The sequence below is a fragment of the Mastomys coucha genome, unplaced genomic scaffold, assembly GCF_008632895.1.
Source record: "Mastomys coucha isolate ucsf_1 unplaced genomic scaffold, UCSF_Mcou_1 pScaffold12, whole genome shotgun sequence".
NCBI classification, from domain to species: Eukaryota; Metazoa; Chordata; class Mammalia; order Rodentia; family Muridae; genus Mastomys; species Mastomys coucha.
In genome coordinates, this window is record NW_022196894.1 from 81,429,138 (window position 1) to 81,492,881 (window position 63,744).

Here is a 63,744-nt window from a genome sequence, read left to right on the forward strand (position 1 = left end):
CTGGCTGTCCTGGAACTCATTCTGTAGACCAGGCTGGCCTCAAACTCAGATATCCGCCAGTCTCTGCCTTCTACACATTTTCAAGTATATACTTGCACATGAGTATTGATAGATTATTAATTATGACCCAGCCTAGATGTTCATTAACAGAACTAATCATGAGTATGTAGTGTACACACAATAGAATTTCACCTAAGAAAAATAAAAGTATAAACTTTAAAGAAAAGTGAATGAATGTTGAAATAATTAAATCAAGGTGACTGATAATTCAGAAAGATAAATATAGGTTGGTCTCACAAATTACCTAAATATTGAATAAACACCACTACAAATATTCCATGTGCCTTTAAGTGAATCTCATTGCTTTCTTTGTTTTCTCTGTCTTTGCCAGCTATCTCTTCCCTTGATTTTCTTTTCCCTAAACAAATTTTCTATAATATATATATATATATATATATATATATGCATTATATGAAAACAACCAGTAAATTTTAGATATACATTTCTTTTCTAAAATATCTTTCAGAGATGATGCACCTAACCCTCAAGAGTCTGCAAGCCCCAGGGAGCTTAGAGATCAGGTGGGGTGGGGGGTGGGGACATCTATGGGGAGACAGGTGGGTGAGGAGGAGGTATGGGATATGGAACAGTCTGAAGGTGAATCGAGGTGGGGAATAAAATATGGAGTGTAAAAAATTAATTAATTAATAAAAAATAAAAATAATGTTAAAAATCTACCCAAATTATTGTAGATTATTTTAAAAACAAAACAAACAGAAAGGATATTACTACCCAGGGCTTAGTGGGCAAGTGAATTTACAAGATATGTAAAAGGCTGGATAGGGCCAAGCATGTCTACAGCCCTGTTGTTGTGGGAAGCTGAAGAAGGAGTGGCAGGGAGACTTGCTGGTCATTGACCTAGCTCTGGGTTCATTGAGCTACTCTGTGTGGAAGGAATAAGGCAGAGGGTGGTTGGACAGAATACCCAACATTCTCTTCTTTAACTCTAAGCATACAACTGTCATACATATGTGCACCTACACCAGATGTATGCATGCATTCTCATATATTATGCAATTTACTATATACTAATATAATCATCATGTACACAGATATTCCTAACCTCTCCCATTCTGATAATGATATAAGGATTATAGATATATAGTATGTTTATACATGAATACTCATTGTCACTGAAAAATGGGGTGCCTGAGAAAATAACTGTGAGTATGCCTCTTAGAACCTATACCTTCCGTTACTAATAAACAGCATCAAAAATGGGCTGCTGCAATAATTAATAGACAAGTAATTATACATTATTTCAATGCAAAATATTTCATATGTGTATGCAAAATGTTTCTTTTGGAATTATATCCCAACAGAAATTATTTATAATTAAAAATATCTCTGAGTGAGAAATAAACATTTTTAAAGTGCAAATATTTCTTTCCTTTGTACAATATAGCAGTAACAATTTATCTAGAACAATTAGAACAACCCAGTCTTCTTCAAACATATCCATACATTATGCTGAGGAGTACAGCACCTTCTAGTGGAGTCTATAAATAAATAAATGCATTTCTCTTGCTTGTGGCTAAGTTAATGTAACATTTTGATAAGCCTTTGTCCCTAGATACCAGACCAATAGGATGTTTTCTGCTGTTAAAAGTTATCATACATCCCACCTCCTTTCATTTTGTATCAGGCAGACTTGGCATTAAGGTGACAACTTAAGCTAAAAATCTGTCAAAACAAAGAATAGCTAACAGGCATCTGTAAAGCTGATGTAAAAATGGAGCATGTGCCAGCTGGAATGAAATGTGCACAATACAGATGCTTGCTCAGAAAATAAGTACCTTTGTGCTTACTGGACAGAACACGTATTCTTCTGCAACCATTTATTTTTTTCAGGGGACAATGTAAAATTCTTTGAATCTATAGGTAAAGAAAAGTCCCTGTGTTCAAGGACATAAGGAAAAGACTAGCTAAATTTATGCTTCTCTGTCCTAGATTTATTCCAAATGTTTTCATAGTTTAGTCTTTTTTCACCCTCAGGAGTATGTTCCAAGACTGTCAGTATATGCCTAAAACTACAGCCAGTTCCAAACCCCAGGCATACTATGAGCTTTTTCACATGTGAGTGCCTACATGAGAAAGTTGAACTTGCAGTTAGGACAATAAGAAAGTAACAACAATAATAACCAAAAAGAACAATTTCACAATATACCAACATACAAGTCACATAAATGTGATCTTTCCAAATACTTTTCACTTGAGTGTAAGCAATGCCATGCCATGATACCTCAACAATCACCCTAATAATCAGCATGGCTACTGTGTGACTAGTGAATAGATAGCACACACAGCCTAGATTGTAACCAAAGAGAATATATTGACCAACATGGATATTTTACCATACAACATAGGGTGATAAATACTCTAAACATAAATTGTCTGTTTCTGGAATTGTTTTGATATTTTTAGATTGTATGATTATTGTCCATAGGTAACTCAAATCATAGAAAAGAAGATGACAGATACACTGTATTAACTTTGGTGTCCTGAGAACAATATCATGTGACAGAACAACAGTTGTACAACATTCATAGATAAGGAAACTGAGCTGTTAAAAAGCAAGGAATTTGTGCCTTCGTCTAGGTAGATGGTGAGCAACAGCAGCACACAACTCCAAGTCAATAGACCCATATTCTCCACTCATCCATTTGAAAGTGTACCATTCCAATATGATGATATAATCAACAGTAATAAAAATGAGGATTTGTAGGTGGGGTTCACACAGGGAGAATGAATCATGAAAAGACCTTCATGTACTGGGATGTTTTAGCAAAACCCTGACTGTTCATCCACCTGATAAAACAGAAAGCCACATCAAGCAGCACTGCAGTAGTGACTACCATGAAACCTGTCCTAAATTAAATGAAATTGAGATTTCATACAATGTAGAAAATGACATAAATACGATATTTTAAATGTTCCCTGTTATTTTTCCAAAATGGAGATAAAATAGTTATTATTTGCTCCACTAAAGCATGCTGTTTATATTCATGTATCCCTCTAAAAAAATAAAGAAAAACCAGTTGACTAATGAGCTGAATTACAATTATTCAGCTATATTCATTGACTCAGTGCAGTCTTCTTAAGAATAGGAGTCAGTGTCATATGTATATATGCATATATATATGTGTGTGTGTGTGTATGTGTATCAGGAATGCATCATGAACACTGAATTGAGTCATTTTGACATAAGCTGAGTTGCTGTTGTGAATATGCAATGCACAATTTAATTTTGATTTTATGCTATATGCAGTATAGCATAAGGATTTTTTTTGCTTGAAATGACCAAAGAACTCCTTAATTAGATATTTTAAATGCTTGAATTCGTATCCTATAACCATAAAATGAAAGAAATGGATTTTTATTAAAATGCTACACTTATATTCTGGGAATAATTCTACCTGTATGTCTGTGCCGTGTTTTAGCTTCCCTACCCCCATCACCCCAAAGAAATGTTTTTCCTAACAGTGTCTTTAACTGAGCTCGTCTTGACACTAGAATGGACTTTCATCAGTGAATTTAGACTCTCTTTGAGAAAGCATGTATCTAAATGTTAACATATATTTTATAAAAAATCCTATCTTATAGTCTTATATTTAATATTATATATACTTATATATATTTATTATATATTTAACTACTGATACAATTTATTTAAGGAAGTTATAAATATTCTCTAGGAGTTCTATTATAAAGAAAAATATATTTAGAAGAAAATAACCTAAGAAAAATGGAAACCTTTTAAATTAAAAATAAATGGATAGCCAAAGGAAATTTTAAAATAAAAATGGGAGCAACCAGTGATCTCACATGTAAGCCAGGTGGTAGCATCTTTCTGCCATTCTGACAGATGGAATGCCTCCAGTGGAGTTATTTTTTGTCCTGCTAAAAAACTAGCTTAAGTGCTTCAAATGCTTTGCTTTTTCCTGATTTGTGCTCTGTGTACAATTAAGTATTAAAAAACTATTTTTCTGTTGGGTAAAATTCAACACCATGTACATTGATTTTCTTTGAAATCACTGCAATTGTCTGAGCCATTTTAAGTTTTTATAGCACTATGATGTCCATTTTAAATGACCAAAAGAGAGCAAGTATCCTAGGCAAGTATAATTATAAGGGTTTATACTAGTAATACCATAAACTTTTCCTTCAGGAAACTCTGTAAAATTGCTATATATAAATATATACTACAGGCAACATAAATGCTATAACAATGATATTAATTTCCCTAGGAAATTCAGCTTACTTGCCTAGGATTTTATGGTTGACCATATTGCTAAAAATTCCGTAGTAGGAGTCTTTGCATGCATCTCTCAACTTTACTCTATAAGTGGTTCATTACCACCTATTTTGTTAGCTTATGCCTGTGTACCCTGCAGTGATAGCATGAGGAAAGACAGATAAATGAAAGCAATAGAGGTTCACGGTTCATATACTTTAATTACTTGAATTGTAAGTTACAGCTGCCTGTACGAATCTATAGAAATAAACAATCTCAATCTCGGTACTGTAAAGGAGCACCAGATAAATGTCAAGAGAAATTCAAAAAGTTGTATTCTCACTAATTTCAATGTGGGCATGTCTCCGTTGACTTCCCACTTTCTGAAGCTAGGCAATTACCACTTACGTCTCCCTGGCTACAGCCTGGACAGATATCATTGCTGCAAATATTCTGGAAGGAGTACCAACTGGTTAGGATACCCTGTGTGATACCTATGTGTTCCCAGCTCATGTGGCAGGAAAGGATAACACAAAGTTGACAGGGGATCTTTTAAGTAGCCATCATCATTTTGGAATAGATTGCACATTTCTTACATTCACAAGAATAATTTGATTCCAGGATATCTCCAAAGACACTCTCATCTATATTTCATAATAATGATCTCTTAAGTTGTCCTCTAAGATGCTAACATCTAAGTAGAGTGTTTTACTTAGGATATTTAGAATTTCTGCCTCTTAAAACTCCTAGGAAATGGCAAAGTGACATTATTTTCATAAGTAATGATAATCTGGGTTTTTTTTACTGAAGAAGTAGACATATAATTCACATCAAAGGTCTTCAGTGTCTCCATTCCTATCTGCTTAACCACTTAAAAACAACTATGATCCCTTCTGTGCAGTGCTACTCTAACTAAAATCATTGAAACCTCACATTGGGATTCACTAGTGAATGCTTAGTCATAATGCAAATATTCAAAAATACAATGTATAGTTTTACTTTTTCATGAAATGAACATAGGACCCTTCCTTCATTGAAGTCTGTCCTTCCTAAATTCATATTTTGAGGAGAAAAGAATGTAATGTTGTCTTAAATGTTGTATTTTCCCTACTCCATTTTATCACAGAATTTACCTTGCTTTATCCACCCAGTCTGATGGTTGCACAGTTCCCTTCCAATTAGATTCACAAGAAAGAAAGAGAGAAAGAAAGAAAGAAAGAGAGAGAGAGAGAGAAGAAAAAAGAGAAAGAGAGAAAAAGAGAGAAAGAGAGAAAGAGAGAAAGATAGAGAAAGATAAAAGAGAGAAAGAAAGAAAGAAAAAAGAGAGAGAAAGAGGGAAAAAAGAGAGAAAGAAAGAGAAAGATAGAGAACAAAAGGAATGAAGAAAAAAGAAAAAAGAAAGAAAGAAAGAAAGAAAGAAAGAAAGAAAGAAAGAAAGAAAGAAAGAAAGGAAGAAAGGAAGGAAGAGAGAGAGAAGAGCCAGACCAGCATCTAGATTAATGATGAGACAGAGACTCAAAAGTAATATAATCTTGGGGGACATTTTTGTCTTCAATTTTAAATGACCATTATCTGACCAGAGAGAAGAGCTTTTCTGGCAAAACCTTTCTCCCTGCTGTGACTTTATTGATTCTTTCAAGCTTCACATCTTTGTTGGATATATTTGTAGGTATTAATGAGAAAGAACATGCAGCCCCAAAGAATTACATATTTTAAAAAGTCTCGAGCTAATTAATTAAGCTACTAGAGGAGTGCTACATTTCCCAAATAGCTTTCCATCAACTGACATTTTTAAAGTAATATTAAGATATGCATGCAAACACACAGTTTAAATTTTTTTGAAATAGAGCAGCAGATGAAATAAGCTTTTATTAATTAAAATTTTAATTAAACAGTCAGTTACATCTAAAACAGATGAGATGGACCTTAAGAGAGACTGGCAAGAAAATATATACTCCTCAGTGGGGGTAATACATTTTACTTGAATAAATTATAATATGTTCTATGCAAACAGTATACTAGTTAGGGTTTGGGGTTTTTTTGGTTTTGTTTTTGTTTTTTTGTCAATTTGACACAAGCTAGAGACATCAAAGACAAAGGAACCTCAATTAAGTAAATGCTTCCATCACACTGGCCTGTAGTCTGTGGGACATTTTTTGAGTAATGATTGATTAATGGTACGGCTCAGCCTACTGAATTAATGCTACCCCTGGACAGGTAGTCGTGAGTTATGTGAAAAAAGGGGTGAAATGACCAATAAACAGAGTCCCTTCATGATTTCTACTTCAGTTCATGCCTCCAGGCTCTTGCCTTCAGTTCCTGCGCTGATTTCCTTTCATTTTAAACTATAAGCTATAAGCAGAAAAAATAAAACAATTAAAAAAAACTTTCCTTCCAAAGTTGTATTTGGACAGTGTTTTATCATTGCAATAGAAATTAAAAATTATATTCAGTTTTTCATATTATTAAACAAACAAAATTAAATTAATATATTGTTCTCTCTTTTCACATGGAATTTAGTTGAAAATTATGCAGGCTCTGTGTACATAAATATGATATAGGAAACATAAACATGATTGGTATCTACAAAGAACCTTTTAAAAAAGAGGTAATATGTAAAATTATCAGTAAAAATTTTCAAACCCAATATCATCTGTCATTTTTCCTCTTCTTTTAATAAAATACACAGACACAAGCAAGGTGAGACATGAAGGGCTCATTTTGAACCTTAGTCTAGAAAGTTCATTATGTCCCCAGGCAGTATGCAGTGAGTCATAGTAACAAGGACATGTGGAAGATGGTCACAGGTGTGGTTAGAGGCTTGTATCCTTAGATATGTCCTTGATCACTCTAGATCATATTAAAGCTTGGAAATGTCACCTGATCCCAGTGAGAATGACTAAGATGAGAAACAAATAACAAAAGCTAGCATGGACATGAAAGAAAAAAAAAAACACTTAACTCACTGTTTGTGGAAGTGTGAGTTGATACAGCCACTACAAAACCTCATGTCATGATTCCTCAAAAACCTAGAATTAGATCTACTACATAATCTGTCTACACAACTCCTGGGTATGTATCCAATGAACTTTCTGTCTTACAAAAGAGATACTTGCCCTTTGCCAACTGTTCTTCTGTTCACAATAGCCAGGAACATGGAGACAACTTAGATGCCCATTAATTGACAAATGGGTAATGGAAATGGGCTGCATAAATCCAGTGGGATATATTCAGCTTTTAAAAGATATGAAATTTTCAAGTAAATTATTACAGCAGGAATTATCATTCTAAATATCCATATAGAAAAGGTAAATGTGGCATATGCTTTCACATATGTGAAATCATATGTGAATGCTAGCTTTGAATCTTTAGTTGTTTGTTTAAATTGGAGTAAACGTAAGTCAGGAAAACAGTGAAAAGGCATGGCTGAGTACAGCGCTTTCAATGTCAGGAGGAAGAGAATGTACTTGGCATGAAGGGGGAAGAATAGAGGGGCAAGAGAGGTTGAGTATGGTAAGGGAATGGGAAATCAAGACACAGAATACAGAACAGGAAGAGCTAACAAACACTGAGGCATCTGAAAATGCCACATGGAAAGCTACAGCTGTAGAAGTATCCTAAAATACATATCGATACACATAGAAAAGAAGTTTAAGTAGATTTTCACCATAACAGGAGGCACTGGAGATTACCTATCCTAGATAAAATAGGCTATCAAATAAAAACTCAATGTTAAATATGGTTTACCTCTTTTAAGAGTTGTTTTTCAGTCATGTCCAATAGACAGACCCAGCCAGCATTACAGGCGATTGCCATTCCTCTTGGTCACCCTCGAGAACATAGTAGTAAGATATTGTTGTTTAGGACACCATATAGCTGAGTCTTGGAGCATGAATAATTCAAGCTGATATCAAAGTGAAGCATGTTTTCTAGTTGAATTTCATAATTCTGGAAGATGATATGCACACTACTGGGGAATTAAATAGTCAACAGTCCTACCCAGCTGTGAACTCCATAAACTATAAAAATGACCTGCCAGAAGAAATGTGCACTCTTGCAATAGTGGCCCAAATATTAAGTGAGTAACCAATCATTTTCTAATTGGTTTAAGACTCATTACACAAGATGGAATTCATGTCTGCCACTTTCAACAGGATCAACAGCTTGTGCCTGGGAAGCATTAGCCCGAGGGAAGAAACTACTACTGTGATTCTGCTAAATTGGCCCAGTATTAAACCCCTTAAGTACTTATTTTTAGATCCATAGATTAGTATATCTCTTAACCCTCATCAGAGAAGCTCCATTTTGTAGCCGAGAGTAGTTAACCTAAGAGACCCACCACTGGCTGTGACGTACTCAGCATTAAATGGAACAGCTATATCACGTGCTCTACTCTCCTTTCATGGATCAGCGTGGAGGAGGACGCGGAAAATTTCCAAGAAGCAGAGATAGTGGATGACCACAGAGAAGCAATGTTTTCTAGATATGACCGAGCAGTGAATCTAAGAGATAAAGCCAAACAAAACAGCAGCATAGTAAAGCTGGGGACAATGGCGTGACACTTAGATGAGGACTTGTTGACAACTGATGGCTATCCTTGAATGACATAAGACTACAAGAAACAGAAAATTTTAAAAGAAACCTTCATCTTAAGTCAAAAACAGTATCGAAAATTCGGTGATTTTTAGGTTTCTACAATGTTTTAATGAGGTCACAAAGACTCAATCTGAGTCATTTGTACTATAGGGAAACTTGTGTAATGATTTTAAGTCAGGAAATTTCCAAAGCATTCCTATTGGCTTGTAAATATGTTTTGAATGTGGTTGTTTTATTCAAACAAAAATACTTCTTCAGCATGCTTAGCTGACATTACCATGAAGGCTTCAGCATTATGAGATATTTGAGCTTTTAGATTTATATGAGTTAATTAATGGCATAAAAATGGCTTCCAGTAGCTACAGCTGTTAGATATGATTTAGTGATGACTAGTAAACTTAGAATACACATGACTTTAAATTTACTCCAAACAAGCCCTGATTAAAGTTTATTAAATAAATACGAGATAATATTCTGCTTATAATGACAAACTAAAGTTCAATTCACCCAAAAACTGTAGTGTTTTGTTTTTTTTAAGTTATACTTAAGATTTTATGAAAAACATTAAACTTTTATCTATTTTGAAGTAAACATATATTTATATATGTGGAGGATATATATAAAAGATATATATGAAACTATATTAACATATATAAACATATTTGCAATATATATTTTAAATATGTAAATATGTATTGGAAACATATGCAAATATATATGAAATATATTTTTATGCAAGCTAAATATATTTTTATATTGAAATACGTATGTATACCTAAATACATACATGTAAATATATATTTATATATGGTATAAAACTTAAGATCAATGAGATAAAGCCTTTGTTTCATTTGAACATGTGAAAAGTAGCACTTAATAAAGTTTTAAATAAATAGCTGTGAAATTTTTTCTGATCTTATAAAACTTTGATATTTAGTTACATACATCTTTCAACTACAATATGAGAGACTTAGTCAAGGGCAAATAATCAAAATTATTTCTGCGAGAAACTCATTCAGAATAAGCAATAAGTAACTTCTACTAGCAGAATATAGACATGAAACAAAGAATGGATTAATCACAGGCAGTGCAATTGGCAAAGGTATTTGACAAAAGGTACCTCAAAATGCAGAGTAATTGCAACAATTAATACTGGTGAGTGGTAGAAAGAAGAAGAAATTACCTAAAATTTGTGAGAGCAGCTGTAACTGAGAGATTCTAAGAAGTCAGTTTCCAATATCATTAAGACCATGGAGAGATACATTATAGGTTCTTTTTCAGAATGCATTTTTAGTAGATATTCACTGTACAAAATAGTAAGTTTTATTATTGTATTCTACTATGTGTTTATCAGTATTCATTTACTCACCCTGCCTTATTCTTTCCTTTCTATATAACTGCCATTCCTGATTGTCTCCTTCCTTTTCTCAAAAAATACCCCTGTATTTGCAAGTCCTTTCCACACATACACTTGGAGTCTATATTCCACTCAAAATGCAGTATGTGTCTTTCTGGGTCACCATTTTACTTAACACAATGATCTTAATTGCCTTCTATTTCTTGTGGTGTTGATTTCTATAATCCACATTAGGCTCTAATGAGCTATGTAATCTCTGTTCACATGATTTTTGCAGGAATTAATTTTCAAAGGGAACCTAGACTGAGATGAACTATACTTTGGCTAGCTTTTAAAGCAATTTACATTAATATTAATATGTAGTATCTAAAATCATATAACCTAATCATCTAGATGGTCTCAGGTATGTAGAGCAATCTTATTAAATGAAAATATTGATGTAAAATCATTACATTCTCATAATAAATGTCTACACTCATTTTTAATTTGATAAAATATATGTAATTGAATTTAATTTTATACTGAAAATGATGAAAATACCACAATACAATAATTATACTTAAAATTTAATAGTGATAACTAAAATCATGAGTTTTTACAATGTATACTAAGTATTTTGTGGTCTATATATACTAATATAAAATGCTGACACATGAAAAATTTACCTCGGTGTCATGATACACATAGTTGAAATTCATGACAGAAAATGAGATGTTTATTCAATAAACTATGGAATAGGAAGCATGATTTCAAATCAAGCATTAAAAACCATGCCTCCACACCTAGCATTTACATTTGCTCTCAAGATCAAACTCAGGTTCTCACACTTGTGGGGCAATTACTTTACTGAGTAAAGAAACTAACCCCAAATTGTCCTTTAAGACAATGGAGAATAAGGACTCTACAAATTTGTGGTTGCTCAGTATGAGAACCTGAGCCCATCCTCCACAGCTCATCTAAATAGCCCAACATCTTCAGATTGTCTCCCCTTCCGCTTTCTTTTCTTTTTTCATTTTGCTTTACAGAGGTACTCCCATCATTCTGATCTAAGATTGTTGATATCCCCGGTGAAGCTTCATGTTCTGCAAATGTTCTAGATGATGTGCAATCAAGAGAGGGACAGCAGAGTCAGGACTTCTCTCACTCTCCATGGTGCCTCATATAGCCAGTTTCAAATATTTGGGGGTGTGAATTGCTGTGATTCATGTCAACAATGTCACATGTCGTGTACATGTCAGGAATTCTTCAGCAAATCTTTAAAACTGAAAGGGGAGAGGGTAGTACTTACTTGTCTTAATAATTTAAACTTTAAAAATCAACTTTAAAGCAAGTTACACTGAATTTTCCACAACTAACCTACATCATATCTACACTGTTCCTTCATCTGCCAGTCCTTATTCAGTCAAATAGGCATACAAAGGAAAAGCCCTCCACAGCATACCAAAGGTGCAATGTCAGTACCTACCACATGGGAGCACCTACCCCTCAAATCATCCCTGAGAGACATGGCCTGCTCCTTTCCTGGTTGTCTGCTTCATAGATTTAATATATCAAATTCAGCATCCACAAACACGAGAAGTTAAAAAATCAGAGTATTTTGTCTGTAATTTGACTAAACTCAATTTTGTGTGGTAAATACTTATAGAAAAGTAGGCTTATTTTGTATTCTAGCACCATTCCTCAAAGTTTTTTGAGTATCAGAAAAATGTGAATTAAGAGGGGAAACAGGAATAAAATTTCAGATTCTGTTAAGTAGAGGAAGACATAAGTTAAGAAAATCCCCAGTGATCTTTGTTATGAATTGTTGTCCATGCAGCAAACTGCCTTCACAAAATTTTGGGGAACCAAATAAGAAAAGATAGGAAAAAGTCAAACATTAAGCTATGTGGGGGGGAGAGGGGGAAGAGAAAGAGAGAGAGAGAGAGAGAGGGGGGGGAGAGGGAGAGAGAGGGAGATAGAGAGAGAGAGAGAGAGAGAGAGAGAGAGAGAGAGAGAGAGAATCTTCTACTTGGTAGAGGGAGAAGTTTTCAACTTCAGAGCTTAGACCAAAAACCTCATGGACCTACTACAGGGAAAAACTACTGTCAGGAGAAGACCCCACTCCCTTGATATCTGTTTGTAGGGACAAAGCTTCAGGATCCCCAAGATACAGGGCAACAACAGGATAACTGGGAAGAGTCCTCATGAGGATCCCATGTTGATGATGTGACAGAAGCCTCATTGCAATGGACAATTATAAGTAAAAATGTGAGGACAGAAAGACATACGGTGGGACACACTGTGACATACTACAGCTTCCACAATGAGATATTTTCTATGCTTTGTTTTGGTTTGTTTTTTTTTGTTTGTTTGCTTGCTTGCTTGCTTGGTTAGTTGGTTTTTATTTCCTTTTAAAAGGGTGGTTGCAAGGACAAAGGGCAGATACAAGGGGACAGAGAGATGACTAAGACTGAGGTACCTAATGTGAAACTCACAAAGAATCAACAAAAAAATTTTTTTAAAGATTCCATCTTCTGGGTATTGGGGCACAATTGCTAACATGAGACTTACCTTTGATCTTAAATCTAGGCCTACCATAATGAAATCTAATTCTTGGGCCAAACTAAGTTCTGAACCTTCTCTAGAATCTGCTAGGGACCTGCACATAATAGTATTTATTTGTGTTTGATCAGGTATCACTGTCAGTCTTGGAAGAACCATGAGGGGGTGCACACTCCCACAAATATATTATGTAAGGCTGCTATGTCTGTGAAACCTAGTTATAATACAATTTGGCATTACCCTTGATAGAGAAAGGTCTGTTTTCAACACTTATTTCTCCATTCTCACTCAGGATAAGACAGTCCTCACAGCCAGAACCTTTATACCTGCTTGGCACCATACCGGTCATGGACATATAATTCATAAAATGAATAGATATTTCAGGCTGTAAAGCCACCAGCTTTAGCATGGTCTTCAATGTACTATAACATAGTTAGAAATTCACTAGTTGAAGGTAGGTTGGTTTTTTTTAAGACAGAATTTGATATTGGAATCTGAGACAGGCAACACGTGATTTGAGCCTCTTCAATAATCCAGTGTCAGGGCAAGACAAATATGGCAGTCTATTGGATTTTTATTTTTATTTAATTAGCACCTCCTGTGCCTGGTCTATCAACAGGACATCACTTCATTAGAAGACCTTAGACCTACTCAAGTGTTGTCTTGATAGGTTGTGAGCTCTTGATATGATATGACATGTTAATATTAATATGTGTAGGTATGGTATAGAGCTGATTCTTCTGCAGTGAGTTGGGCAGAATTTCACAGTGATCTGCAGATGAAGAGTCTGGGATTACCCTGCTCCAGAGAGAGGTCAAAGAAATGAACTCCTCCACATCTGTGCTGAACTTTCAAACTAGTTTCAAACTTAAAGCAAATTGAAATTTGGGTCAACCCCTAGTACTGAAATAATGACAACATATACCAACAAAAAAACTCCATAAGCCTAAATTTAACCATTGAGTGATGAAAGAGTAGAGTGAATTAATACTCAAAGGAGGAGAAATATTCTGCTTATACTTTATGAACAGATAGCAACAAATGAAAAGCCATATTACAAAAATAGGAGTAAACTTCTAATACTTCAGTAGATAGATAACATTACACAATAAACATGCATGGGCATTCAAGAATGGCATTGTTTATCTGATTCTATTTTGATGTTAATTCCACTCTCCTGGGATGGGTTGCAGACAAGGAGTGAGTCACATTCTCACTTGTGACTTCTTGTGAACCAATCCCCTAATAAATAAAGGAGCCAATCACTGGGAAAGTAGGAGGGACTTCGGAGTTGGAGAGGGGAAGAGAAGAGGAGGGGAGAGAAAGAGAAAGAGGGAGGGAGAGAGAGAGAGAGAAAGAGGGAGGGAGGGAGAGAGAGAGAGAGGAAGGATATTTTTGGATGAGAATAGCGTGAGGACAAGATATAATGAGTGTCTTCTAGTTTCAATGGCGGATCCATCAGGATTCGCCACCGGAGGATTTAGATTTAATAAGGTTTACAAACCAGGATTATAGTTGTTGTGCCCAGCGATTGAGTTACTATTGTTTCTGAAGTAAGTTTGTGTTGTGTTATGTCTAGACTCAAGAGAGAATGGTATGGAGGCAAACTGAGAGTTTGCCTGAAGTGTACCAAAAAGGTCATGGGGGTTTTGAAGCATGGTGCAGGCATGGTAGTAATCCACCAGTAGGAACTTAGCAACCTGGGTGGAGAGATTTTTGGAGCACTGAGTTAGAGTCTCCACAAGATAAAAACAGGTTGGCCATTGCCCCTCAGAGCATGGCCTACCAAGGCACCTGGGCAGAGAGTTGCCTGGCACAAATATCACCGAAACTTGCAGCTTGCAGGTTTGTTTGTTTGTTTTTTGTTTTTTGATTTTTTTCCTATCACTGTTTTGATATTTTCTTTATTTACATTTCAAATGTTATACCCTTTCCTGGTTTCCCCTCTAAAAAAAAACCCCTATCCCTTCCCCCTTCCTCCCTCTCACTAGCCCACCCATTCCTGCTTTCTGGCCCTGACATTCCCTTACACTGGAGTACAGAGACTTCCCAGGACCAAGGGCCTCTCCTCTCATTGATGACGGACAAGGCCATCCTCTGCTACATATGCAGACACTATTGTGGATGCCAACAAGTGCTTGCTGACAGAGAAGCCTGTTATAGCTGTCTCCTGAGAGGCTCTACCAGTGTATGACAAATACAGAGGTGGATGCTTGCAGCCAACCATTGGACTGAACACAGGGTCCCAAGAGGAGCTAGAGAAAGGACCCAAGGAGCTGAAGGGGTTTACAGCCCCATGGGAGGAACAACAATATGAACTAACCAGTACTCCCAGAGCTCCCACAGCAAGTACTTTTTTTTTTTTTTTTTAAATATTTTCCACAACAATTGGCCACAGGATATAGTGTACCAAATAAGCAAAAGCCAAAGCAGGGAGATGTATCTTTACATAGCTATCCTGCAAGAAATGTAGAAGGGACCTCTTCAAGCTGAAGGAAAGAGGTTTGAGTAACTCAGAAAACACCAAAGGCATAAACCTCACTAAGAGTAAGAGATAGATGCTTATATGTAAGTTGCTATGCATGTTGAGGATGCATCAACTATGAAGATATAGTATAATAAAATATTCATTGGGGTAGTTCTGACAAAAAAAATCATACAATCTGTATAGATTTCTTTAATCTAGGTTGTAATCAAGAAAAATAATTTATGATAAAGCAGACAAACTAATAGGCAAGAGTCAAATTACCCTGCTAGGGTAAGTAATATCATCATAATAAAAGATCATAAGAAAGGTTTGTAGTGTGTAGTTTTTACTATCCCACTTTAGACCTGGGAGGACTGTGCTACTACTAGGCCTGCCCAGGTTCCCTAAGATCTACAGATAAAGCATGCACACATTAACTTATTTTCAATCTGTCTTATTGGCTCAATTGTTGGGCTCTTCTAAGCTTTCCTCAGCTATCTTGCACCCTTCTTTTCACTCCCAGCTCAGCACCCTAAATCTACTTTCAACTTCAGTTGCTCAGTTACCATCTTGTTGAGCAACCCAAAAGTGTTCTACACTTAGTTGAATTGCTAATCTCCCACCTGGGAAAGTAGCCTATGGCCTCTCCACCCAAGATCTCACATAGCTGGTCATCTTTTCACCCTCTGAAGCATGTCAAAAATTTTCCCCTCCCCTGCATTTCTTAGCCTTTGGGGACCTGGAAGTTCCACCTCTTCCTTCTGCCCAGTAATCAGCCCCTGGCATCTTTATTGATGGATCAAGAACCAAATGGGGAACAGGATCTTAGCATCAAAACTACCCCCTACAGAGGCTGAGTTAAGAAGTGTGACATTAGAAACTTGGATGCAAGTGAAAAATGATTACAGGAAGACTTTACCTATTGATAATTACCTTGAATGTACATTAATTAAAATTCCCAATAGTAAGTCATAAAGTGAGCGAAGGAAGAACAAGAGCTAACAATATATAATGTGACAAACACACCTCATAACTAACAATATGTAAAGACTGAGAGGGGGAATATAATAAAATATTCCCTGCAAATAGACTCCCAAAGGAAATGAGAGTAACCAAACTTAGATAAAATAGATAAATCAATAAGATAAAATAGACTTTAAATCATAAAATGATACATCATAAAATAATAGACTTTAAATGATAGATCATTTCTGTCTACTTATTAATAAAGGTATGTATTCAAAAAACAATTCTAATTCTATGTGTATCCAATAACATACTGCCCAAATATATAAAACAAACTTTACTAGAATAAGAAAGACTCAGTGGCTTCAGTGATAAGTTGGAAATTTTAATTTCTTACCTTCAGTAGTAGGCAGATCGTCCAGACACAAAATCAATAAAGAAACAGTGGAGTTAAATTGTATCTTGGGGAAAAAAAAAAAAACAACAGATGCCTACAGAACATTCCTTCCAATAACTGCGAGATGCACAATCTGCTGAGCACATGAGACATCCTCAAGGACAAATCATCTAACATGCCTCAAGTCTGATAGAATTTCTGAACACTAAAATCATATCAGGCATCTTTTTTTATAATAACAATGCAAGAGAACAAAACATCAATAAGAAGTAAAACTTTGGAAGCAGTATAAAGACAGAAAAGAAACAACTACCCCTGAGTGATCAATGGATCAGGGAGTAAATGAGGATGCGAATTATAATGCTTCTTGAAACAAATGAAAATTGAGACAAAATAGACTAAAAATGTGTGATACAGGAAAATATGTACAAATAATAAATAGTGAAGAATGGCCACAATGGCATAACATATTCATCTCAAATAAAAAGTATCATTAAATCTCCAGGAAATTAAACAAGAAAGAAAAATCTGAAGTGAACAGAAGGAAACCTATATTAGAAGTTCAGAATAAGTGTACACAAAACAAATGCTAATATGTTTATCTATAAAGATAAATCTGAGCCTGATCAGTGAATTATACATGAGCCAAATTAATGAACCCAGAAACTATACTGGCTTTAAAAGAGAAAGAATATCCAATTAGATAAAATAAGAGATTAAATGGGAGAAAGTAAAATAACATTACAAACATACAAAAGAACAATATGCCAACAACTTTGATATCCTAGAAAAAACAAAGTCCTTGAACTCTATGTTGCCAAGATTGGATCAATAAAAATTTTTAAAAAAGAAAAAAGAAACCACAGTGAAAAGTAACAAATAAAGTGCATAAACATTGAAACCTCCCATCTGAGAAAGGTTCAGTATCAAATGATTTAATTAATTGCTTAAACTAAACAGTCTTTTCAACATTATTTTAAAAAATAGAAGAAATGTGAATTATTGCAAATACATTCTACTCGGCTATCATGCTTAGTGCCGAAAACAAACAGGCACACAGCCAAAATATTCATGGACTGAACTGAATCAATAGCACTAGCACTAAAATTTGAAGAATGAAACTTGAAAGGATACAAAATAGTAGAAGGGTGACCCATATTTACGGATTGGAAAAATCAATGATGACAAAAATGCCCTTGTGTCATAGAATGATCTGCACATGCCTGAACTCACTTCCAAAATACCAATGGCATTCTTTACCAAGTTAGGAAAAGCAACCCTTACATTTATATAAATAAAAAACTTTTCTTAAGAGCTAACACAATCCTAATTGAAAAGAACAAAGAACGAGAAATTTTGCTTCCTAGCTTCAAAATAAAGGCAATAATAATCAACACTGCATGTCATTGACATAGAATCAAACATATATTAAACAACAGAATAAAGTAAGATATATATACAGACAACTGATTTTTGTATTGTCAATAAAAACATACAATGAAGAAAAGCCAATCTTTTAATCATTACTTCATGTATTTATCCAATTTACATCCCAATCACAGTCCTCTCCCTCCTCCTCCCAGTCCTACCTTTTCACCCTCTTTTCTCTCTTCCCCCACCCCTTCTATGAGAAGATTCCCCCCTCCACAACCCACCCTGGCACATCAAGTCACAACAAAACTAAACACATCCTCTTCCACTGAAGCCTTTTGGAAAGTAACCCAAAGACAGACAACAGAGTCCAATGGGAGGAGACCCTTGCTCCTGTGGAAGTTTGATGACCCAGAGTAAGGGGATGCTAGGGCTGTGAGGAAGGAGTGGATAGGTGCATTGGGGAGAACTGTTGTAGAGGCAAGGGGGAAGACAGATGCGATAGGATGTTGCAGAGGGGAAACTGGGAAGGGGAAAAACATTTGAAATGTAAATAAATAAAATAACAAAAACAAAGGGAAAAGAAAATCTAATGTTTATAACTATGTATTGTATTTTCATTCACATTTTTAAGACTTTTTGTTTGTTTTGTTTTGTTTTATCTGGCATGAAGTGTAGAACCTGTATCTCAGAATATTTCCAATGGGAACATATTTTGATAATTGTCTACGTTTGGTAGAAAATAACGAAGTATCATCACACAAGCTATTGCTAACTGGTCTGGATCCAAGAGTGGCTTTGCTTTCTTGCTTTGATTTCCACTCACCCCTTTGAGACTTGACTGGATTTTTTTCCATATCTTCATGGCACCTTCACATTCCTCCTCCCAGCCTTTCCAGTTACCTTTTCTGGAAACTCTACAAAACAGAAGTATTAAAGCCTATCTATTCTCATAGATGTCATAAACCTCCATCAAGCCTTATGGAGGATCTCCAACCTTTGCACTTGATCCATAGAGATGACCTACCAAAGCTCAATAACTGTATCCCACAATTTTTTTTTCTAATTTGTCTCCCAAGTGATACTTCAATTTTTTCATATAAACAAAATCATTATTATTATTTATTTTTTAAAAAAGCTGTAATGACTGAATTCATAAAAATTTTCAGATTACACTGTAGATTCTGGAATCCTCCTTAGAGGATACAAATGTCCAAACACTGGTGTTTAGGTAATCCTTGCACATGGAGCACCATTACACACATACTTTTGAAGGGACACCTTTTTCTTTCCCTCATTAGCATTTATACATCAAGGTGACATTCTGAAGCAAGTGCTGATCCTTTGTAACCAAATGAAACATCTAAAAACCATTTTATTCCATATGCAGTTTCTTTTTTCTTTTTTTTCTTTTTTTTTATTTTTTTATTTTTTTAAGACCAGGCTATCCTCGAACTCAGAAATCTGCCTGTCTCTTTTCCCAAATCCAAATAATTGTCACATTTCAATTTCCAAATGTTTGATAGTATCATTTTAGTATTATTTTCAAATGCATCTCTCTTGGTTATGCTGTAAATAAAATTATACTGCACAAAATGAAATAATATACTTCTGGACATTTCATTATATAAGTTAAAATATATTTAATGAAGGCTGTTGTTTCAGATTTTATTCATATATGTCCTATGTATTTTAATCTGTCATTAGTATACCTGTGGTGATATAAATCCATTTCAACTATATGAGTGCATACACATACTAATATACTATAAATTTATTTTTAAGTCAGCGTAGTTTGCTCCTCTCTTCATTTAAGTCAAGATATGTTCAAGTCAAAATCAGGAACCAATGGCTTGTGGACTGAAACCTCTAGAAGCAAGAGTTAAAAGTAAATATTTAAGTTTATTACCTTAGACCATGGGACTTATCCTGTGCCATGACCTCTTTGGTAGTCAACGGACCCTTTCACAGGGTTATATATGAGATATACTGTATATCAGATATTTTCATTATAATTCATAACAGTAGAAAGTTATAGTTATGAGGTAGCAATGAAAATACTCTTATGGTGTGGGTCACCACAACTTGAGAAACTTTATTTAAGGGTAGCAACATTAGTTAAGGTTGAGAACCACTATTCTAAGGCATGTTGTATAATAATGAAAAACTGACTTACACAGACAAAAAAAATTCTCTATAGTAGTAAATTATACACATTTGTTATATAGAATGGCTGGCTATAGTAGAAACTAAATGGTAGAGGCCATTTTAGTAATAATTCTTTTAAAATAATCTAAATACATATATTCATGCACCATTTTATATGCCATCTTAAAACATTGATAGCATCTTTACATTGATTCAAGCAAGTATCTAATTGCATGAAAACACAAATTGAACTTGAAGCCTCATCTGACTTTCATGTCCTGAGGTGCGATTATTTATATAACTATTCAGTCATTATGCAGCATGATCCTGGAGATGAAGAGAGATATTTAAACCAAGAAAGACCACGCTAACACAAATTTGTGATCCAGGCTTTATAAAATATCTCAGAATATGTGAAAAGATGAATAACTGAGTTAACACAATTGGTTTTGTCTTTAGAATGTAGTATTTTAATGAGTGATACATAATAAATGGAAAAAACAATGATTAATGACCAATGTGTGTTTGGACTTCATGACTAGAGCAGGTCTTGCCTTCACAGGTGAGACTGCACATAAAAATATAAATTCAGGCATACTGCATACTTAAACAGTTTAAAGTTACATATAAAACTAACAAATTGCTAAATAAACTTTACTTGAGCTTGTACTCTTAACTAGTATTTAAGAAACAGAAATGAATGCATCCCAGGAATAGATAGCATAAAAGAAATATTTCCAGCTCATGTCCTCTGTGTCCCATCCTGACTTCAGCCTACCCAGAACATCTATCTATAGAGTCCAAATGCTTGTTAACCCTGAATTTCACATGCCCACAATTTGATCATCTGTTTACCATCAGATGTCTTTAGATATATAATGGACATTTTTAAATATATATTATTTCTGAAATTAAGATGTAATTACATCATTTTCTCCCTAGCCTTTTCTTCCTCCAACCTTTCCCATTTATACAGTCCCTTTTGCTATCTCAGATTCATGGCCTCTGTTTCTTTAATTTTTTTGTGATATAATGGTCTGGGCAGGTGGGATTCATATATTGTATATTTATATATTCTATGTTCTTAAGTGTAGTGGTTTGAATATGCTTGACCCATGGGAAGTGCTACTATTGGAGGTGTAGCCTTGCTGGAATTGATGTAGCCTTGTTGGAGGAAGTGTATCACTGTGGGGGTGGGCTTTGAGAGCTCCTAGTTTTCAAGCCTCCTCCTGCCTTTGGGTGAAGACCTAGATCTTTCAGTTCCTTCACCAACACATGTCTTCCTGGACACTGCCATGCTTCCCACCATGATGATAATAGACTGAACCTCTGAAACTATAAGCTAGCTCCAGTTAAAGGTTGTCCTTTATAAGAAGTACCATGGTCATAGTGTCTCTCCACAGCAATTGAAAACCTTAAGACAATATATTCATATATTTATTTATATATTTATATGAATACAATCTACTCAGTCTGTAAAACACTTTCATATGTTTGATTTTTCAGTTCAGCCCTTAGTCTTGGATAACCAGTTTGGCAGTTCTTAACTGCACTAGACTTCAAGTCTTCTTTAGGTAACCAAGTCTTCTTTAGTATTTCTGGGAGACAAAAGTCTTATAGCAAACCTTCTGGGTTTGTTTCTGTCTATTGTAATATTGCTGTTCCATCTATATTATGAACCCTTAATCTTACAGGCAAGAATTATGTTACAGGTATACCAGTTGGGGCTGAATACCACACTGTCATCTGTTCTCTGCATTTTTATTTGTTTCATCTTAATGAGGACTTTAGCTACAGAGGAGGAAAGAAGATTCATACCGAAGAACCAGGGACAGCTCTAAGAGAAACTTTCATCTTGTATTTACTTGTTGGTGATATAATAAGGATTTGAAGGATAGATATGTATTAGTCAAATTTCAATGTGTATCAGTGAGATTTACTGTGAGAAGCATCTCAGATGAATCAACTTACAAAAAAGGTTTCTCTTCACTCACATTTGGAGATTCTAGTCAGTAACTGGGTGAACACATTACTTTTACAACTCCAGTGAGCAGCACAAAACTCTTCTAGAGTTCTATTCACCTGTTCACCTGTTGTCAATGACATGAAATGGAGGGATAAATGAAATGGTGTTCTTAATCCCTTATGAAGGCATGCTGCTTATGTTGCACTAAGCTCTATAACAAGGCCTTGACTCCTAAAGCTTCCTCTTATCTCTCACTCTTCGTTGTCAAAACATAAACACTTTAAGACCCATAGATAGCATCCCAGGTCTAATTGTATCAAGAAACTCTCAGTGTATCAGTTGATCACCAAAAAAATAAAGGAGCCTAGGAAATGTTCACTGAAAACAGTGAAATCATTGTAGCAATATTCACCAACTTGCTGAAATGAGAACCTACAATTAAGATGAGTCAAGGCTGTATGAAACTAACTTAAAGACAAAATAACATTGGAAAGATGAATGCCCAGGAGAAGATCCCAGAACTTATTCAACCGAGTATCAAAATGTTGACAAACAAAATTAATAGTGACGTTCAGTAGAAAGTAGAGTCAGTAAAAAAGGGAGTAGCATATACCTAATGACAGATATGGGTATTTGAAATATATAAAAGTACATGAGAGATTATTCAAGAATATTGTGAAAAGCCTAAAACACAGGGCTGAAACCAAGCATGGTGGCACTTCCCTTATCCCCTGTACCTCAGAAGCAGAGTCATGAAGATCTCTTGAGTTTGAAGCTAATCTGGACTATATCGAGAGATCCAGGAAATCCAGAGCTACAAAGAGAAATGTTACAAAAACAAAAACAAACAAACAAACAAAAAAACAATGTTGGTGCTGCATCCTAGTCTTAAATACTAGAACATGGAAAGAAAGAAAAAGGCACAGGCATGTGGAGTAATAGGAAAGTCTAGTCATCTAAGTTCTTTGTTGTAGCAAAGCCAATACTAAACACACAGGCGATTCATGAGAATCAACTACAATGGGTACCATGAAGTAGGTGCTCTGTAAAACTGAATTGATGGACTACATTTCATAGCTGCAAAGATTTTCTCATAGTGCTTTATAATGATTGACTAGACATTGCTAGGGAATTTTTATTTGGTTGGGAAGGGGTAAAACTAAGCATTAGATGCCTTTTTAATTCTGTCCCTAAATTACAACCTCACAGCCCTGTTTAGATTAATTGAGCTTCAATGTTTCAATATCAATGACCTAAATATAAATTGTGCAAGCCATAAAGTCATATGCTGAATGCATAAATTATTCATCTTATAATTTAAAGCTGCAAAATAACAGCTCTCCTAGGATATAAAATATCACAGTATTCTGGAAAGATTTTAACATTTAGGGAAAATTTTTCAAAAAGATGTGACTGTCTCTTAATTAATGTAATTACTAAAAATCTCACTAATTAGAAACAATTTTCACATCAACAGAGCAGTCATAACAGTGTTTTAGAAGCTACAGGTTACAACCCAGTAGTTGTTCATGACTAGAATGTTTTACTGAATTAAAATGTAAAAGCTCAAATTTTGCATGTAGCTATTGCTTGACTAAACATATACTAGTTTTATGTAATATGCATGTCATATAGATGAAAATATATATTAAATTATGTATCCATTTGTTATTTGTTTATATATTGCCTGAACACTTGTTGAATAACTCTGGTAACAATTGGTGTTAAAAATCAAGGAAATTTTCTTTTTAAAGTGTATAGTCTAATCACAAAGGTAGATAGTAACAATGAAATCATTGAAGCATTAAAATAAAAAAAAATCATCCATCTCTCTAAGACAGATAATAAGTAATTGAAAGAATATGGGGGAATGATTATAACAAATGAACAGAGATAACACTAAACACTGAATCTGAAATATACTCCAACACTGCTATGTTAAAGTTCTGGGTCCATCTCCAGATGCTATTAAGAGGAGGTGGTTCTCGCTGGAAAGAATAAGCTGTTGGGAACATGGCTTTTGTTTTGTCTAAGTGTTTTGCTTACTAGGTACCATGAAGGGGTGAGCTTACCTCTGCAATGTGCTCTGCCAAGATGTCGTGTAATTCATCAACATAGACAAAAATAAAGAAGGTCCAGTGAACTTGGGCTGAAATCTCTAAAATAATATGCCAAAGTAAACATTGTTGCCTTCTAAGATGAATGTCTCAGGTACTGCTTTATATATGTATCTTGTTGCTAAAACAATATACAGGCCAAAAGCAAGTTAAAGAGCGATTGATCTATTTTGGCTCCCAGTTCTATGATACAAGTCATGATGATGATAGAAAGGCAAGTGATCATACTATGTCTGTACTCAGGAGGAACAAAAATGGGAGGAAAACTTATGTTCAGTGCCTTTCTCCTTTTTATTTAGTCCAGTATTGCAGACCCTATTAGTGCCTCACAAATTTGAGGCAAGTCTTCCTCTTCTAAACTAACTTAATCTAGCCAGTCCTTCACAGGCATCTCTAGAGACTAACCTAAAATATAAAATCTCTCATACTGACCCAGACATTTAATTTTCTCTTAGGTGATTCAAACCTTATGAAGGCAAAATTCAATACTAATCACCAAAGAAACTTCAATAGCAATAGAAAACTGGTTGACATAAATTGATGCTCATCTTCTATGTAGGGGACTAAAAAACTCAACAGCTACAGATGGGAATTTTGTGAATCATAGGTTAATTATTTTAAATCAACCATCAATATTGCCATGGCAAAAATATTTTTTCCAATTGTGAGAACATTTTTAATAAACTCCTTGTATAAAATAACTCATCCTTGAGCTGGTCTGAAGCCCACAACACATAAAGGGCTACTTTGTCTGTCCTCAGCGGGAAAGGATGCGCCTGATCTTGTAGAGACTTGATGCCCCATGGTGGAAGAATATTCAGGGGGTCACTCTCTAAGAGGTGAAGGGGAGAAGGGATGGGGGAGAGAACTCTGTGGTGGTGTGGAGTGAGGAATTGGAAGGAACAAAGCATTTGAGATGTAAATAAAATAATTAATTAATTATAAAACAATCCTCCTTAAGTTCCATGACGATTTTAATGTCCTAAAGTTTAAAGTCTATGAAAACTATAAAAACAAAAACAAAAACACATCTTCATATTTAGAACAAAATAATAATGTACTTATGAATAGGTACTGTCTTACCTAACTTGTGTTATTAATAAGGAAATTAGAAAATTAGACTGAATGCAAGAAAGTTCACCACAGTCCCTACATAAGTTTGAAAGATGCCTAATTTATCTATCTACTCATTTGTATGAGACTAGCAATGGAAACATTAAATATTACAACAAGCAGAGCGCCTAATTTCTAAACTACACCAAAAAAAGTCTACTAATGATTTAGGAATAGAAAAATAGATTTGTAAAAAATAGATAACAAATACTCAGAATGATAAAAGTAGAGAATCTCTGAATATGGGAATATTATGTTGTCTTTCATGTTATCTGACACTTGAGCAGGACTCATATCTGATTACAGACTATGGCTGACAGTTGGTTATAATAAATCTTTCTGAGAATAAAGTACTGCTTTTTAAAAGTTGAAGAACAACAATGTAAATAAAACTTATAATGATCATTCAGTTCCAAGAACAGATTTTTTTAAGATTTTTGTTGTTGCTTTAATTATTATTATTAAAGTGGGAAGAGGACATGAAATGGATTTGTTATGGAATATCCACTATTGTCACATACTTTGAATACTTGGTTCCCAAACATTGGTGTTGTTGTGACACTGTGGAAGCCTTGAAGATGGACCTACCAGCAGTCTTGGGTAGTTGGAGGAATGGGAGGGTACAAATGCCATGTAACCCACTGCATCTCACTCCTGATGTCCATGCAATGAGCTGCCACCCCCCCAGCCCCCGTTGTTTAAGTGTGAGGTTAAATAAGCACTTTCCCCAGTAAGTAGATCCTTTTCAGCTATTTGATCACTGCCATAAGAAAAATTAGTAATATGGTTGTTAGGAAGAGAAAAAAAATAGCACTATGGGCTGTGCTAGGCCTTGATTGGTTCATTACATGTGACATCACAAGGAATCATTGTTAGATACCAGTCCACATAAGGTGCTGCCTGGGGCTAGATCTTTCCCAAATATCGCATAGAAGTTCTTGGTTGGTGGGTGAGCAGTTGGATGAAGCTGTTTCTCACTGACTTGGACTTTCCCAACCTGCTGAACCTGGACATAGTGAGTTTGTATCCTAGATTTTCAGTATTGAATTTTGGTGTTTAACACTTAAGTATTGACTGTTCCCTTTTATTGAAAATAAATTCTTTTGTAATACAATATATCCTGACTATCCCCTCCCTGTAGTCCTCCCAGGTCCTCCTCACTTTCCCTTGGCATCTTCTCTCTTTCTGTCTCTCATTAGAAAAGAACAGGCAAAATATAATGACAAAATGAATATAATTAGAAATGACAAAATAAAATATAAGATAAAGACCATCACTTTGAAGCTGGGCAGGTCAAACAAAAAGAAGAAAAAAGGCTGGGAGAAGTCACAAGAATCAGAGATACCTTTACTTATACACTCAGAAGTCCTATAAAAATACTAAAGTACTAAAAGTCATAATATATATGCAGAGGACCTGATACAGACATGTTCAGTCCCTGTGTATGCTGCTTCAGTCTCTAAGTTCATATGAACTTGTTCACTTGAATTAGAGGGCCTTGTTCTCCTGCTATCCTCCACTTAGTCTGGCTCTTAAACTCTTTTTGCCTCCACTTCAGTGGGGTTACCTAAACTGTGACTGAGATGTCCCTTTAAAGCTGAGTGTTCCTATTCTTGTTCTCTGTCTCTTAGTCTCTCTCTTTGTCTCTGTCCCCCCCTCTGTCTGTCTCTGTCCCTCTCTCTGTCTCTCTCTCTGTCTCTGTCTGTCTCTGTCTCTGTCTCTCTCTCTCTCTCTGTCTCTCTGTCTCTGTCTCTGTCTCTGTCTCTGTCTCTCTCTCTCTCTCTCTCTCTCTCTCTCTCTTTCTCTTTCTCTCTCTCCTTCCCTTTCCCTTTTCTCTGTCTTCCCCTCCTTCCTCCTCTCTTTTCTCTCCCCATCATAATGTCTGACTCTGATTCTCTGTATTTGTTCCCATATGCTACAGAAAGAAGCTTCCCTAATGATAGTTGAATAATGCACTGATCAAAAACTATAGCAGAATATTATCTGGAGTCATTTTATCCTTTTTTAAGACAGAAGTAATTGGTTTTAACTTAGATCTTTTTACCTGGGCTACCTAGTCTCAGTGTTTTAGTAAACCAAGCAGTGTCATATATGGGTTCCATTTTATGGAATGAACCTTAAATCAAATTAGACATTGGTTGGTTACTCCCAAAAGTTTTGTGCCTCTATTGCCCTAGCATATTTCATAGGCAGGACAGCATTGAAGATCAAAGGGTTTGTGGCTGGAATAATGTGGTTGTATATACTGGGCCTAAAGAGTGGTACTATAAAAAGATGTGGCACTGTTGGAGTAGGTGTGGCCTTGTTGAAGTAGGTTTGTCACTGTGGGTATGGGCTTTAAGACCCTCATCCTAGCTGCCTGGAAGCCAGTATTCTGCTAACTGCCTTCAAATGAAGATGTAGAATTCTCAGCTACTACTGAACCATGCATGCCTGACTGGATCCTGCTGTTTCTGCTTTGATATTGGACTGAACCTCTGAACATATAAACCAGCCCCCATTAAATATTGTCCTTAAAAAAGTTGCCTTGGTCATAGTATCTGTTAACAACAGTAAAATACTAAGATAGATTGATGTCTACATTTCTCTTTTGGTACCCTTCAGAGTAACTTCTCATATCAAAGACACTAGAATATAGGGGAAAATACTCTGTGTAGGTACTGACTCTACCACTCCATGTTCAGTGAATTGTGTGGCTATTGTCTATAAAAATGGAGTCTTGCTATCAGTTTGTGGAGATCAACCTCTTATCTTAGCAATAGCCTGTGCTTGGGGGGTATTTCTGTGGGGTCCCTTTGGCCACCAACTCAGTTGGAGACAGCCCAGCCCCAGTACAGGAAGCTTTGGTAACAAGAGATGGGACTTGGTCTCCCATTATTGGAGGTTTCATTTGGATCACCTTCATATATTTTAGGAAGTTTCCATCATACTAGGTTTTCATATGACCCCTCAAATCCCCCTCAATTCCAGCTGTCTCTCCCTGCATTCACTCTTAGCCCCTTCTGCCAAATTCATCCCCATCTGATCCTCCCTGCCACCCAGACCTCTCACCATAAAATCTATTTTCCTTTCCCTCCTAATTCCATCTAATCCTTCAATCCCATCTTCTATTCTTAGCCTCTCTTGGTCTATGGATTCTAGCTTGTTTCTCATTTACTAAGTAGCTAATATCTACATATAAGCAATACACATGTCATAATTGGGACAGGGATACCTCCAAAGAAAGATTTGTTTTTTATGTTAACATGACCTTTTCTTTATTGGCTGTTTTGTTAAATTCCTTAAATCAGAAAGTCTTAATTAACCATGTGTAAAAATCTAAGTGAAGGAAAATGTCAGTGCAGATAGAATTAAATACTCAATTTTTAATCAGAAATATGGCAAGGAAGGAGCATAGAGAGTGATAAAGGAGCTATTCAGGGTTGTTAGTTTTACTGTATTAGGAATGAATTAAAGGCCCAGCAGCTGAGCACATCTGTGAGTTGATTTTCTTAACTGAATTATTTGAGGTTAGAAGACTAATTCTAAATCTGGATTGTATGAGGTCAGAAGACCCACCCTAAATCTAGAGGAACTTTCTGAGATCAACCTAGAGAAGAGGACATGGAAAGCAAAGCTTTGTTTTTTGCCCACCTGCCTTCCCTCTCACTGAAAGTTCATCTATCTGGATACTGAAACATTATATCATGGAGATTAGAACCTTTTCCTTTGGAATTACAATGTAGACTGAAGGCCAGCAACTCTCTCAGAATTTCCTGGGATGCTAGCACCAGATTGAGATTTCTGAGACATCCAGTCTCATAGACTGAACAACTACCAGATTCTTGGCCTTTGTGAGTAGAGAGTCTTTATTAGACTACTTGGATGACATCCTGTAAGCTGCTGTAATCATCAATGTTGTTTGTTTTATGTTATATTACATATATCATATAATTATATAATATCATATGTATATATTTGAATGTATATTAAAGTGTATTGATATATATATACATACATATATATATATATGTGCATACACACACACATATATATGAAATAGGTCTGAAGATTTAGACTCAGGAGGCTTCAGAGCTTATCTTCGATAGGGTGACACTTGTTAGTGATGTCAAAGAAGTATACATTAAAAACATTCACACAGAGTAGAAGATGAAAAATACAAAAAGGGGGAATTCAGAAGTCATCGCTATATGTAATATAAAGGTTTTGAATAATTTTTTGTTTTCAACTGAAAACACTTTAATTAAGAATAGCTTTAATTAAGAACATCATAGGACTCTTCTGAAATAGTTGAATGTAAAAGATAAAAGTTCAGTAACTGACCTGAGGACCCAGTGGGCATACACCCAGAAGATGCTCCAACATGTAATAAGGACACATATTCCACTATGTTCATAGCAGCATTATTTATAATAGCCAGAAACTGGAAACAACCAGATGTCCCTCAACAGAAGAATGGATACAGAAAACATGGTACATCTACATAGTGGGGTACTACACAGCTATTAAAAATGATGAATTCATGAAGTTCTTAGACAAATGGATGGAACTAGAAAATATCATCCTCAGTGAGGAAACCCAATCACAAAAGAACACACATGGCATGCACTCACTGATAAGTGAATATTAGCTCAGAAGTGTGGAATACCCAAGATACAATTCACAGACCACATGAAGCTCAAAGAGAAGGAAGACTAAAGTGTGGATACTTCGATCCTTCTTAAAAGGGGGATCAAAATACCCATGGGATGAGATACAGAGACAATGTTTGGGGCAGAAACTGAAGGAAAGGACATTCAGTGACTGTTCCACCTAGGGATTCATCCCATATACACTTACACAAGCCAGACCCTATTGTGGATGCCAACAAGGGCTTAATGACAGGACTGTAAGTATAGCTGACTCCTGAGAGGCTCTGCCAGTGCCCAATTAATACCAAAGTGGATGCTCACAGCCATCAATTAGACTGAGCATGAAGTCCCCAATGGAGAAGCTAAGGAAAGAACTCAAGGAGATGAAGGGGTTTGCAGCCCCATAGGAGGGACAACAATATGAACCAACCAGTACCCCTAGAGCTCCCAGGGTATAAAGCACGAACCAAAGAGTACACGTGGTGGGACCCATGGCTCCAGCCGCATATGTAGCAGAGGGTGGGCATATACCCAGAAGATGCTCCAACATGTAATAAGGACACATATTCCACAATGTTCATAGCAGCATTATAGGGACATCAATAAGATGAGAGGCCCTTGGTCTTATGAAGGCTTGATGCCCTAGTGTAGGGGAATGCCAGGACAGCAAAGCAGGAGTGGGTGGGTTAGTGAGCAGGGAGAGGTGGGAATTGGGTAGGGGAGTTTTTGAGGGGATAAAACTTGCAATGTAAATAAAGAAAACGTAATAAAAATGCTCGTAAAATGAAATTAAAATAGGTTAAAAGGGGAAAAAGTTCAGTAAAAACATGGTTGCAATGAAAGAGCATAAAAGAATATCCCTAATTGCATTGAGCTTAAATTCAGGAATTGGTAGTATATACTCAAGGGGGCTGTATCCTCCATAAAAAGCTTGTACAAAATGAATCCTTGTTTCAAAAAAAGAAATTATCATGTGCCTTAAACCTGTCTAACATACATTCATCCAGATAACAATTCACTCACAACATTGAACTTTGTTATCAATTTGTGCCTATCACTGTAATTAATTTTTAACCATCTCAAAAGGGGAAAAGTAGAACCACTTTTCAAAAACTCAACTTTAGGGCTGAAAAAGAGACACTTAAGAGACAACTTTAGAGACCATGTAAATAAGAAAAAAAAAGAACAGGTCCAAGTTGGATGTTAAAGTGATGAGCACTTAGCTCATGTCAGCTGCGTGTAGCAGATAAGAATGAAGTACTTTGTAATGATGTCATGCTAGAGTTTGATTGGCTAGAGTGTGACTGCCCCTTGTAGCTAGTAAAAGCAGAGTCTGGCAGCAGGCAGAAGTATTGATGATTCAACATTGAAGACCGTTGTACTGTCTTGCTCTTGGAACACTAAATGAACCTCTCTGGCTGCATCAAGATCCTGAGACATGGCATGGACAGATTGTGAGCCTTGCCTTCAAGCTTCTCTACTGCTTGCTTCGGAGTTAGGTAGTGTGTGTGTGTGTGTGTGTGTGTGTGTGTGTGTGTGTGTGTGTGTGTGTGTGTGAAGGACTGATGCTTGTCACTGTATTGAATAAACCTTGAAATCAAGTGGTATCTGGACTCCATCTCTCCTCCTGACCCCTAAACTCCACTAGCAACAGTTGGTGTAGTCAGCTGGATTCCACCTTTAAGGTGGGATCCTGAGAAGGAAACTGGACCCTCTAAGAACAATAGCTGCCCTGACCCGTCTAAATTTCACTAAATTGTCAATAAGCCTCTGATCATATAAAATTAATTGCAGCCCAGGTGCAAAACCAACTAGAGCTCTAAGAGAAATAATGAAAGAAGGGATCACCACCCCAAAGGACAGAGGTGAGGGACCTTATCACAGGCTGATTATGAACACCTTGAAGCCAACTGCTACCTACACTGTGGAAGGTGCAGGGAAACCCATGAGAAACTGGCTGGCCAAATACCTGGAGAGAAAGGCAAATAAATTATTGGCAAAAATAATAAGAAACCCAAACCAAACTAACTTTGGGTGGTATATAAAAAAGAAAATAATAAGGCTCTATACTCCCTAGAATATATAATAACATGAGAATGAAGAAACTAATTAGTATCTTTAAAGTCATGGTAGTGAGTCCAGATGCCACAGATACCACAAAGAAAAAATGGCTTGAAACAAAGAGTAAGGTCAAAAGGAAAGCTGGGTTTAGAGATGTGAGATTGAGGTACCTCTAACATATCCACAAATAGTAAAGCCGTTGCTAGAGCATGCAGCTAGTAAGAAGTTCCAGCAATACTGATGGAAACCATAGTGGACATAGATAAAGACAGACTGATGGGCAAGAGCATAACCACTAATATAACTAAGAAATGGAGGACAAACAAAGATTCTGTGCTAATCCAGGGCCCAGGCAAGACAGCAATATCCCGTCCAGTGACATCTTCCAAGGTGTATTCAGTAACAGCTCGAGCAACAGATAGAAATTAGACAATAAGTCTAATAAGTCTAATACTGAGACCATAAGTCTCTTCAATAAGTCAGTTGAGACAGGAATATTCCTAGAATGGAATGAAGGATGCACCCCATATGTAAAGCTCTGGTCAAAGGAGCAGACACAGTAATGCTGTCAGAATTAGAAATGAGGAAAATCAAGAAAACAGTAGAAAAACCAGTAGTGTATGAAGCTTTAGAGCAAGTCCTAGACACTGCTTGAGGTGATGTATACCCTCTCCTTGACTGGATAACCGTAGCCTGGAGATATGCATTTCCATCTTTAGACTTTACACATTTTGAAGTGGCAGCAAAATGAAACACTTTCCAAGAGGCCATTCAGTTACTGAGAAAACTAAGGGTACTGTGGTTTATATATAATGAAGTAGCTACACCACAGGCTGTTCCACAATTCAAAAGAATTTCAAGTAAGGGGACACCACCACACATGAGAATTAGTTTGGCAGGACAACTTCAGAATTGCAGAACCATTTCTGAGGTAATTGATCTCTTTAAAGGATACAGGGAGTTAGGCAAAGAAAAAGTAGTTACATTAAATGTCATAAGAAAGCCATTTAAATTAAGGAGAACACCCAGATTTTTCAGACCATTTACAAATATTAAACCCTTTAGCAGAAAGCCCACATTCATTTATAAGCAGAACCCCACAGAAGGATAAACCAAATAGGATTTTTTGAAGGAACTAACCTAAGACATTTTTAGGGAACAGAAGGCACCAGTACAAAGGAACAATTAGCACCCAACTATGAGAAGGCAAATAAATACCTTACGATAAGAATCAAGTCATCCAAAAAAAAAAAAAATCAACTCATCGTCCAATAAGGCCATATATCACGCTGAACCTAAATATTAATAAAAAGATAAATGTTAGATGGCTAATTGATAATAGCAGTGGTGTTAATATATGCACAGAACTACCAGACACTATACCAAGAAAGGAAAAAATAATTATACAAGGAGGGCCAGAAGAATTCATAGTACTAATACGTAAATTAGAATTAATGGTATATGATCAAATAATTCCTTGGATCTTGCATGTTACAGTGCAGCAGAAAATATTTTAGGCTTCCCAATGATCTTAAACATTTTCCCCAATTTCCTAAATTTTAAAAAATTGCCAAAGTAAAATGTTATCTAGCAGGAGTAGCAATAGAACCTATAAGGTTACCAACAGTTAAACCCTCATATATGCCACAATACCCATTTAAAAGCAGAAGTGAGAAGATATCTGAAACCATTAAAACCCTACTAAAGGAAGGAGTAATTGAACCAACTCAAAGTTTCTATTTCAACAGTTCAATTTGGCCAATTTTAAACATAATGGTAAATGGGGAATGACAGTAGAATATAGGAGAATAATGAATTGTCCCTAAACTGCCAGGACAATTACCAGATGTAGAAGATATTTTCATGAGGACTTAAGAAAGCAGAGCCAAAATGGCTGGCAACTATAGATTTGTCACATGTGTTCTTTGGCATACCACTGTACACACAAAACAGAGAATATACCACATTTACTTGACAAGGAAGATAGTACCAATTTTTAAGACACCCACAAGGATACATAAACAGCCCAATAATAGCCTACAACATTCTAAGATGGTTACTGGATAAGGTCATACCAGCACTTAATTGTGTTATATAATCATATGTTGATGACCTTTTGATGACAAGAAAAGGAAAATATACAAAAAAGCTTACAAGTATTAAGAGATGATGGTTGGACCATCAATAAGGTAAGGTATCAGGACCAGATGGAAAGGTCAAGTTCTTAGGTGTAATGTGGTCCACTAAAGGACCAGAAATACCTACAGAAGTCATGTTAGAACAGCTTAAAACACCACTTAATAAAACAGGGGTACAACATCATATCGTATAGGATTATGTGGATAGTGGAGACAACACATACCATATTTACAAGTCATTTTGCAATCCTTGTATACTATTACAAAGAAAGCAAATGATTTTGTTTGGGATGAACCCCAAGAACAAACTATGAAAACAGTGCTAGAATATGTAAAGGAATATTCTAAACTACAATACATTCAACCAGATGATATATTCAGACATACCGTACCTAAAACAGTATGGAAACTGGAATATCTTTGCCAAAAGAAATGGTAAAGAATGGCCAGTAGGCTTCTATTGTACACTCCCCATGGTTGGAAAACAAATTATCTCTATTGTGTAAAAACGATTTGGAAAGCATACGAGGCCTTAAAAACTTGCCACAGCATGCTGCAGAACAACGAAGTAATATTCAGAACCACACTCCCGATTCTAGATTTGATCAAGGCACCAGAGGGAGCATGGGCCAGTCTACCCATGGAAGGGAAATTACTACAATGGAAATGGTACTTAGCAGATCTCCTTCGTTCTGGTACCCTGCCTGCAAAGGGGTCTGTGCCAAAGGCACAGGAGTCAATACTTCAGACCTACTGCCCTATGACTCCACAGGGATTATCCATCATCCCAAATGCCACCCCTCCCCAGAAACAGGTACCACTAGGGCATTGGGGGACAGGAAAGTACCATCCTTCCCTGATTAATGCCTGGTTTATGGATGGCTCTGCCACCAGTAGACAGAATGCAGTCTTGTGGAAGGCGGCAGCCTACAGACCAATGGATGGAATGGTGACCACAGAAGAAGGAACAGCTAAATCCGCACAACATCCAGGAGTAATAGCAGACATGCTGGCAGCAAATCAAAGCCTCAAAGAAAAACAAAAAGTACTACATTTCTTTAATGACTCATGGTGAATAGCCAATGGTATAGCCATATGGTCAGGAAAATGGAAAGTGAATGATTGGAAAATTAATGACAAAAATATATGGACCAAGGAATTTTGGACATAATTTTATAATATAGCCAAATAAGGGATATGTATATCATATATGTATGCACACCCATGCTAACAAAGAAGGTGACCAACATAGACATACTGATATAGTGTATAAATTAGCCAGCCTGACAATTACATTGAAATGAAATTAGTAGGCAGAACAGATAGGCAGCAACAAGTTAAGGATTAAAGCAAAATGGAAGCCAATATCAACTAGACACTTGGAGACAGAGATTACCACCAAAGAAATATTAAAAATACATGAAACACTCCTAGCACATGCAGGAACACATGGCACATTACAGTAGTTTTCAGCAGAAATTTAAAGGTGATTTGGAATAGGATTAAGGATTCAATAAGCCAATGCAAACATTGACAAGATATAAAATTAGATTCACACACAATTATAAGGGGAACATAGGACAGGGGCTGAATTTTAATCTTAACAATAGACTTTATAGGATGAATAAAACAATGGAAAGAAGTATACCTATGCACCTTGGTAGACATATGCACCAGATTAGGATCTGTCAAAAGCACACCAAAGCCAAACCAATCTTTAACCATACTTATATTATGGGATTGGATCAACCATTATGGGACCCCAGATATTATATGATCTGATCAAGAAAGCACTTCCCAGGGAGTAAGGTTAACATTTTTTGTAAGATTATGAATATACAATGGAAATATCACATGGCTTATCAGCCAACAGCAGCAGGAGCCACTGAAAGATTTAGTGGACTGCTCAAAACTAAGCTAGCAAGTAAGGATAAGAGTAGCTGCCTGGCACAAGAACTAAGGAAATGCATGCACAAAGTAAACATCAGACCAAGATTGAATAAGAAATTCCCAATACCAAGACAATAAAATATAACAAAAGTATAGATTACTCAGTGGAACAGGAAAAAGTACTAGTTATCGATTATGAATGCATTCACAGAAATAAGAAGGATCAGACGCTTGAACATGCAGATGTGGTGACCCAAGGACAGGAAAACACTGTCTTGTTTACACAAGTCAAAGCCAACCTAAAACTGTCTTGACTGGAAGATATTACGTGACCTCTATGTGTCTTAATTGAACTTTATGCAAAATCCTTTATTATACATGCCTAGAAATAACTATAGGTATTTATATTGTAGTGCTAGTGGTAAATTGTGCAATACACTGGTACAACCATATAACAAACCAAGGGACAAATATAACCAATATGAAGTTAACAAGAATAAAACTCACCAATTGTACTATTTGCTGGACCCGGTTCCTACATTATCATACAAGTTAAAATACCCTGGCAATCCTTTTGGTATTGGTACTGACTTCATGATCAGAACACTGTATAGGAGCAATACTATTTATAACCTAAATGTGGAAACATCTCAGCATGCCTAGTCTGTACATGCTCCTGGAAGCAATAGCAGGAATAGCCATAATTACTATGGCCTCCCCACAGGTGATAATGGCCGCAAGCATATTAGCACCATTATTCTTGTGGCTCTTATTGTTTTGGGATTATGTCAGGGAACATCGGGTACAACTGGCAGCACCTCAACCAGTGCACCAATGGATGCAAGAGCCACCAACATACCTAATACCACAGGTTCAGGAACAGAAGTCAGCAAGGAGCCACAGAAACCAGCTAAATGCTAGTACTCCTTCAACAAAACAACCCTAGAAATTTTAATGTCACCAGCTACCCAGGACCAGATAGAAAACTACCAGGTTATTGGACAGAGTGTTCAACCTATAAAAGCAGAACTCTATATACACAAAAATAATGCAGACATAGCCAAAGCATTACATGCAGTATCACAATAATTAATGCATTATTTATATATAATAGTTAATACCATGGAAACAGAGATACAAGTACTACCTACAGGTAACATACAGGCAGGAATACGAAATGACATTAAATATCATTACCACTAATCATAACCTGATTATGTGCCTAATTTATAAATCTAATATACTAAGTATAACTAGAGAATTAGAAATATTGTTTACAACAGGACTGAGCAGAGAAAGAATTTCAAACTATTCTGAACACTGAAAGAATGTGTTACTGTGCTGATGGCACATGTGAACTAAACTTGTATAAACATTTTTAGATAACACACAGAATTGGATACATGGATAAAAAAAATATCACAACCATATAAATTGTATAAAACACCATATACACAGGAGGAAACCTGGGTAACACCAGTTCACCACTTCATATGGATAAATGTTAATAACACGCCAGCATACATGTCTTGTAGCATTTTCTCTGTCCAATCACATTAGGGCAGTGACAGGCCTGTGATTGGACAGGAATAGAGAGGTGGAGCTAGAGTTGGAGGAGAAAAAAAGGTCAGGAGAGGAGGAGGAGAGGGGTCAGGCAGAATGAGACGTCATCATGGAGACAGACGATGAGGACCAACCAGACCCCACGAGGTTATACAACCAAGCAGGTTCTCACAAAATAGATTAATTGGGTTAGAATATTCTTTATTATTTGGCTCTAAAATTATTGTATTGGTGTATTGTAAATTGTAATTTTATTATTATATAAATCTGATTGGATATTAAGGCCTTAAGAGTCATGCTTTACTTACTGGGTCTTAGGCACTAAATAGATGAATGATTGTGGGAGTGTGTAAAGAGTTGCATATGAGCAAGATGTAGCTTGCTGAGAGAAAATAACAAAAACCTGCTGGAGCTTAGTATTGAGGCCGAACGGTACTGGCTCAAAAATGTGGCCCAGCAGGAAAGCAAGTTTGCAGGGTGGATTTACTTTTTATAATTCCTTCAACATACATCCCCATGGAACAAACATACCAACTAGGACCCAACACATATTTATATCCACACATACCCATAAGAAAGATGGAAGAAACAGACAGCATAGGTATATCCTACTATGCCACATACTGTACAAACCCTAGGTAACTATAAATTCTGGGTATGCATTAATAATGAAACTATAGCTAGATGAGATTATTTAAATAAACAACTCTGAATGAAAATCATGTAGAATGGAATATAACTAGAGGATGCTATCTAGTTCATAATTTTTCCCAGGTGGTAGGGCACAGTCAGATGAGATTAACCCCAGTAAACTACTAAGAAAAACATTACATATTCCAATTTGATTTTGAAATGGAGAAAGACCACATTGATAAATTGGTTAAAAACCATTAGAGAAATCGATAAGATGGATAGCAGAGCACAATGAGAAACAACTACAGAGCATACATCAAACACCCTGGAACCACGAAAAAATATTGGTGCATAAGACAGCAGAATTGCACACTATGGTAGGCCTACTCAGAGCAGACGCCTCCATTCAAAGTGACTGGAATAAGGAATTGAAAAAATGTGGTCTGTAGGATCAATTAGCTAGAAATGCTTACTTTGTGTTACCCTAAATATAATTGGTTTCATTGGTTGAAAGAAGGATTTTGGTTTATATTTTACATTCTTCTTGTACTAACCATAAGAATAAGTTTGTTTCTTTTTAGACATGTCTGCAATAAGAAACACAAGAATTCCTAATAGGAAGAAATGGGGAATGCACTCAGGATGTCAATGGGACCTGGGAAACTCTTCTGTAGCAAGATACTTTTTCTTAATTGTTTCCACAAAACTATGGAGCCATTAAAAGATTTGTTTGGAGATTGCATGTATTCATGTTTGGAACTCCCAGAAATTGTACTTATTCTATGTCCCCATTAACCACAAAACACCTCTGAGACCACCGGAAGAAGACTTACTTTGTATCTTAATAAATCTTGTTTGTTTCCACTTGCCAATGACCAAATACCCACTATATAAGGAACCAATTAGGCAGGCAATTCACTTCTTAACCTCCATGTTTGCAGCCTATTTAAATGAAGGCAGCCATTCTCAATGTGATCAATGTAAAGCTCTGATCATACAGAATGGCAAAACTGCAAAGCCTTGCTCCATAGAGACTGGTGAGGGGCTAAATCTCCCATAGCACCCAGTGATTCAAAACATTAGAAGCAGATTGTACTAGTAAATTGATAAAATATTTTTAGAGGAAAGCCTGTTTCAATTTAATGTTTATATTACATGGAAAAACCCTCCAGTCATGATTTAACAAGTGCAAAAAGTATAACCTACCACCAAGACTGGAGAGGCTGGCCAAGATTGGACCACTATTCAAGTTTTGCCAAAGTGAGTATTACAGAAAATGCAATACATGATTCAGCTTGCATTCCTCTGTGAATCCTCATGACCCTGAGTGGCATGTGGATTCAGGGGATAGAATATAGAGAGCATACAAGTAAGAAATAAGAATAGGACAAGGTTGGATGTTACAGCCAGGAGTTGCTAGCTCATGTCAGCTGTGTCCCTGCGTAGCAGCTAAGCAAGACATACTATGTAATGACATAATGCTAGAGTTTGATTGACTAGAGTGTGACTGCCCCTTGTAGCTGATAAAAGCAGAATCTGGCAGCAGGCAGAAGTATTGATGCTCTAACAGTGAAGACCACTGTGCTATCTTGCTCTCCAACCAGAGGACCACCAAAAGTACTTCCCTGTCTACATCAAGATAGAGGAGAGGATCCAGAGGAAAGAAGCAGCTGCCCAAGATGGACTGATTTCATGCCTTGCTTTCGAGCCTGTCTATCACTTGTTTCTGAGTCAGGTACCACATGCAAGCTTGTCATTGTAGTGAGTAAACCTTGAGATCAAACAGTGTTTAAGAGCATGTTTTGCTCTTACAAAAACTATGAGTTCAGTTTCCATCACTTCTTTTGAATGTCACTCACAGCTGCGTAAAATCTTATGATGCTCCCGTGCTTCTGTGGGCACCTGTGTTCAAACACAAATAACCAAAACACACAATATACATAACTGAAATAATAAAAATAATTTTTTAAAAACTCAAATTTTAGGCAAGTTTAATAACTGTCAATCAAGTGAATGGCATTTGGTTCATAAAATACCTTCCAACATTAATAACATCACCATTTAAAGCAACACTCTCAATAGAATCAAAACAAGAACACAAATCTGTCATCTCTGACCTATGAGGACAAGACATGCTACCCAGAGTGATGAGTTCCAGCCTTCTAGAGTCAATGTACCTACTCTGTCCCTAGTGGAGATGAAAGTTTTCTAGGTACAGCAAGTTGTCAGTTACAAGTGTTTAGACATTCATTTAGGGTTGTGGAGACACCACCAGTTCTATAAGAAGATTGTTTATATGTAACTCATAGAAAAAGAGAACAGTGAAAGTAATCAAGAAACTCAAGTCACATCTAGAATTTAATTCTTGTATCACTGCGCATAAGTGAGACTTATAATGCCTCTGGGCTGCAGTTCCCTTTCCTGTTTTTAAAGTTGGGAAGTTGTGATGCTCAAGTCACGATGCCTACTACCCATGAAGGAAGAGAAAACAGTCATGAAGTGCTGAAGTATTAAAAGGATAAATCTAGAATGAGTCACAACAATCTAGCAGGTAAATAAATTATCTGTCCCCAACTACTTCAGGCTAAATCCAAACTTCAATGTCCATTTATAACTGACAGGTTGCCAGCCTGAACAAGTTGAAAATCTCCTCCCCACTTAAAAAAGGTCAGTTCCTAAAAAGCTTTCCATTGAGGGAGCCACACATATTGTGTTTTACTATCACAAATTCCCTACCTCTAAACATCTAAATTACATCAGCTGTAATCTGATTACTCTAAATTGAATGTGACAGCGCCAAATATTATGCTCCTTCTTTGGGGCTTATATCACTACCATGAAAAATACATAAACCATAATAATTGTTTCTCTGGACTCAGTAACAGTTCTTTTGGGATTAGTGACCCAATATAGAAGTATTTCATTTTATTTTGAATGCCTACTCCAACTCTGTAGAAGTTCATTGACTTGGATAGACTTTGGGTCTAGCTGACTTCAGTATGTGATTTTTTTTATTTATTTGCAAGAAGTTTTAGTAATAAGGTTTAGAAAATTAAAAAAAAGAAAGTCATACTCAAATTTTGGAAAGTCCAACACAAAGTAACTTCTTCGATGACAGTTTTTTGAGGTTCTTTGTCTCGTAATGCTCTGTTGGGGCTTTGTTTTACTTTTTTGAGTATATATATCGGTTATTATGCTTGTTTTGTTTAAAGGTTTATTTATTTTATTTATATGAGTGTACTGTCTTTAGACATACAAGAAGACGGCATCAGATCACATTATAGATGGTTTTGAGCCTTCATATGGTTGTAACTTGAATTCAGGACCTCTGGAACAGCAGTCAGTGCTCTTAACCACTGAACCGCCTCTCTAGCTCCCATATAGAAGATTTGGGTGATGTGGAAGCAGTAGGATTGGGGAGAATCTGGGCAATAGGAAACCATAATCAGAACATATTGTACTAAAATATCTATTTTCAATTTTAGAATTAGCAACAATAAGCTGGGTGGTAGTGGTGCACACCCCAGCACTTGGGAGGCAAAGGCAAGCAGATTTCTGAGTTTGAGGCCAGCCTGGTCTACAGAGTGAGTTCCAGGATAGCCAGGGCTACACAGAGAAACCCTGTCTCGAAGAAGAAGGAAAAAGAAAGAAAGAAAGAAATAGCAACAAGATAAGTATTTTATTTTAAAAGCAGCCATAAAAAAAATACACCTCAACTTAAACAGTAAGCCTAAAATCCTATGGCTGGTTATTTTCAGAACACACACACATAATTGAAAGGGGGTAACTGAGCTAATGCTGTATCAGAATAGAAGCTATCTTTGGGAAGACCAAAAATCAGAACAATATTTGACAAGGTCTTGTGAGTTTATTTGGGAAATGTAATTTGCATTTACAGATCTACATTGCTAAGGACTGAGTCCAAGGTTTCAACAATAGACAAGTATCTCTATCACTGAACTAGATTCCCGACTCACATTTTTTGTTATATGTAAGTAGCAGTTATCAGACCCACAGCTTCATAATATCATTTGGATTTTCAAATATTTCCTTTATATAATTTTGAACTAAGGTTTCCTCTCTTATACATGGGAAATACTCCAAGATTTCAACCAGATACCTAATAATTAAAATACCAAACCTTCCATCTATAATGTTTTAGACACACACCCAAGCTTTCTACCTGAATATAAAGAGTATCTATCATACACTGGGGTTGCTAACTCATACAATATTTTAAAGGTCTATTTTATTTTCATTAATACATCTGTATGCGTGTGCATGTGGATGCCAAGGCAATCCAGAAAAGGAAGTAAGATCCCCTGGAACATGTGTTACTGGCAGATGTGAACTACCTGACAAGGGAACTGAACCAGTGTCCTCTCCGAAAGCCACAAGCTATCGTAACTCCTGAGACATCTTTCAAAGACTATGTTTTAAACTAACTTACATAGTTTAAATGAGTTATGACAGCAAAATATAACATTTTTCCTTTATTTTCAATTTCAGAGATAGAACATTTGTTGTATCATAGACCTCAGTAATCACAAAAGACACTTTTCGTCTCCTTACATTTAATAATTTCATCTTTTCCATATAAACTATTTTTGCTTCCTCTCCTCAGAGTATCTACATTCCTCTCCTCAGAGTATCTACATTACAGATTTTGCTCTTTGGGGTCTATCTTGGTCAGAGTTGCTATTGCTATGATAAAACATCATGAGCAAAACTAACTTGCAAATGAAATGGTTTATTTGACTCACCATTTGACAGCACAGACCATCATCCAAAGCAATTAGGGCAGGAGCTGATCCTAAGGCCATGGAGTCTGTGTATGTGTGTGTAGTGTGGGGTTGCTTACTGATTTCCCCCTGGTGACTTACTCAGCTGGCCTTCCTATACTACCAAGGACTACCAGAGCAGGGATGGACCCACCCACAAGGCCTGACCCCTTCCACAACACCATTATGGGAGAAAATGAGTTATCTGAACCAAACATTGCAATCCCATGGCAGTCAATCTGGTAACCAAGATAACTAATATATAACTAACAGGAATATAAGAAACACAGCTGGGACATACTAGACAAAGGATTTTCTAGTTTATTTCTCTGTTGCTATGATAAGACATTGGCCAAAACAAATTGGGGAGGAAAGTGTTTCTTTGGCCTACAGATTACATAACAGTCCGTATTGAGAGAAACCAACGCAGAAGCTAAGAAATAAAGCAGACTGTGGAGGAATGCTAATTACTAGCTTGTTCCACGAATATGTTCAACTGCATTTCTTCTACAACTCAAACATAACTGCTAAGGAATGCTACCACCCACAGATGTTTAGGCACTCCTACATTAATTATCAATTGAGAAAATACCTTACAGATATGTCCACAGGACAATCTGATTTGTAGAATTCTCCAATTGAACTTCCCTCTTCTCAAATGTGTCAAGTTGATAAACAAGATTGGCAATCACGGAGGTAACGCACATGCAGCATGGCGTGCACTTAGGAATCTTCATTTCTTAAATTTTCCATTGAATATTTTCATACTACATTTGACCCTTATTAACTAATGCTGTGGAAAATTAAATTACAGACATGGAGAACTATTTGATTTCACAATAAATTTCCTTTTAAAGGAATCAAAACCAGTGACTAATGAAGCCAAGAAAATTATACTTCCTGACATGACTTTGATCACTCTGTGTTATTATTGATAACTCTGACTTTTACTTTCAAAAATATCCAACTTTGCATAAAATATATGTTACCATATTCATAACCCACTGCACTATCATGTTTTCAAACTATAATGGGCATAGAAGTCAGAAAATGGCTTCTGCAACAACATCCATAAAATATTTTGAAATATCTACTAAAGTTTCTGGTTTCTGTGTGGTAAGGAAGACTGCCAGTTACCATAGTCACCAAGGATGCTTATTGGCTTATAAGGTAAGAGACAGAATACCATCAGGAAGGCAAAGTTTCAACAACTAAAATCTAAGACACATGTTCTTAGCTGAATTACCTAAGAGTTCATTCTTGATAAAAGGTAGATCTCATTAATAACACCAAGAGTTCTCAGCTTACGTACCGGTCTCCTTCTGCAGCGTGTAAAATAGTAAATAAAGCGAAGCAAAGTAGGTGAGAGCACCTCAGAGAGCCTGATGGCTCGTATGGTTCCCAGAACCCACAGGCTGTGTATTCATTACTTTCCTATCACTGTATCCAAGGCAACTTATAGAAAGGATTTATCTTAAGCCTATGGTTCCAGAAGGACAGAAGTCTATCACCACAGCAGGAACCACTGAGAACCCACATCTCAAACAGCCTGCAGGAAGCAAAGAGAGAAAACTCAAAATGGCACAAGTCTGTAAACTCCCAAAAGGGGCGCCCTAGGGATGGAGAGATGGCTCAGCAGTTAAGAACACTGGCCTTTCTTCCAGAGGACAAGGATTCAATTTCCAACATCCATATGGTGGCTCAAAACTATCTGTAAGTCCACTTGTAGGAAATCTGATTCCCTTTTCTGGCTTCTGGTGGGCACTAGACACATACATAGTACACAAACACACATGCAGGTAAAACAACCCTACCCATAAAATAATAAAATAATACCATCAAAACTGGGCCTCTATGTGGGAATCATGTATTCAAATGTCTGGGATACGGGACATCTTACTCAAACTAACTCCTATGAGTTGTTGTCTACTCATACATATCCACCTCATACCTACTGTGGCATGCGCATGCCCATGCACACATATGCACCCAAAGAAAATAAATATAAAATATATAAATAAATCCTATATTATACACTTTAATTTTATATATATATATTTCTTTCTCCTCCACAGCTCTCATCTCCTGCTTATCAACCAACCCTGACAGTATCACTACCAATTCCTTTTCCAGAATCATGACTTTCATTTTTGTTTGGTGACCCCTTTACTTTAACTGTGAAATATTATTCATTGACACCTGATACCAATAAATTATTAAAGGTAATGATTCCTGTTCCACTTGGATCTACCAGTAGTAAAGGGTAGGGCCACCTGGGTCACTCTTCTGTTAATATCTGACTATTGATGGACCCATCCTTTTTATTACTAATTCCTTTAATTTGGGGGATTATGACATAATTGCATTAGTTTTCTTTCTTTTTCTACCTCAAATCCTTACTGGCTTTCTTTTAAATTTATGGCCTTTTTTTCATTAATTGTTGGTGTGTGTGTGTGTATGTGTGTGTGTGTGTGTGTGTGTGTGTGTAATTTTTCTTGTATGTAGGTATGTTTTCAGGGATGGCAATTTTAGTGTTAGATAACCAATTGGTACACTCTTCCTTGAGGAAAACTATTTCTCCTCTCAGTGTTCCTTAGATGGATGAGCGCATTCTCATCTAAATCCAGAATGGCTATCCACAGTTTCTGTGCATCTGTGACTGCAAGGACTCTGCTTGCTGGGAGGGATTATGCTTGCTGGAATGACATTCCACAGCACTTCTCCCCACCTTCTGGTTCTGGTATTCTTTTGGTCCCCTTTTCTACAATGTTCCCTGAGCTTCAGAGGAAGTGTTATTAAATGCATTGTTTAGAGCTACACACTCTTTTTTCACTTATTCTCCGCTTCTTACACAACCCTAAGTTGACACAGTCACCACTCATCATTGGGAACAAAGGCTTCTTTGAATAAAACTGAAACCAGTGTTTTTCTATGGTATAATCACAAATACTTAGAAGGCAACTTAACATTATATTGATTTAGCTAAGCAACTGTATTCAGTCCACCACTAGGGTCTGTGATGTTAACCACCAAAGGTTTTGTTGACAAGGTATATGGTACCAGATATAAATTTCCTCCCTTGGAACGCTTCACAAATCCTATCAAAGAGCAACTGTTTGCCTCTGTAACAGTAGTGACAGTATTTCACAAGTGAGGCACAAGTGGGATAGCCCGTTGATATCATAAATGACAGTACTCACAGCTGGTTGTAAAAGCATTTTCCAGCCCAGTAACTCACCTTAGAACCTTCTAAAACTTAGAAAGCCAGCCAGCATGGAAGAAGTTTCCATTGCAGATGGAGCAAGAATTTTTTTTTTTAACATAATGAATACATGGTTTGTAGTGTATTCAGGAAATGGGTCTTCTAGTTCTAGAGAGAAACTAAGAGGAATGGTTAGGTTGGGGCTTGACTTGTTTTGTGAGGCACTGTGGCCTCCTTGACCAGCAACTGATCTCACCCCAGGAAGCAAGCTTTTTGCTAAATGAATTTATGGCTTCTGGGAAGATACATTTCTAGACTTACATGGTATCTCCTTTCAAACTCTTCTTTTAATGAACCAGATTTTTTCATTCTTTTATTTCTTTTCTTCTAGGTTCATTTAACTTTCAAACTAAAAATGTGTTTTCTTTACCCACTGCACATTTCCGGAGCACTCAGCTTTTATTAATAGGTCATAGAGAATCCAATTTGGCATCTGAAAACAGGGAATTGTCTCTTAGCCCAGTGCAATAAGTAATCCTAGGACAAATCATTTTCAAATTCAGATTAAAGGCATAAAGTCTCACCTCTTTCAACCTTTCTGTGTTCCCTCCAGGTTCTGTCCCCTACTACACTGCCAAGTTCAGTTATGTTTCCCAGAATACATGACACAACATCTGTGGTGACTTCCACTGAGATTTATTTCCCAGATTTTCATTAAAATAATAACTGAATTGACTCAGTAAAATGCTGCTTACCATGATACGGCCCTTTGGAGGTTTGCAAATTTGCATTTAATACTCTTTAATGTCATTACGGCATTAATAATCTATGCGTAAAGAGCAATAAAATATTTTACACTTTCTATTTATGGAGATAGCTTCCTAACCCTCCATTTTAATGAGACTCGGTCATAATGGAATTTTTGACTCAGTCTGAATGAATCTAGGGCTGTTTATAAACAGTTGTCCATCTCTGTATTCTCTGTATTATCTTCCTCTGAAAAATAAACAGATACATTGTCCCAGCAGAATACATCGTGTGACCCTTCTGAAGTTCCTTAATAACCTTTGAGTTACTCAAATTTCTAACTGCGATTGGAATTGAGACTGAAGAGGGTCAAAAGCAATAGAGTGAAGGCTACTTTATCTCGAATTTTAAAATCCATAGCAAATCAAGTCCCATTACATAGATGCAGGGCCTGTAGTCATATGCCTGGATGAGCTGCTGGGTGAAGAAAGATGTACTAGGAAGGCTGCTCCTCCTCCTCTTCTTACTTCTTCCCTTTCCTCACCCTTCCTTTCCCCCCTTCCCCTCCTCCCCTTCTCCTCCTCCTCCCTTCTCTTTTCTCTCCTATCTTTTACTTCTTTTATAGATTTAAATTAGGATAAAAATAAGAGAGAATTTGAATTATTTTTTAAGATACGGTTTTCATATGGCTACTAAAAGTAAACAACTGTCTGAAAACACTGAAAAATCAGCTGGGAAGTTAGAGAATAAGATAAATATGTGACAAACAAGTAGGAAAACAGAATCCTGAGATTTACAAAGGAGGGCTGGTTTCTCGTTTTATGTTGTTTTATTTTGTTTTGTTTGTTTTTTGTTTCTTTATTCCTTGGTTGACCGCCAAAACTCACCTTAAGTAAAAACATTCGTCTTTTCTGTCAATTTCTGTGAAACAGGCATTGATGGAGTCCAGACTGGCTTCAAATCAATACATAAACTAGGTTAACCTTTACTTCCTGATCCTCCTGCCTCCATCAACCAAACACTGGAGTTACAAAGTTGATCTACAACTCAATAATAAGAGGGTTTTGCTGTTATTGTTGTTTTGGCATTGGTGGTGGTGGTAGTGGAATTTTCTACTGTTCTGACTTTTGTTAAGCTTTACTTTGTTCTGAATGTCATTAATAGAGGGAAGTCATTTCTTTTAGAAACAGAACATCCTTTTCCTGAAAACAGAGCAAGTTTCTATACCACTGAGCCTGACACTGCCTTCAATGACTTGCACTCCATCGAGCTACTACACAGAGACTTGAAACGAGAATATTCTTTAAGATACAAAGGGGGAGGAAACAGGGGATTGTTTTAGTTTTTTTTTTATTTTACTTTTTTTCTAACTTTATTTTTCTTTCTTTTTTTTTTTTTTTGTTTTTTTTGTTTTTTTTTTTTTTTTTTGGAGGGGAACCTGGGAAAGGAGATATTGTAAATAAGAAAACATCTGATAAAAGAGAGAAAGAAAGAAAGAAGAAAGAAAGAAAGAAAGAAAGAAAGAAAGAAAGAAAGAAAAAAGAAAGAAAGAAGAAGGAAAGAAACAAAGATCTGTAGCCTTCACTGAGCTGAGGTTTATAAAGATGCATTTTTCTGTATCTGATAATGCTAAAACCTTTTTGTGAGACACGGGAGTGTCGTGCACCTTAAGAGATCAGAAACCAGTGCTATGACAACATGGAGCACAGGTAGTACTTCAGTGCTGCTTGGTGTGACACGCTGCTCAAAAAAAAAAAAAAAAAAAAAAAAAAAAAAAAAAAAAAAAAAAAAAAAGAAAGAAAAAAAACTCTTCTTATTGCTGAGATGTTACCGAGGTCCATGATGATGCTCTTCACATACCTCTAAGTTTGCAGCCTGGAATGATCTTCAAAATCTCTTCCATTATGGGATAACTGTTAGAAAAAGATAGGCCAAAGGGGTTTGGTGACAGAGAACACTTTCTGGAAATTCTGAGTCATCCTTTTTTATCAAAAAAAGAAAAAAGAATATTCTGCCACCACGAATCTTAATAGGCTGTACCAGATGATGTGGAGAACTCTGACACAGTGTTCACAGAGGAAATAATTGTTACTGCTTACATCTTCTATTCTGTGGTGCTCACCTGGGTCCTGAAAGCAGATGATATGTTTCATGGATTTTTGTTATGCTTCTTGTTCACACATTGCTGTCCAGAAACCACAGCGCAAATCCAAGCTGACAGACGAAACCAAAGCTGCTATTTGTGAAAATGTATTCAAAGGTTTTGTATCACTGGTTAACTTCTTATTATAATGCTGAAAACTAAAAATATTTTTTACTAAATGTTAAATATAGAGCACTTCAAGGAGCTAAGCTTTGAATTGAAATTTGGAGTCTTGTATATTAAAAGTTATTGTTCTTATCATTAGCCTAGGTTAAAGAAAATATTTTACAGTTCACTACTTTTTCTCTAATAACACTAACACACCTAAGATAGACTGCTTTTAATAATCTAACATTACATTACTACCTTTATAAATCCACTATGACCTTTATCAACTATATGATTGGTACATGGGTATTTAAGAAGAAGCCATGATTTTCCATGATAAACTACTATTTAAATAATTAGATCTTGGTAAGATTAAAACATAAAAGTATAGTCTACATACCTGTTGAAGCTCTTTGAAATGATGTTTCACATTTAGCAGAAAATATATTTTTTTAGTTTTCAATATTATATGTGAAAATTAGCCACTGATAAAAATATTTTAATATATTGTCACTGGTAGGTGCTTTGGTTTCATCCACATAGTTAACACCAAATTCTGCAGATAGAGTTAGAAATAACACACATAAATCACTTGCATTTTAAACAGCTTTTGAATTGTATACCTTTTTTTCCCTCTGGAGGAGAATAAAAACTTAAAAATTAAAAATATCAAAAATTCTCATATACCTGAAGTATAATAAAGAATTTACAGAAATTTTCAAAGTTGTACCAAAATGCTTCTGTGCAATATAATTAAATTACTAACAGATTCTGTTTGTGTTGCTTTTTGCTTTTTGCAATATTTGATGCTCTATTAATTCCGTATAAATCTATTTTTGGTAAGTAACTATGTAGCTATTTCAGAATTATCTTCCTAAGATATTTTGAAGTGAAATGAAGAAGAAAATGGAGATTTCTCAAAGGCTAACCAAAATATGAATAAGAGCAAGACAGAAAATAATGAAAAAATTTTGAGCATAAACTATCAAGATGCATCAAATTATCTCTCACAGAGATGAAAGATTTTCGTCCTACAAAGACGGATTGTGACTGATTTCACCACTGGATTGTCCTTCCTTCAGTCTCTGCTCCATAATTTGTTACTGCATCTCCTTCCATGGGTATTTTGTTCCCCCTTCTAAGAAGGACCAAAGTATTCACAATTTGATCTTCCTTCTTGAGTTTCTTGTTCTCTATGGATTATATCTTGAGTATTCCAAGCTTCTGGGCTAATATCCACTTATCAGTGAGTGCATTCCATGTGTGTTCTTTTGTGATTGAGTTACCTTACTCAGGATATTTTCCAGATCCATCCATTTCCCTAAGAATTTCATAAATTCACTGTTTTTAATCACTGAGTAGTACTATATTGTGTAAATGTACCACATTTTCTGTATCCATTCCTCTGTTGGGGGACAGCTGGGTTGTTTCCAGCTTCTAGCTATTATAAATAAGGCTGCTATGAACATAGTGGAGCATGTGTCCTTATTACATGTTGAAGCATCTTCTGACTATATTCCCAGGGTGATATAGCTGGGTCCTCTTGGTAGTACTATGTCCAATTTCCTGAGGAACCACTAAACTGATTTCCAGAGTGGTTGTACCAGCTTGCAACCCCTCCAGCAATGAAGGAATGTTCTTCTTTCTCCACAACCTTGCCAGCATCTACTGTCACCTGAGTTTTTGATCTTAGCCATTCTGACTGGTGTGAGGTGAAATCTCAGGGTTGTTTGTATTGCATTTCCCTGATGACTAAGAATGTTGAACATTTCTTTAGGTGCTCCTCAATCATTCAGTATTCCTCAGTTGAGAATTCTTTGTTTAGCTCTGTACCCCATTTTTAATAGGGTTATTTGGTTCTCTGGAGTCTCACTTCTTGAGTTCTTTGTATATATTAGATATTAGCCCTCTATCAGATATAGGATTGGTAAATATTTTTCCCAATTTGTTGGTTGCAGTTTTGGGATTCCTTTCCATATTCAATCACCAAACCCAAACACTTATGGATGTCAGCAAGTTTTGACTGACAGGAGCTTGATATAGCTGTCTCCTGAGAGGCTCTGCCAGTGCCCAACTAATACAAAGTAGAGGCTCACAGTCATCCATTGGACTGAGCACAGGGTCCCCAATGAAGGAGCTAGAGAAAGGACACAAGGAGCTGAAGGGTTTGCAGCCCCATAGGAGGAACAACAATGTGATCTAACTAGTACCCTCAGAACTCTCAGGGACTAAACCATCAACCAAAGAGTATACATGGTGGGACTCATGGCTCCACCTACATATGTAGCAAAGATTGGCCTAGTCAGTCATCAATGGGATGAGAGGCCCTTGGCCTTGTGAAGGATCTATGTCCCAGTGTAGGGAAATGCCAGGCCCAGGAAGTGGGAGAGGATGGGTTGGTGAGCAGGGGGAGGTGGGAGGGAACAGGGAAAGGGGATATCATTCAAAATGTAAATAAAGATAATATCTAATAAAAAAACAAAAAAGAGAGAATGGTAGCACCAAAAAAAAAAGGGGGGGGATGGGGAGAATCATTTAGGCAAAACCCAGCAGGGTTAATAATTAAAGTATAAATTACAAAAATATTAGTTATTAGAAGACTTGGAAGTCATTGAATTTTGTCTCTTCTTGTAAAACCAAGACCCAAACCTGCATGACTAAGGAAAAAGTAGGACCTAAATTCAGTCCTTGGAAACATAGCATTCTGAACTGTCTGAAAACTCTGTGATAGATAAGAATCTAAATTGAAGAGATTACTGTATATGGAGATGCTCTGATAAAAAAACAATGAAGGACTGACTCCTCTAGTAAGAGTCAAACTCAATGGCACATGTCATTCACCTGTACAGAAAAACATCCTCCACGAAAACCTATCTGTTGTAGAGACTTTGGACATCAAAGAAAGCCACCTAAAATATTAATCTGCATAATAAACTCTTTGGTCATTGCCAAAAAAACCACACTGAGACAGGTCTGTTAAGAAACATTAAAAAAAAGTGGTAACAAAATAAACTATTCTACAGACTGAGCCAAGTTAAAGTCCTCTCACCAACTTATTAATTCTTATTTCTAGCAAATACATCCCATGATAGCAACTACCTCTGACCTTTGTAGCTAAATTGTTCTGATTAACACAGTCACTAAAATGCAAGATGGGGTCTAACTGTGGTCAAAAAAAGAAGGTAGTTGGCTATACAAAACATAGCACTGATAATCATTCCTGCTTTGTTTTCTAAGGCAGGACCTTATGTTTCAACAAAGCATTTGCAAAAATCAGCAGCTCATGCAATCCTCCTGTTTAAAGAGACTGTTAGGAATGTGTGTGTGTGTGTGTGTGTGTGTGTGTGTGTGTGTGTGTGTGTGAATGCCAAGGAGCTCTCAATCAGACTTGAATGCCAGTGAGTTCTTTACATTTCCAAAGAAATTTGTTAACAGCACTTATTCCTACTTAATAATCTTAAGAGTACCTAGTAATCAAAATATGTTGGCTCTCCAAAATAATTACATTAAATTTTATCAGCTTTGTCAATGATGTTATATTGTAGAAGATAATCAAGTCCTATTCATCCACATCTTTAGATTTTTCAAGGTTATTTTTATTTCAAATTTAATGGCCTATATACTGCATTCATTAGTGACCCATTACTCTGGTAGACGGTGATTTTTTACAATCTGTTTGATTTTTTTAAAAAAGAAGGAAAGAAAAGTCAGTAAAAAAGGAAACCCCATATGAAAAGCTAACCAGATTAGATCAAAATTATTAAAATGCTCCCCTGTAGTAGATAGAGTCCTACATGTTTGAATAAGATTTAGTATCAAGATAAATTGTTCCTTTCTCAGATAAATATCATGATTGATTTTAGTAATCAATATTATATATACTATATAGTATTGTTTCCTCATGCTAATTATACTTAGATTTTTCTCCAAAGTGAAAACAAAAGAACTTGAGAGGTTCTAGTGAAGAATAAGACAATTAAGTAAAATACACCAAATAAACCTCACACAATTTACATTATACACTTGTGCCTCTGCCCTTATTCTGATATGGGTATACAAGGTTCAATCACCAGAATCCATATGGAAGCTCACAACTGCATGAACCCAACTCCAGGGTATCCAATACTCTCTTCTGGCTTCCAGAAACACCAGACACATATGTGCCCACAGACATGCATAAGGCAAAATGCATATGTAAAATAAGTAACTCTTAGGAAAATTATAGAATGACTTTTTGAAAAAAGAAAAATTTACACAAAAGATAGTATGAAATTAAAGTGGTCAAAATATGAATAACAAAGCAGGATATGATTGTCAAGTATAGGTAAATCCAATTCATGATATATTCTGAATCAAGGATTAGCAGGATTGCAGTATGCCTGACATCTATAGATTATAGAAGAAAACGCTTTTAAAGCAAATTCCAAGCAACGAGTTGAAAAAGTATACCTTAGAAAACATCTATTGTTGTCTGCAAGATTTATCAACTATGTTAGAGCTAGGGGAGTGTCTGGAAACTTTAAAGGCTTTATTTCAAGCTCTGGTGTTAATTTCTTTATTTTGATTAAGGCTAAGAGTTGTGTGTTTCATAACTATTATAGTAATACCCATCCTAACAAGAATTAGCAACAAAGAGCACAGAGGTACACAACATTAAAGTGAGACATCCCAAAGCCTTCAAACTCAAGAGCTATAGAAATAGAGAAATCTTTCCTGCCCATGTAATTATTATAGAATTACATGTACTTCTAATCAGCTCCACCTTCTAAGTGTGTTTATTTTCTTATCAGAGTCTTTACTTGGGATTTGTTACATTCATTGACATAAACAGTTTTAACTATTAGTCTTAAGTAGCTGATTGCTGCATGGGGTAGAAAGGTAATCATGTCATTACACTTTCCTTGGTACTAGTTAAAGCATGCGTAGTGTCTCTTATTCCAGTCTTAATTACTACTCTTAGCCCTAAAACCATACATTGGACATCTCACTATATATGCTTGTGTGTGTGTGTGTGTGTGTGTGTGTGTGTGTGTGTGTGTGTGTGTGTGTGTGTTTGCATGAATATTGCAAAGGGTTATAGATGCTTCCATAGAGCTCAAAGAGTTTCAGAGACCAAAAACTCAGAAACTGAAAACCCCATTGAGGATGCAGAGAACTTCTGTAGGAGGAGGAGAACAAAACTGTATATGTGAAATAGAGAAAACAGTAAGTAAATTAATGAAATTAAAATCATAGATGAAGTGACACTATTACATTAATAATTCCCATTCCTTTCTTGCCAGACCACTTATGAAATCATTAGTTGTATGCAAATGAGGAGAATATATAAGTGGTTTCTGAAGGCAACATTGTTATTTTTTTTTTACTCTTGATTCTAAATTGTCTCTAGTCTACTTGAATTTTCAAATCCGTTGACTCCACAAGAAGTGTCAATCCATAGTTAGTCCTGTCTATCTACAATTGAGCATGCTTAAGAATTCTGTCTTAGATTTATTCTATTAACAACTATACTTATTTTGATTTTCAATTTGCAGTTGCTTCATTAAACCAATATTTATTGAGTGCCAGATATAAGCCATTGTTGTTGAGCTCATTCCTTCAGGCTTGTCACAACCATTACCATGTTGAAATCCACAAACTCAAGGTTTGACCTACTGACATCTACTCATAAAGGTTGAGACAGGGACTCACAAGATATATCAAGAATTCTCCTTTATCCAAACACATAAAAACAAATTTAAGGGCTCACTAAGTAACTGAGATAGGAAAATGCTTGCCACTGAAAAGTAAGGATTTGAGTTTGACACTCAGACCCTTTTGTTTTTTTAAAAGGGCAGGTTTGGTAATACTTTTGATCACAGTGCTGGAGAGGTAGATACTAACAGATCCCTGGTTTACCTGGATAATCAGACAATCTAGTCAGAGAGCCCCAGGTCACAATAAGAAATTATCTCAAAACAAAGCTAAAGAATAACCCCTAAGATTGAACTGTGACCACTAATAATAATTACAGATGTACTTACACACAGAGTGAAACACACACAACACACACAGACACATACACACCAAACCTTGATTAAGAACTGTATTAAAAAATTACACAACATTCTAGACACAGCCAGGACATATTTTACTTTCAGTACACTATCAACGCACTTAAGCTGTGTTCATAGTGGAAACTCATTTGAAGCACAGAAAATCTTCAATAACAAGTGAAAATAATTTTTCCATACTAAAGCTACTCAATAACAGGAAGAATCAATAATCCTCTAATTTTTTAATCAGGAAAGCCATTTCTGGATATTAAATCATGAAATTTAATACATTATCCAAACTCTGATATTCCAGTATAAAATCTGAAATGTACAAAATGCATTTAAATTTGTGTGCTAACATTTAAGTTCATGCTATTATAAGAAAGAAAGGAATGCTTGTTCAGAAACACAAAATGTTCAGCAACAAAAGGGCATGATGCAGAAACAATTCTAGTCAAATCACCCATTGGTGTTCTATTAAGCCAACAGGTCTCTTCTACATAACAGAGTGCTGCCAAGACCAAATGATATTTTTTAAAGTTCAGCTGAGAATTGTTTTGAAAACATTTTTTTTTAAATCTCTGGAGAAGAGGGGTAGAATATTCAGTGTCTGGACATGAACCTGAATATATTTGCCATCACCTTTTCACATTGACTTTAAGAAATGTTTTCACACATCTTGAGATCTCAGAAGAACCATCTGAGAAAAGTTGTTTTCCAAACTACATCTTGTGCATGCATGCAAACTCATTCCAAGGCAAAATGACCCTCGGCCATTAAAAAGAGACATTGCTCTGAACTATGCCCTCTATGGTAGGTTAACACACCATTTTCAATCATCAGTCTTTTCTTGAAATAGTAACCCTAGGCATCCTATGATGCATAGCCATTTAGCAGGTTGTGCTATTAAGATGGAGAACAAGTATTCCTCCAGGAGTAAAATGCTATAAAGAAGTTTGTGTAAATATGGCAAAGTGAATAGGGAAAACTTTTTACAATGTTACAGCAAACAAGCAAGACATAAATTATTTCCAGTGAGAATGAGCCTAAATGCAGGGGCCGGGAGGCAGGAGTGGGTGGGTGAGTCGGGGAGCACCCTCAGAGAAGCAGGGGGACGGGGGATGGCATAGGGGGTTTCCAGAGGGCAAACCTGGAAAGGGGATAACATTTAAAATGTAAATAAATGAAATGTCCAATTTATAAAAGCTAAAATTCACATGTTATCCGCATGAAAATGCATTTACCTAAATAACATTAACTCTACAGATGAAAAATGTGTGAACCTATTTTATCAACTATATGGCAAGTTTACTTTTCTCACAACAGAAAACAAAATACCATTTGCTTCAAAGATACTACTGTTGCCTACCTCTGAGTTCTCAAAAATGTTAACCACATTCCTCTTTGAACCCAATAAACTTTGAGGTTTCTACCATACACATTGGGTTTATAAGGCTTATTACATATTCAGAAACCAGTTAACATCAAAAAGTCAAGGAGTCTATGAGAACATAGCCCACAGAATAAACTTAACAGGGCTCTTAGAAGTTCACAAAGACTGATGCAACAATCACACAGCCTGTATGGAACTGAACTAGGTCCTCTGTAGTTGTATAGCATTGTGTTCTATAAGACTCTTAAAAGTGGGAGTACAGGTATCTAACTCTTTGTCTGCTTTTCGACCCTTCTTCTCATATTTGGCCTCCTTATCGAGCCTTGATAGCTTAGTTTTAGTGTAACTTTGTTATGACACATTCAGTTGATTCATATCCCTAGGAGGCCTCCTCTTTTCTGAAAGGAAATGTAAGAGGAGTAAATCTGGGGGAGAGGGGAAGTGGGGGAGGTATAGGAGGAGTGTGGGAGGGGGAAGTAGTGGAGGACTAGGAGGAATAAAGAGAGGGGAAACTGTTGTTGGGATATAATGTAATGTAAATATGTTATATTTAAGAAGCTTGACTACATTTAAACAATATCTCAGTATAACTCACAAAGGCAGGAGATGTGTTCCTAGGAACTCATGCTGATTAACTGTTTTGTTAATATCTCTCAAAATACTTGGTTGTAATCACATTTAATTAAAAAACTTAAGACTGCCTGTCAGGAGCCAATCTCTGAAAGCTTGTGGCTAGCCGGAGGCCTTCTTGGAGGTGGCCCACCTTTTTCCATGGACTAATGTGGGTAAGCTTTATGAGGCAAGACCCCAAAAAGACTTCATCTCAGGATTGCTTTTGCAGCTGATAAGCCTTTCCTGTCATTATTAAATTTGTATAGTAACACCTGGGCATTAGTCCAACCTATTGAGCAGATTTACTGCAGATTAACATAAAAATGAACTTTCATGAATTAATGCTATACAGATGAATTAATGATTTTATAGAGTTCCTGATTTGACTCAAATAATCTTAGGAAGAAATACTTAAAAGATAGTTGTTTTGCTAGTAAAGATATAATAAAGTTAAAATCAAGAACAAAATATGCCCACTCATAATAGTAACTAAAGGCTGCATAATAAGAAATATAATGGGCTTTCATAATTATATTAAAAAGAGAAATAGGCTTGGAACATATTTATGTTCAAGGAAAAACATTTAGATCCAAAGATAAAGCCACAGGTGTACACTGTGATTACATCATGGAAAAGCTGTTGCTTGGAATTAATAATGAGTTTACAAAATGAAACATTACTTTGAACATGTTATCGATATCCTTCTGCTACTCCCGTTTTATGTAACATTTTTATCTTATGTGTAATTCTTTCTTACATAGAGAACTGTTTATATTAAGGATATAAAAGGCTAAAAGTAATAAAGGTGATGCGCCATTTTCTGCTTCACCCTGCGTGTACTTGTCTGTATGAGTGACACCTTTCTCTCATTCTTTCCCTTTTTCTCTCTCATTCAAAAAGTTAATGAGCTCCCTGGCCAGTGAAATGCTTCTGACTGACTCACCAGAAAAAGAACTAGCAGTAAATCCTCTACTGAATTCCCTACTGCTATACAGCTTATGTTAATTGCCAGAGAATTATATAGTAAGTTTATAAAGTTAAGGTTTCCAGGGCTTAATGAAGCACAGAACCGAGATTTAAAAGGCCAGAGATCATCAGTCTTTTGACCTGCATGTAGTGCCGTGTCCCATGTCAACCCTTTCCAGCTGGGCAGGCTCCTGGCAGTTGCAAGATGCTTTTTTAAAGAAAAATCCATGCCTAGCCTTATGTTCTGATCACCTTTAAGTATATCTGTCATAAAGTCTTAGTTTTGTCTAAATATGTTAGAATCACATAACATAGGATAATATGAATCTAAGTGATCTGCTGATTTTGATGTATGTTATGATCAATTTGATTTTAAATAGATGATGATGCTAAAGTACCAGATACACTGAGGGGCCACTGGATAAAAGCAAAACATATATCTAGAAAAATCTTATTTTCTTTTACTTTAAAACTTCTCTCTGTTTTGTTATAAATGTGATTTTTCATTATTAAATCTTACACTTGGACAATGGAAAACACTTGGGTTCAAAGCTTCTCCTGTTTCTGGTCAAAACTGCTTTTTATTTTAGGGGAAAACTCCAGTGAGCACGAAAGCACAATGAATTCAGGCAGGTATTGTAACAGTTGTAGCCAATATTTATGAAGGAATCCTGTGCTGTGCCAATGCTAATAAAGTTACAATGAACTCTTAAGACATTTTCCTTTAGGTCTTGGGTAATTGAACACTCATACGGTTGGCCTGAGTACTGAGGTTTACATTACATGGTTGAAGCAGTCCATTCACATTTGGGAAAGAATGGCCCTAGCTCAGAAACAGAATTTTAATACTTCGTTTTCTTCTTTTGGAGGCAAGATGTACAGGTGTGGCAAACTGGCTGAAAAAGGATCCTAATCTAAAAAAAAATAAGTAAATAAAACGAGCCATATACAGTTAGTAGAGATGAAGAAAAAGGGAGAACAGATAAACCCACTTCAGATAAGCAAACCTGGAATGAGTAACACTCTTGTTGCTCCTGTCATGGATTCTAGTTGCTTCCCAGCTTCCACATCTGGAAGCTCACAACTCCATACAACTTCAGCGTCAGGATACCTAACATCTTTTTATGGCCTGTATGCGCACTGTATGGATGTGATGCATAGACAAGAGGGTACACACACACACACACACACACATACACACACACACACACACACACACACACACACACACACACACAAACAAATAAAAATTTAATTTTAAAACTAAAAGTTTCTCATGATTATATATATATATTTTTATTTCCTGCATTGTTTCTCAAGACTACCCAAATAAATAGTACCATTTCAACAGAGACAGTACGAAAGGGGATTCAATATAGGAAGTGGTTCATACTACTATGAGGAATTAAAGATCCAGTAATTGAATATCTATAAACAAAAGAACAAGGAAAGTTGCTTTGTCACTCAAGATATTATAGCAGGACCAACAGTGTTTGAAAGCCTGCAAACCAGGAACTCCAGCAGCGTATGGCTAGAAAACGTTAGCATCCCAAACTAAGAAAAGGCAGTTTGTCTTTCTGCCTTCTTGTTCTTTACAAGCTCTTAATAGATTGGACACCTCATCATATTGATGACAGAATTTTATTGTGTCTATTGATTCAACACAGTGCTTTTACAAGATTTCTATGTATTCCTTAATCTGACCAAAATAACACATAAAACTCGCCATCACACATTGCAATTCCATTCTGCTTTCCTGATTCACTTTTTCAATACTATATTGCAGAAGTGCTTTCTTGGTGCTTTGCTTTGGAAAATAGTCAATGTACTTGTTCATAACACCAAAACAGTGGAGGCTATAAACTTGCTGGAACATAACAGTGAACACAAATGTACTGCCTAGAGAGATTAGAAAAGTAGAAAAATGGTGAATAGATCACTTAAATCAGAGATCTCAAACAAGAGAGGAAAATCAGGCACCGGAGATGGATTGGTTATGTTTGTTAAGATCCTCAGCCAACTCAAATTTCCAAAGCATAGAAATCCAGCATTTACTCCCTCAATTGAAAGAACAGCCCAAGCTTTGTTGAAGTAGTAACTGCATTAGGAGTGAATTTAGGGGCCTTCAGTTTTCATTCTAAAAAGATATGATTAGACAGACTGAAGCTCAGGAAGCTATTTGCCTCCAGTACTATCTTACCACTTGTAATATTTCCTTGACCTACATGCACCATAAAACCCTTTGTTGCCATTGGCATTATTTTACTGAAGTGACACATACATCATTCACTGAACACCTTATTTCTTGCTGTGCTGATCTGAGAAAACACATTCAATTTTATTTAAAACATTATAAGAAGAAGAAAACTTTTTTTTGTTTTTTTATTTTTTATTAGATATTTTCTTTACTTACATTTCAAATGATATCCTCTTTCTCAGTTTCCCCTCCTAAAATAAACCCTGTTCCCTCCCCTCTCCCCCTGCTCACCAACCCACCCTCTCTTGCTTCCTGGCCCTAGCATTTCCGTACACTGGGGCATAGAACCTTCACAAGACCCAGGACCTCTCTTCCCATTGACGACCGACTAGGCCATCCTCTGCTACATATGCAGCTGGAGCCATGAGTCCCACCATGTGTACTCTTTGATTGATGGTTTAGTCCCTGGGTGCTCTGAGGATATTGGTTAATTCATATTGTTGTTCCTTCTATGGGGCTGCAAACCCCTTCAGTTCCTTGGATCCTTTCTCTAGCTCCTTCATTGGGTACCCTGTGCTCAGTCCAATGGATGGCTGTGAGCCTCTAGAGAAGAAAATTCTTAAAGAACAGTTGTAAATTTGGTGCCACAAATTGTCCTTGATTTTGAATTTTCACCAGAAATTGTCTTTTTCACTTTCTTCCTTCCTGTCTTTCTTCTCTTTGCTGTGAGAGATCCTCAAAACCAAATGATGACTTTATTTAAAGTCTATTGATATTGGCTGAGTTCAGAAAATGGCATCAAAAAGATAAACGATATGTCTTTGCTTTTATACAGAAAGCTCTCCATATCACATATTCTGTACATAATAGATTTGTTTTGCTCACTGTTTTACTATAGATCCTATCTAATGGTTTAAGGCCCGTTTCCAACTCCTTTTTGCTTGATGGTTTTAGGGGCTCTTTCTCTATCAAAAGCAAAGAATATGATAATCTCTAAGAGTGTGGGATCAATAAGAAGAACTTGGAAACAGTTGTTAAAGCCAAATTATGATTTTACCTAGCAAATCAGCTATAAAAAGGTATGTTCAGGAAGGCAAGCTGCTTCTTGTATTCAGTTTCCAAAATGAATATTTTAATGAATTGGAAAATATCAGAAGGTTCAATGAATACAGATTTTTAACTTCTAACTTCCTTTTGGAAAAGTTTGGTTTAGTTGGGCACATATTTAATAATTTTCCTTTTGTTTATATCATTTTGCCACCCTTTCATCTAGAAAATGATTGATTCTATAACATGCTTTAATACTTTTAATATAATGCAACTGTCTGCAACCTGTTTCTATTTTTAACACATCAAGAAAAAAAATCTTTTCTTTCACTCCAAGAAAATACCAAAATTAAGCCCATCTGGAATCTGCTCTGCTTTCTTTCCATTACAAATGCATTTTTATTCTTTCAGGGAAGAAAGAAGAAATTCCCAGTTGGAAATAAACAGACTCTACCTTCTTTGCTTGAAGTTAATTAAAAGGAATTGAAATTATAGAGGAAGCTAAAGAATATTAACATGTGTGGATGACAGAAAGTTGGTTTTGTAGCAGATATGATCTTCAGTCTGAATTGAAGACCCTGACTGTCATGATTTTTTGGCTGGGAGAAGTATCCAAGGCTCAGGTTTCACAAACTTTTCATAAACAGTATTTGACCAGCTAGAATTCAGGATTTAGAAAACAGTACCATAAAGCCAAATCCTATGATAACCTGAGAAACTGTGATCTAATTAGCTTAATCACTACGATTATAATTCCTTATTGACCGGATTTATTATAGGTTACATCACTCTTCTCACCATATGCTTAACTCTGCCGAGGAAAGTGGCCTAGTATTCACATTTGAAGAAGCCAATCTTGACAATCTCATTGCCCTTGAGAATTATTTATCTAAAAGTAGATGTATGATTTTGTCTACTACTGAGTCATACCATGATACCCTGAGTTGAGCATAAGTTTGAAGTTGCTAGAATATGACAAAAATTTGAGCCAGAAGTCAATGAATCAAACACAGAGCCCTTGACTTTATGTATTACTACTTATGTACATGAATACCCCTTAGGATTATTGTTGATGGATGTAGATTTTGATTAGTATTATGACTTCTATACATAGATATCCTATCTGAATGTAGATATGTACATGTACTGAATAGATAAGTAGAAGGTAGAATGTAGATAATACATTCCTAAATTGCCCCCTGCTTTTTAGAATATATTTAATATGGTTCTGAATATGCAATAAAGACAGCTATAGAAAACAAGTACATACTTCAAAAATTTCCTAAATATAAATACAAAAAATAATTCATTTAAAATTGTGTTTACTAGAAAAAATGTATATCTCGACAAGTCAGCATTGCATTTTGAGTTTCTCTTGGAAAAATTATACAGGGTAGGAAATGAAGTGCTTTTAGGCTGATCTTTTCATATAACACAACAGTAGCATGGTTTGCAGATCTGATTAACAAGAAAAATTCCAGAGTAGTCTAAGAAAATAAAGGCTATTTTAAGGCTGACAAATTGATTCTAAGCATAATATTCTGAAACTACAATTTCAGAAACTGTAGCCCGCGCAGTCGTCTCGCTGGGAAGACGACATGCGGACACACTAGGTTTCTTCTGCAGCAATGTTTATTGCCTCCTCCAGATGGAAAAAAGGGTCAAGCCAGTAATCCGCACTGCTTATATACACCACAGTGCAGCGTGTCTGCCCACAGTGCAGCTTGTCTGCCCATGATTGGCTGTTCGCTCATTACCCTACGTGACGCCCCAGAATGGCCTGTGACATGGCGTCTTTTCACTCTACGCACATGCGCAAACAATTCTCTATGCACATGCGCAAACAGTTGTTTACTAGGAGTTAACAGTAGAAGTAGGCGCCATCTTGCCATGGTGAATGCCTCTCCAGCTTCACGGCTCCCTACATCTCCCCCTTTTGTTTTAGTTAAAAGGGAAGGCCAAATATAGCAAGTCAGAGAGTGCTTTTGCTCTGCCAGGGCCCCTGTCTTAGGTCATTCCGCATCAAACCTGCAGCCTTACCCGTCATAGGATAACCCCCCCCCCCTGCCTGAGGGCTCCGTGTCTTAGGTTGGTCTGCGTTTGGGGAAGGTTGCCCGTCTCTGGGTACCCTGGAGCTGGCATAGCTTGTCTACTCTGACAATGCTGGGCGGTCGCTAGCAAAGGCGCTATTGGCCAGGGGAGGAATGACGGCAGGAGGTTTTATGATTTGTGTTGCATGGACAATCACACCACGGGAGAAGTTC

At 36.2% G+C, this 63,744-nt stretch overlaps 2 long non-coding RNA genes across 2 annotated transcripts; both read left to right on the plus strand.

Moving 5' to 3' along the window:
* Window positions 1-26,258: 26,258 nt before the first annotated feature.
* On the plus strand, window positions 26,259-38,984 carry LOC116086078. The gene is made up of 2 exons (XR_004116816.1): window positions 26,259-26,348; window positions 38,831-38,984. It is a non-coding gene; the product is annotated as an uncharacterized LOC116086078 (long non-coding RNA).
* A 22,458-nt stretch (window positions 38,985-61,442) lies between these two features.
* Window positions 61,443-61,991, plus strand: LOC116086079. Its single transcript, XR_004116817.1, has 2 exons — window positions 61,443-61,512; window positions 61,892-61,991. It is a non-coding gene; the product is annotated as an uncharacterized LOC116086079 (long non-coding RNA).
* Window positions 61,992-63,744: the final 1,753 nt, after the last annotated feature.